Source organism: Dendrobium catenatum, unplaced genomic scaffold (genome assembly GCF_001605985.2).
Source record: "Dendrobium catenatum unplaced genomic scaffold, ASM160598v2 fragScaff_scaffold_920, whole genome shotgun sequence".
In the NCBI taxonomy this organism is placed as follows: Eukaryota; Viridiplantae; Streptophyta; class Magnoliopsida; order Asparagales; family Orchidaceae; genus Dendrobium; species Dendrobium catenatum.
Window position 1 is genome coordinate 1641378 of NW_021319382.1, and position 72089 is coordinate 1713466.

The 72089-nt window shown below is 36.0% G+C and overlaps 2 protein-coding genes across 3 annotated transcripts; one reads left to right on the top strand and one right to left on the bottom strand.

Annotated features, from left to right (window-relative positions):
- Nucleotides 1-518: 518 nt before the first annotated feature.
- LOC110092690 lies at nucleotides 519-1544 on the bottom strand. Its single transcript, XM_020817340.1, has one exon. The coding sequence runs from the start codon at nucleotides 1542-1544 to the stop codon at nucleotides 519-521; it is 1026 nt and encodes a 341-aa protein (XP_020672999.1).
- Nucleotides 1545-3257: 1713 nt separating this feature from the next.
- Nucleotides 3258-53332, top strand: LOC110092736. Of its 2 annotated transcripts, XR_003701648.1 has the most exons (15): nucleotides 3258-3425; nucleotides 3510-3621; nucleotides 3704-3838; nucleotides 6106-6210; nucleotides 36185-36268; nucleotides 49480-49595; nucleotides 49886-49987; nucleotides 50069-50182; nucleotides 50280-50336; nucleotides 50435-50501; nucleotides 50587-50640; nucleotides 50732-50806; nucleotides 50902-50937; nucleotides 52242-52304; nucleotides 52909-53044. XR_003701648.1 is itself a non-coding variant. In XM_020817406.2 (14 exons), the coding sequence occupies exons 1-14, from the start codon at nucleotides 3397-3399 to the stop codon at nucleotides 53020-53022; spliced, it is 1200 nt and encodes a 399-aa protein (XP_020673065.1). In that variant the 5' UTR covers nucleotides 3259-3396; the 3' UTR covers nucleotides 53023-53332. The 2 variants fall into 2 exon arrangements, 1 of the variants encoding a protein (XP_020673065.1); XM_020817406.2 differs by lacking the exon at nucleotides 52242-52304 and having other exon boundaries at nucleotides 3259-3425; nucleotides 52909-53332.
- The last annotated feature ends 18757 nt before the right edge of the window (nucleotides 53333-72089 follow it).

Consider the following 72089-nt stretch of genomic DNA (forward strand, 5'->3'; position numbering starts at 1 on the left):
GAAATATTTGAAATAAACCCTAAATTTAATTTTTTGCAGTGCATCACTCTTACAAAAGAAATGCATGTACTGAAAGTTAAGGAGCCCTATATAAAGCATGATCATGCGTGAATGTAGTTTAATATTTAAAAACTGATCGTCCCGATTTGTGGTTTTGCTGCTGTCATATGTACCACATCCTATCCAAATGCACATAAAAGTTCTAGTAAGTTACTTATCTTAATTTTATTTACTACAATGTTAAATGATGCACATCTTTGTTTTTTAAGAAGAGAACTTTATAAACCACAAAATCTAGGTGATGGATGCAGTTCTGGGCAAGAATATTCAGTATTTTTGTTTATATAAATATAAATAAGGTTAAAAGTTGTTATTTACATTGGAAGAATTTATATGCTATGGTTGAACGCTGACTGATTTTCTCTCAGATCAAAGTTAATTCTTTTATCCTCTTTTTTTTTTTTTTTTTAAGTGCAAAATTGTATTAAGAACAAAAGAAAAAAACTATTACAAACCAATCAAGAAGTGCAAATCTCATATTCCTTCTTCAACAATTCGGACAAGGAAGAAGGAATATCAGAAGAAGTAAAAGAATCAAAACAAAAACTATTGTCCAGAGCAAGAGTAGCACACAAGTCAGTAACCTTGTTACAATTCCTAGATGTGTGATGGAAGATAACCTTATTAAGGTCATGAAGGAATGAAATCTTCTCGGAAATCTGGTTGTTGGTCTTAGATTTCTTCACGGAATCATGGAGAAATTTGATGGCATTGTGGTTATCTCCCTCGATTATTAAACCTTTGCTTTCAAATATCCAATCTTTGATGAATTCTTTCAAGGAGAAAACAGCATCCAACTCAAGTTGGTTAACATCCCAATGAATTTTCTGCTTACTGAAGGCTAGGAGCAGTCTTCCCATGGAGTCACAGACAACACCTCCAAGGCTAGCCAAATTTGAGTCCACTAAAGATGCATCAACATTAATTTTTATCCAATCCGGTGGTGGGGGGTGCCATGAAGAATTGGACTCCCTAAGGAGAGAGACATCCCAGTTAACTAGCATTGGATTTTTATTAGTGGCAGTGAATAGGACGTTAGTAGCAGTCACCGAAATGGGTAGAATGGGGTTGCCATGCTTAACATCATTTCTGCAATTCCAGGAGAAGAAGACAGCTGTGTAGTAAATCTTGACAATGTCCAAACTTATTTTGGAAAGATGTCTTAAATGGTGAAGGCAATCAGCTAACGAGCTGAAAAGGGGGATGTTGAAACCCCAAGATCTCAACATACGAATAATGTCAATGAGGTATTTGCAATGGACCGCAACATGAGCACAACTTTCCACTTCAGGACAACCTCTAGCACAAAGGTCGCAATTACCAATACGTCTATATTTCAGAAACTCATTGGTAGGAATGGCAAACCTACCCAATCTCCACCAAAAGAGCTCCACTCTTGGTTTGAGATGTAACTTTTGAAGCCAAGTAACATATCCAAACTCATCAATAGAATTGAGGGATTTGATGATTTCAGCATAAGCCATGGATGAAATAGATTCCCGGAATGTTGATAGAGAAGTTCCATATGATCATCATCACCATCATGGATAACACTATGCTGTATAATAAGATTAACCATGCTGATGTTGAAAAAACGGTTGAGCTCCAGCAGATCCAAATTACCATCACCGAGGATGAAGTTTTTAAGCATCATATTCTCAAGTCCAATGCAATCCGCAAGTATTGGCCATTTGTTGAAACATTTTTCAAGTAACCAAATGTCATTCATAACATTAATACTTGCACCATTCACAATTTTCCACTTGACAATTGGTTTTAGGAAAGATGTTCCATCCAAAATAATAGTTCGAGCAGCAGATTGTCCACTTTTGGACTTACCATTCCAAATGGCAGGGCCATATCTGGCGGATATACATTTATAAAGAAGAGAGGATGGGTTTTGATAAAAACTCCAAGCAATTCTAGCTTGGAGGGGACCAATTTTCTTAACAGCAGAGTACATACCCATCCCACCGAGAGCTCTTGGTATGCATAACTCTTCCCAGGCAATGTAATGAAGACCATTGTTCCCTTGATTCTGATGCCAGATAAAGTCTCTACATATGTGGTCCAAATCATAGAGAATTCTCTTGGGGATCAAGGAATGCGAAGATATAAAAGTGGGCAATGAGAGTAAAGAGGTCTTGGCAAGAGTCATCCTTCCTGCCAAAGAAAGGAATCTAGCACGCCAAGCATTGAGTTTCTCCAAAGCATGATCAACAATGAATTGGAAGTCGTTCTTGACCAATCTCCTAAGAACAATTTTAGTGCCCAGATACTGGAGTTCATTAACAATTTTGAGACCAAATTTGTTACCAATTTTCCGTCTTATAACTGGTCTGACAAACTTCCCAAAAAAAATTTGGGACTTGGCCTGATTGATGCTCTGTCCAGTCCAGCCGCAATAATCCCTTATTAAATTTATCATAACTTGAAGCTTAAAGGAGGAAGCGGATCCAAACAGTAAGACATCATATGCGTATAAGAGATGAGTAATTCTAGGAGCTCTAGAAGAAGTTTGGATGCCCAAATGATGGCCTCGCTGATTGATAACACTGGAAAGGAGCTGGGAGCACAAGATAAAAAGGTAAGGCGACATCGGACAGCCTTGCCTGAAGCCACTTTTGGCTTCAATCCATCTAGAGCCCTTGCCATTTAGGAGAATAGAGAAGCGAACATTGGTAACATATTCCAAGATAAGGAATGAATATTTCTCTGGAAAACCGAACCATTGGAGAACATGCTCCAATGTCTCCCAGCTCATACTATCAAAGGCTTGGGCCATGTCAAGCTTGACCGCCATGAGACCCTTCCTATGTTTAGAAATCCTGAATTTGTTAAAAATTTCAAGAGCAAGAAGGCAGTGATCGGACATAGATCTACTCGGAATAAAGGCCACCTGTTCCTCAGAGATGAGCTTGGAAATGCAACACTTTAATCTGTTTACTAACATGGTAGAAGCAATTTTGTATATGATACTAACATGGTAGAAGCAAGAAAAGGCTTGGGCCATGTTGACCTATTCAATGAAAATGGGTAATGGGAAAAGGAGTGTACGTAGTATCAAGGGAGATGGCATGCCTTTTCTTGACAAAGTTGTTTTTTCAGTCTATTGGTTTCTGTTTCTGGATTACTTTTGTTTTTTGTCCGTGGCCCTTTTCAATTATCTAACTTCATTTAATTAATTTAAATTATTGCAGATTTTTGTTACATTAATTGTCATGGTGGTCAATATCTGCTTGCTGAAGAATTAGAAATTATGACCTTACGGAAATATGTGGTGCTGCTCTTTGTTGCATAAACTTATTCCCTTTTTGAATTTAAAATTCAAAGTTCATGGCAAAACTTGGAACTCTTGGACGCAGGTTTATAAGCAATATTAACATTAACTTCTTTGACCTAAATTCAATTCAAATATATTAGAATACTGGAAGAACTATTTTTTGCAGTGGATTAATAAGGAAAACAAATGATGGTATGAGGCTCATCATGACCACGTTTGTTGGATTCCTTATTGGCTTTTTGATTGGAATTTCATTTCCATCTGTTAACATAACCAAGGTAAGGCTCTGCTTTTCTTCTTTTTTGATATTTGCAAATCTGTAATACAAATCATATTGTTTCTTTCCCGTTATTTTGGCAGCTTCACTTCCCTTCTAGTATTGCTTCTTACAATGAAGACAAGAATTCAGGCATCAAAACCCAAGCCTTACTGAACCATGCTTGGATATCTACACATAACAACAATTCTTTATTAAATTCAACTAGTACCGCCAAGGTTTGTTTCTTCAACCAAAATGATTTTCTCATGAGCTTATATTTTTTGCATGTGCCAAACTGTCTTGATTTCTTTTCTCGTACTGAAAGAATTTTTTTTTCAGCCTGCAGTTATTGTGTAACAATAATTTTATATCGGAAGATTTATTTTTCTGTATTTTTTGTATTATTTTGTGACATTTATCAAGCTTAAGCCTATTGATTAATAAGTGGTTGGTATCAATGAAATATTTTTCTTATCATTCGTATTTTTTCCTGATGGTTGTTTTCATGAAAGCTGTCAATCTGCTAAGCATCAGCCACTTGGTTTCTTAGGCTTGTGGTTGATACAATGAAGCCATTTCATGGAAACTGATGCAACCTGGGGCTAATGCTTAGAAGATTGGGAGCTTTCATGAAAACTACAAACATTAAAGTATTCTAACTATACAGCCATTCCATTTTCTAATGACAGCTTAGCTGATCAGTTTTGAATGCAGACTTTTTTCAAGGTGATATCTCCTGCAAGTGCTTTAGAATGATCTGTATTTTCTTCAGGAAGTTATTTTGACAGTTTGAATTGGGAATTATGAAAAGAATTACACGGGAATGCATGAACTAAAAATATTGGAATAGAAATCTTGTGGTCATTAGCATTCTTAATTACGATCAAGTATAGAAACTGTAATGGTATCATTGTTTATTGTTTATTAAATGTAAGATGACCTTTAATATTGTTGCGGGCTAGAATATACGCGGCGATAGAGTTAGAAAATTTCCGGCTCAGCGTTGTACGGATATCTAGCACACAAACAGGAAATGAAATAACAACACCAGTATTTTTACATGGAAAACCCTGAAAGGGGAAAAATCACGGGGCCACGCCCAGTTGAAAGAGTTCTATTAGTGTTTGCTTGAAATACAAGAGGCTAACTCGTTCTTAAAATTTAGGACGATCAGATTACAATGAATCACTTATGGACTGAAAATTAGTTATAACGTCGGGCAGAGCTCCGGCGACACTTGGAGATTGGGCGGATTTTCGGCGTCACTCGAATGTTAGGCAGAACTTCGCAAAATTCCGGCATCACTTGAGCGTCGGGCATAATTCCGACGTCACTCGGGCGTCGGGCAGAATTTCGGCGGTGGTCGTGGAGAAGATTCTTCACTCCAATCCTTCCCTTCTTCTTCTCTTCTTCTTCTTGCTTGGGTCCCCTCTCATGAGAAATAAGGGATCTATTTATAAATATTTTGGAGTGGCATGACTTGTAAATAGGTGAGAGATCGGGGGTAAATAGGGAGTAGTCGGATGGACGGCCGATATTGAATCCCTTGATCGTGCACCGTTCGTCAGACATTTGAAGGTCTTAATGATGTTGGAATTTGGCGATCTTGGGCTCGTTGGATTCGCCTCGTCGAGCCGCTCGATTCGACTATAAGAACGTCATATTTGTAAACCGTTTGGTAACTCAAATTATGGTTTGAACTTTCCAACAGCGTTTCAAGTGCTTGATTTGGACTCATGTGGGCTCGGATTGAGTCGAATTTGGTGTCGTTGAGTTCGTATTTCCGAGACGCTCAGTTTGACTGTAAGTTTGCTGAAATCGGAGTTCAGGTGATCTTGAATTTAATTTTTGAAGTTTCCGGCTTGATTTTGCCTCGAGATTCTTGCCCGATCAAAATAATTTTTTGATGATATATCAAAATATTATTATTATGGGGTTTTCACTTATTGTCCACTAGGTTGTATAGTTTATTGGATAATAACTTTTCTAGTCTCTCTTTAAAATTTTCTTGGAGGCTTTTCTTTAATTGGGCGAGAGAATATGTATTATATTCTCTTCTATTTTGTCTATTTGATGTCATTGTTAAAAGGCTTAATACTCTGGTGGCTCCTTTTATTAGCTTTTGGATAGAAAATATTATGCATCACTAGCGGCTTGATGCTGTAGAAGAATTGCCGAATGGGAAATTTGTCTAAATACGTTAGATGACAGTTTATCTACATTTGTTGTAGATGTTCTTACAGTTTTTGGATGATTTGGCATTAATAGTCCGCATATTTTGTTTCTATTTTGTTCTTTCTCTAGTCATTTCTGTGCATGTTTCTTCTATGGAGGTTTTCCCTTCAGGTTCAGGATGTATAAGGGCTATGGATCTATTGTTGTAGAGCTATGCAATCTTGTTAGCATTTTCTTTATCAAAGAGAAATACCTCTTTTTTTACCATACCATTTAAATTTTCTTTTGCTGACTGATGTCTTTGAAAAAATATATTATTGCTTTGTAGATTTATGTTTCTACGAATCCTAAAGGAGCAGAAAGGCTACCGCCAGAAATAATTGTGCCTGAATCAGACTTTTACTTACGCCGTTTGTGGGGTAATCCAAGTGAGGTATTGGCATTCAGTTATCAAGTCATTTGCTCCTTGATTATGTATTTTGCTGGATATTTTGGAAGCAAAAAATGGCTTATGATTGCTAGGATTGAGTTATCCAACAATCATTAAATGCATTAATCAAAGTTTTCTTCCATATTATGCATAGAACAATTTCTACTTATATTTGATGCAGGATTTTAGTCCGACGTTCTCCCAATCTAGATATTTGTGATTGTTGTCTGTAGATTGCTATTCCTGTGCTGGTCTTTTTGTTAATTGGATCTTGCCGCTAGTTCTGTTCATATTTGTGTTAAAAGCGGCTGCTGCTCATGTGATATTTCTTAACATGATTTGCTTGCTACTATTTCTCTGTTTAATTGGTGATATATGTTCATGGTGGAAATTGCTTAGCAGTTGATATAATTCTTATTGGTTTGGATTTTGGATGAGGTCAAAATTTAACTTAATGGTTGTCTGGAATTATATTGGACTGATTTTGTGCTAACTATATGACAGGCACACTAATATTCTTTTAATCATGGTTGCTACAATATGGTGTAAATCCTGTTTTACACAAGTATACATATCGTGTCAAGTAATAAAGTGAAGAGAAAAGCATCGTTCCCACAAAGATTAAAATTACCATAAGGTCACTTTAGTACTACCTATATGAACCACTCAATTTATCTTATCAATCGATAAAAAAGGGCGTGCGATTGAAAATTAACAGCAACATATTCAAGAAGCAAATTCTATATTTAAAGTAAGATGAGCCTATGATATTTAAAAACTCATGCTTTTAATAGTTAGAATTTTCTTAATATTGCTATGAATCAGACTATAATTACTCTTCGTCTCAGTCGAGTTCATTAGTATGTTAGCTAAAATTTCTCTCAACTACAGTTTTAATCTCCTCAAGATCCCATAACTTTAACCACGGGATGACAAAGTTAAGTTTTAAATCCCCTAATTGTTCTTCTACTCCTCTGTCGAGACTGTTGATTTGTCGAGACTGTTGATCATACTTTATTTTAAGTTTATGCAAGACATCTTCATAAACTAAATTAAGCATGGATGATTTAAAAACGGCATTGAATAATTAATGTAATTACAAATCTAATCTAAAGCAAAACATGGTTTCTAAATTATTAGATGCCCAGAGAGAAGTTTTTAGCCAGACATGAAATCTAAACTAAACGAAATAGGCTTCATTGCAATATAGAAAAAGAAAATAAATATATACGAGATAAATAAGGATAGAAATCACCAAAAAACCATTTACAATTGAATTACTGATTCCTTGCACTCCTTCCCTCTCTCTAAACTCTTACTGGACTAACACAACATGAAAATATAGCTAGCCCCCTCAAGCAGGAGCCTCGCACACACAATCACTCTCCCCTTCTAGCATAACATTAATCCCCCCAGCAATAATCCTCACTCTCACACACTCGCTCTCCTTCCAGCAATGAGGTGTATGCATAAATTTTTTAAAACATGCAATTTGATATTTTTATTGAATAAAATTTCTCTTCAAATTTTAAATTTCTATTTGCAAATTAGATGTGTGAGTACTTCGACTATGGTTTAAGTGCAATTTTCTATTTTCAAGGAAAGTCATCTTGTACTAACATGAGGCATGTATTTCGTACTTTGATAACTTCTATCGTTGACCTAATTTCCTTTACAAGAATTATCATTAACTTATTAGTGCTTTAAATTTTGTTCAAATTTGGCTCATTTAAAATTCAATTTCTTGTGATTAAATTATACCTGCTTGTTAATTTTACTTGTGTCAAATTTCTATGATTTTATTTGATTTATTTGATCATTGTGATATCATGTGGATTCTAATTCTTGTATTTATTATTTGTATTTGAAGAAAGGAAGTTATTGGCTTATTTCATCTTTTTTCCGGAAGTTTTGTTTTATGATTTTCATGTATTACATCATAAAAGTCTCATTAAAAAACTCTAACCCTAAATAATTTTGCCTTGAATGGGTATCAAAGCTATTGGTTTTGTTGACATGTCACTCAGAAGCATTGCTAATTTTTAGGGTAATCTAACATATTGTGAAAGGGAAGAAATTTTGACTACTTTGTTGTTGAATTTTTGAATAAATTAAACCTATTAAGTGATGGTATTACTATGGTTAAATCACAAATTGATAAATTTAAAAATAATCAAATTTATGCACGTGAACCTGAAATGGATTTCAATCACAATGATTTGCCTATTCATTTGAATGTTAATTATGGCAGGAGATGGTAAATCATTTAATAGGCAATTCAAGGTGATTAACAATGATAATTATAAAAGTCGCAGTTGTCAAAATTTTGATGAAATTGATGATAACATGAAAAGTTTAAGCTGAAATGCCTGCCTGAATGTAACATTGATCCTAAAATTTGAGATGATTGTGCGCTATGAATGAGAACTGAGAAGCCAGATGTACAAAAATAAAATTAATTAGACTAGCTAAAATTTATTGGACAAGCATGGAATCATGAAGGGAAAGGTTGAGAAGGGACCTTATTGTCACATTGACTGAAATGAAAGAATTTTTAATTGAAAAATATTTGTTTTAATCATATCAAAATGATTTTCTTGATGAATTTAGTTCATTGAAACAATTAAAAAAATTATAATTGAATACATGAATAAAATTTAAGAACTATTTTGGCATTATATAATCATTGCCGATCTCAAAACCATGCTATTAAGATTTAGGTTTGATTTGGGACTTCATATCAATAGAGATACGACAACTCACCACATCCCATCAATTGAGAATACAATTTTTAACTTGCTTTATATTTGGGCAGATGTAAAAAATTTCTCATGTCTAAATGGGTTAATCCACATTCAGTGAATACATTGTTTCTTTAAAGTAACCAAGTTCAATATGTTGCATCCACCACATTTAAAGTTAATGACATTAAAATTAATAAAGAAGCTAAATTGAAATCAATTGAACTTGCATGTGTTTTAGATTCTTGTTATGGCTTGTTTTAATTTTCATCAAATTAGTCACTATGCTAATGAGCATCTTAATGGAACTTTTAGATAAATGCAGAGGATGAAGATATTCAATCAATAATTTTGATGATGCTAATATATTGAATAAAACTTTAATGATTATGAGGATGCTTTAATTGATAATTCATTAAATCTCAAGCATTTGCATACATAATTATCAATGATGAATGTGCACCATGGCGTGAGGCTTCATGTGGAGTCATAACGAATAGCACCCAGTGCGATGCACGCCATTTTGAACATGACATAATTAAAGCTTAGGAACTTTCGTAACCTCTAATCCAAGCCAACCCCTCTTGCTCGAAGTTTGTACCTCTCGATCGAAGCTTGTATGCTCAACTCCCTCTTCTAAACTCTTCTACGCTTGTGCTAGCTCTTTCGTGTGGGTGTGTAGGAATCTGCGATCAAAACCTAGGAATCTTCATAACCTCTGATCCAAGTCAATGCCTCTCGATCGAAGCCTGTATGCGTGACTCCCTTTTCTAAAACTCTTCCGCAAGTGTGCCAACTTTTTGTGCAAGTGCTAAGATTAATTTATATATTAAATGATAGATTTAATAAATTTAAATATAATTTATAATTTTAAAATCAAAATCTTTTAAAGCAAACTTTTGACTATTATTTGTGCTTTGCACTAAGCACTATTGCTTTTTCATGGCGCAAATAGTACGATTTTGAATGAGCGTGCGCGCCGCACCGCGTCATGCACCATGATGCGCACTATTCTATGACATTGACATATATAGTTGCAAATTTACTCCGAAGGTTAAATTTGATTGGAAGAGATTGCAATTTTTCAAAAATATTTCAAATATGAGGAAATTTGCAAACTCATAATTGATAGTGTGAGTGATATAAATGTTATATCTAAACTAGCCCTACATCACAAGTTTAAATCCTGAATCATATTAACAAACAAAGAAGGTAGCATGGGTGGATAAAATTGTTATAGATGTTTTTTTTTTCTTTTTAAATGATTACTTATAATTTGATTTACTACTTAGTGGATATTGATTATGTTATTTTAGGTAGATCTTCCTTTATGATTTTGCTCTTACTCATTTTTGAAATGTCTAATCAATATACTCCTTGGTTCCCACGGCTGCCTCCTTGGTTCCCACGGCTGCCTCCTTGGTTCCCACGGCTGCCTCCTTGGTTCTTGTGGTTGCCTCTTCGGGTTCCTCGCTGGGCTGCTTCCCGTGGCTTTTGGGGGGCTTTTCCGTGGCTTTGGTGCTTCGTTTCCTGGAGTTGACTGTTGGCTTTTTATTTCCCTCATTTATTTAAGAATTTGAAGAGTTTTGGGGCTGTTTAGTTCCCCTTCTGTTGTCTATAAATATAAGTTGTTTGTGGTTGTTTTAGAAATGTTATGTGAATGATTTTTGGAGCCTAAGCCTGCGGGTTTCTTCTTGGAAAAGCTTGCGAGCTTGTTCCATTCTCCTTCTCCTCTAGGAAAGCTTGCGAGCTTCTCCTCCTTCGTCTTGGCTTCTAACCTCTTTCGTCTCTCCGCAAGTATCCACTCCACCTGTATCCTTCTTCTCAAGGAAATCAACTTTAGGAGTTTATGTCTTTAATTTGTGTTTGTGTCGTTTGTAAGAGTCAAGTTTGTAAGTCTTTTATTTTATATAAGTAAAGTTTGTTTTGTCTAATTTTTCTTCTTTTTATGCTTTTTTATATTATCTAGAAAGGTTGTATTTTTCTAGCAAAAATTTGGGATGGTGGATGTTGGAGAACTTGCCACTATCTGGAGATTTGATGCTCGTCGATTGCGGTTGTCAAAGTGAAGAGGATCTGATCAACATAGTTGTTGACGGTGTGGTCACTCTCCAAGTTGATGTCGAAGAAGGGTTATCTCCACACATCTACTCGTCCTTGATGATTGTATACGAACCCATGGTCTTGTTCAAGATCGGTCATTCATGGGGAAGTAGGCCGGGTTGTGTATCTTCTTCTTTGTATGGTGTATGAAGCAAGGGAGAAGAGATGGAGAGGAAGGAGAGGTTTAGGTGGTTGGCCAAGGCTAGGAGAAAGGCTAGTCGTAAATTCATATTTTAGGGTTTAGTTTTGGGGGGGGGGATCAATTTTAAAAATCTGAAATTTAATTTCAAATTTCAAGGAGGGAATGAGGGAATAATTCAAAATTTGAATCTCCTCTAATTGGGCTAGGTTGGGGCGGCAAACCTTGGTGGAAAGGTTTTTAATTGAGAGCATTAATGGGGGGAAATTAATTAAGAGAGAGGGGATAGGGTGGCTGACCAAAGGAGAGGAGAGGATTGTGCCCACATTCAATAAATGTGTCTATATGCAATGAATGTGGAATTTGGAATTAAATCTAATTTAATTTCAAATTGGTAGCAATTAGGGGAGCTTCCAAAATAGGTTTAGGCTAATTAGGAAACGTTTTCTGCCCTCACTGATGAATGCAAATTTCTGTTTTTTTTTCGTTTTTATTGTAATTAGAATATTATAATTTTTGTTTTGTTTTTTTTAATGCTATCCTATGATGGAAAACATTCAACGATCATGAGTAAGTAGTGCTTGGGCATGGAAAACCTTGGATGTGCTAGCTATTTGGGTTCTTTTGGTCTTTGAGCTGCTGGTTGACTCTCAGGTTGGGCCTTGGTTGCTCGGGTTTGGGCTGTGTTCTTTGGAAGCTACTTGGTTATAGCTCATAAATGCTTGAGCTAATGTTTAACTCATTAATATGAAAAGGTATTCCTCTTGTTAGCTCATTAAGTGGAGTAGGATCTTTACATTTTCCCATTCTCTGTGTCCCCTCAGTTTCTTCCTGGTGCTGTTTCTCGTGGCTGGTTCTTTCTCCCTTGCAAGGTGCTGGTGCCAATCCCCTATGCTGCCCCTTCGGTTTCTCCCCTGGCTGCTTGTCCCGTTGCTGCTTTACCTAGTTTTCTCTATGGCCTTTTCGGGTGCTGTTCTGGAATGCCTGCTGGCCTTCCAGTTCCCCTTACCTGATTAGTTTGGTTGGAGGTTGAATGATTGTTTGGCTATCCCCTTTTTTCTTATAAATTGGAGATATTTTTGACATGAGAAGGTTGTTGAATATTTGAGGAAAGTCTCTACAAAACCTGAGGGTTTCTTCTACCTTGGAAAGCTTGAGAGCTTGTTCCATTTCTCTCTTCCTCCTCTTTATTTCGTCTTGGGCTTCTAACCTCTTCTTCTATCCTTCTTCTTAAGCTATTGGAGGTGTTTGTTGGCTGATTTGGTGACATTTGCCGGAGGAGTTTTGTTGGACATTGGACCATGTAGCTGTGCTGGACCCTTGGTTTGCAAGCCCTTAAGCACTTATCTTTTTACCTACTTTTTGTTGCATATGAGGAAATCGCTTGCCGGTTGTTCTGAGGATAGTGTTTTTATTTTTAAATTTTGTTTCGTTCGTTCGACTTTGGTTTGTTTGGTGTTTTGTTTGGATGTCAGCTTTCTAGTTTGAATCGAGTTTTATTTTACTAGTCCTAGTGTTCTCCTTTATTGACTCTTTCTTTCTAGTTTTCCTGTATAAAATTTGGTATCAGAGCCAGGTTAGCAAATCCTAGATTTGTGTGCAAAGAAAAAAAACAAAATTGGCTAATAATTAAGGGGATTGACAACAAATGATGCAATAGTTAGCGGATTGGCAAAATCAAATAAACAACATGGTTAATACTCTTGCAAACTTAAATGTCAACAATCCTAATGTTTAAACTTCTGAAAGTAAGGAGGAAGTCTCTAGGAACCAAAATAGGCGACAAAGAATTAAGATTATGGGATCAAAATTGATGTTCATAACTTTGAAGGAAAATTACAACCCGACCAATTCATTGAATGGATAGAAAAAATGTATCAGTTTTTTGAATAAAAAAAAATACTGGATAATAGGAAGGTCAAATTTGCAAGCTTAAAACTCACTGGTCATGCACTCACATGGTGGAAAAATCTTCAAAATAATAGACTAATGCGATGGAAAGAAAAAGTTCAAAATTGGGAAAGAATGAAAGAGAAAATGAGAGGAAAATTTCTGCCTTCAGATCACGCACGAACCATCTTTCAAGAATTTAATAACCTGCGTCAAGGTAATCAATCTGTTGAAGAATACACTGAAATTTTTTACAAACTCCAATCTAGAAATGACTTAGATGAATCCAATGAGAGAACTGTCACTAGATATATCAACGGTCCGAAATGGACAATCCAAGATCAACTGAATTTGCACCACGTAATTAAAATCGACGAGGCTTATCAAATGACATTGAAAATTGAAAAGCAACATCAACTGAATTTGCACCACGTAATTAAACAACATGGCTAATACTCTTGCAAACTTAAATGTCAACAATTATAATGTTCAAACTTCTGAAAGTGAGAAGGAAGTATCTAGGAACCAAAGTAGGCGACAAAGAAATTAGGATTATGGGATTAAAATTGATATTCATAACTTTGAAAGAAAATTACAACCCGATGAATTCATTGAATGGATAGAAAAAATGAATCAGTTTTTTGAATAAAAAGAAATACTGGATAATAGGAAGGTCAAATTTGCAAGTTTAAAACTCACTGTTATACACTCACATGGTGGAAAAATCTTCAAAATAATAGGCTAAGGCGATGGAAAGAAAAAATTCAAAATTGGGAAAGAATGAAAGAGAAAATGAGAGGAAAATTTCTGCCTTCAGATCACGCACGAACCATCTTTTAAGAATTTAATAAACTGCGTCAAGGTAATTAATCTGTTGAAGAATACACTGAAATCTTTTACAAACTCCAATCTAGAAATGACTTAGATGAATCCGAGGAGAGAACTGTCACTGGATATATCAACGGTCTGAAATGGACAATCCAAGATCAACTGAATTTACACCACGTAATTAAAATCGACGAGGCTTATTGAATGACATTGAAAATTGAAAAGTAACATCAAAGGGGTCACAACAGAATAACTGAAACATATAAACGAAGACAAACTGGCGAGGTTACAACTCAATCTTCACAAACTTCTGTAGGAACATCAGGTGTGAGAATTAAATCATTTGAAACTCAAAATATGGATAAAGGTAAAGGACTAATGGGGCTTAAACCTACTGAACAACCAAAATTGATTGGACCATGTTATAAATGCAGGCTTTATGGTCATCTATCTGCAGCTTGTAGAAAAAGCAACCCACGAAGAAATAATTATATTGAAAATGATGAAGAAATAGAAGAAGAGCAAGAAAATGAATCTGAACCTGAAAACGAAATCGAATTGGAAAAAGTTGATGTAGAGGGCGATGAAGGTGAACAACTTTTAGTAATCCAACAATTTTTAGTAATCCGACAAGTTTTAACTGCTAAAATGGAAAATGTGGATATATGGCTTAGAAGAAATATTTTTAAAACTGCTTGCATAATTGAGGGAAAAATTTGCACTGTAATGATCAATAGCGGGAGTTCGGGTAATTTCGTTTCACAAATAATGGTTGATAAGCTCAAATTGAAATCAAAACTACTTGCCAAACCTTATAAAATCTCTTGGTTCAAGGAAGAGGGTGAGGTTCCTACAACAGAACAATGCACTGTTAATTTAACAATTGGAAGTTCTTACAAAGATTAAGTTGTTTGCGATGTTGTACCTCTTGAAGTATGCAATATCTTATTCTGTCGTCTTTGGAAATTCGATCACAAAACCATTCATAACGGGGAAAAGAATACCTACACATTTATCCAAAAAAATAAAGAATTCACTCTTTATCCTCAAAAACACATTCTTGACACGCTTGCCAAAATACCAAAGTTGCAAAAACAAATACTCATGAACTGCTTCTTAATAAAAATGAGTTGAAACAATCTGAGGTAGCTTACCTGGTGCAAGGAAAAGAAACTGATTCAACCTCTCAAATTCCTAAAGAAATTCAACCTTTAATTGATGAGTTTTCTTATATAGCACCTGAAGAGTTGCTAATAGGTTTACCGTCGATGAGAGACATTCAACATCACATTGATTTAATACCTGGAGCCACATTGCCTAATCTTCCCCATTATAGAATGAGTTCAACTGAACATGATGAACTTTTTAAGCAAGTGACTGAACTGTTAGAGAAGGGTTTGATTAAGGAAAGCTTAAGTTCATGTGCTATCCTGTTTTATTCCCTCTTAAAAAAGATGGAACATGGAGGATGTGTGTGGATAGTCAGACTATAAATAAAATCACCATCAAGTATAGATTTCCTATTTCTAAGCTGGATGACATGTTGGACATGTTAAGTGATGCCAAAATCTTTTCCAAAATTGACTTGAGAAGTGGGTATCATCAGATTAGGATAAGACTGGGAGATGAATGGAAATTTTCTTTTAAACCAAGGAAGGATTGTATGAATGACTTGTTATGCCTTTTGGGCTTTCTAATGCTCCTAATACTTTTATGAGAACAATGAATCATGTTTTAAGACCTTTCATTATCCATTTCTTCTTCTAAGTATTCTTCCATATTTTCTTTCATATCTTCTTCTTCTTCCTGCTCTAGTACTCTGATCTCCGAGCGGCGACACCACTGGATTTCTGGTTCCTGATTCAGCAAGAAAACTTCTTTGACCTGTGGGCTGCTATGAAAGTTGGCTAACTCTTTAGGTGGAGTTAGTGTGCTACGGGATCCCCTAGAGGATTCTCCAAGGCGTCGACCGTCGGAATGGGCGCCGACGTGGGCCTTCTTCGGGACCCATTTATGACGTTGTTTGTTGTTGGGGGTGGATCTCCGGGAAGCTGCACCGGATGTCACGCCCAGATGAATATTTTTTTGTCTTCTTTCTTTGTTTTCTTCTTTACGAGGAAATAAAAGAACCTCGCTCGCAGCCGCAGAAGTAAATACGACGCATCTTTTTTTCATTTTTTTTTTCAATGTACACGCGTAAGGATGACCGGAACACCAAAAATTCGCTATCTACCACGAGTCCAATCATGTTGGATTCAAAAGGTAGATTCTCCTTCAAACGAATACCTTCTTTTAGGATTTAGGAATCCCCTCTAGTCATTAAAGAGGGAGGCTTAAATGCTAGGGAAAAATCTTTGCCGATTTCAGGTAAAGGTAAGGAAATAATTTCGCTTAAATGATAAGCCTAATCCTTTGAAGACTATCATTAATGGTGCAAATGATAAGGAAGCATCTTCTTTAGGAGAAAGTTTTGCTGAAATTGTGAAGTAGGACATGGTTTTTTTTTTTTACATATATACAATATTATATATTGAAGTAGGACATGGTTAATCCAATTACTTCTCCTAAATTGGATATCCCAAATGTGTGGACTAAAAAACCTCACATTAAAATAAAATTTGGTGAAATACATGATGATATGGGAGATGAAAATGTTGTCATTCTTGACAAGGAAAATGAATTATCTAATGTTAAAATCTTGAACAATTCCTTGGTTGTTAAAATTCTTAGAAAAAATTATCCTTTTTCTAAGTGTTCATTTGAATTAAGAAATCAATGGTCGAAATTTAGAGGATTTCATATTCCATTGCTTGGTCTAGATTGGCTCCTTTGTTCATTTCAATCTTAAGAAGTCAAGGAGGAAGTTCTTAATGTAGGTCCTTGGTTTGTAGGGGGTTTTGTGGTAGGTTTAGACAATTGGTCTTCTACCTTCTCTCTTTATTCTTTGAATGGAATTTCTTCTCCAATTTGGGTTCGTCTTCTTCATTTGCCTCTTCATTGTTGGGATGAATCTAATATCACTAGAATTATTTCTAGAATTGGAACTCCTATTTTATTGGATGGAAACATGTTTAGATGGGGGAGAAGGGAATTTGCTAGAGCTTGCATTCGAGTTAATTTGAATTCCAAACTCCCCTCTGGAATTTGGGTGGAAGGGATTTATGGTAAATTTTTTCAGAAATTTGAGTATGAAAATTTATCAGCTTTTTGCTTCAAGTGTGGAATAATCGGCCACATTGATTATGTGTGTCCTAATTCAACACATAATCAAAATCCTTTGGTTAAAGAGGTTCCTTTCAGTTCTTTGCAATCTTAGAATTTTGGGCCTTGGATGCATGTGAAGTTCAAGAAAAAAAGGTTTAATCATGAGAAAAAGCTGTTTAAAGTTGTCTCAACCATGGCTGATTCAAAGGATGATTGTGTTAATATCAAAAATGGCGCCTTAGAAGATGTTGAAGGAGATGGAATTTCTGGTGCAGATGTTGCTGAAGATCATTTGACAGCTATGGAGGTTGCTGAAAATAAGGAAGAAGAAGATAAGATAGTTAAACAAGGATCTGAAATTCCCAACGTTATTCCTACTATTGCTGAATCTGTTGAACCAATGCAGGGAATTCAAAAATTAAATTCAGCAATTAGTTTGACAGATCCCGTGGATGTGGAAGGCAATTTGCTGTTTCTCAACAGCAATTTGAATTCAAATTCTGAATTCAAATTGCCTGATATTAAGGAAGCTACTAATGAAAGAGTTAAAGATGCCGATTCTACTCAAAGTGCTGAAATTTAGAGATCTAACAAACCTTTGTTTGAATCTGAATCTGTTGAAGCTACTAATGGAGTTAAAGATGCCGATTCTACTCAAAGTGCTGAAATTCAGATTGCAGAATTTCAGGAGGTAAGTGCAACTTCTCTAACAGAATTGGTGGCTGAGTCTATTATTAATGTTGATATTAAATCAGCTAATGATCCTGAATTCAAAATCAGCCTTTGCTTACCAAGAGATACCTCTCCTCCTTCGGATATCTCTTTAAATTTTAAAAAAGCTGCTCTTAAAAAAGACAGTAGTCTTTTTATAAAGAGTAAGTCACCAGGTTCTAAACACTCTTTGTTCAAAGAACTTCAATCTTTAGGGCCGATGAAAGATCTTCCTAGAAGAAGGATGACTGAAATCAAAGTGAAGAATGGCATGAGAGGTTCTTCTTCTCTTTTACCTCAATAAAATGCAAGAAGGTATTCCCATTGACTTCAACATAGAGGGAAGATACATGAAGATGGAGCTTATCATCAAAATTATTGGATTAATGTTATCATTTAATGCTGACTTTGGAGATTGGTTAAAGCTTATGAAATATCTTTCAATGATATTCTTAAGTGAGTTTTAGGATTTTTTGTTAAATTGTACTTTCCTTTTTAGCTTTGTTTTTTTATCTTATTTGTTATTTTAAACTTTTTTAAGTGATTATGGAATCTTTACTATGTCATATTATCTAACTGGATGGGAACTCTGGGATATTAATCAACCTTCGGGTTGTTTATTACTTTGGTATCATCTGCATCTCAACAGTTTCAAAATACGAAATAGTGGGTTTCATATCATTTATGAAGAGTTTGAACTAATAAATTTTTTAATAAGGTCCCTTCTTCTTGTTGAAAAAGGTATCATTAGTTTCCTTTTCCTAGTTTGTAATAGGTGTCTTTTCTTTTATAATTAATGCATTTCTGCATTTCTTCAAAAAAAAAAAAACAATGTACACGCATATCGGATACGCGTGTCCTTTTGAAATTAAAGAATATTTTAATTTGATATGGCTTTGCCGTATCCGACATGTATCGATGCCATATCGAAGGCGTATCCGTGTATCGATGTATCAGATATAGCACGCCTTCATAAATAAGTGTGTCGGTGCAACATAGCTTTAAGCTAATCCAAGAAAACTTGGGGGTTGAGGGTGCCATCAAAGGAAGTGGCATCTATACGGATATTCTTAAGTAATTGAGCGTCATTATCTCTCTAGTTTGGGTCATGACCTACGGTCTAATACTCTCAAAAATATTTAAAATAATGTAAGCTTCAACTTCCTCTAAATGTTAGCTTATTTTTATATACATTTCACTTTAATTCCAAGCATTTTGACATATAGAAGTATATGTAAATTATCAAACTAATTGTTTAATTGATTGTATTTAATTGCAGTTTATGGTTTAAATGACAGCTAGATAAAAGGCTAAGTATTATTAAATTATTTAGTAGTATGTACTTCAATTACTGTAGCAATTCCACTCAATTACTGTAGCAATTCCTCTTAAACCGACATGCATAAAGCTGATGGAAATCCTAGGGCTGAGAATGGTTGAGAAGGTTTAGTGGAATTAGAAGGGTTATTATCATTTTAATAGTGTGATTTATTCTGTGGAGGCATGAGCTTCTTTTACCCACCCGTCCCTCCTTGGACTTCGGAAGCCAGCTTCAAGCTGAGTAGCGGGAGCCACTTGTTGAGGCTGTTGCTGTGAGATGCTTTGAAGGAGGATTTCAGATAAAAAATTTCTGAAATCTAGTTATTGGAATTCAGTAAAATGCTGAAGCTGGTTGTGCGGAAGAGTGGTGGAAACTGATGCAGGCTAAGGTGGTGTAACTGGTTACTTTTTGGGTTGAAAAAAAAAGTTAAGAGAGAGTGAAGAGAGGAGACTTAGGAGAAGAGAGGTCACATTGGGGTGAATGAAGAGAAACTTCTTTGAGGTAAACTTATAAGATTTTCACATAATTTATTATATGTTATTTGAATGCAGATTTGAATGATCAACAATTATGATTTAGATTGTATATAAAAGGAAAGGAGGCAAGGGTTCTTTAGGAGAACGAATTGACCCGACTTCCCTAAAGAACGAGGTGAGATACCCAAACAAGATTATAAGAATTAGTAAATGTTTTATTATTGCACTTCTTCTTGATTATGTTATGATCATATGTATTCTGATTTATTTTTGTTATTTTGTATGAATATGGTTGTATATGTATGAAATTATTTATATAAAGGGTAATCTTTAGCAATGTTAATGATTTCGTAAGCATAAAAGTGTAAATAATCATAAACTAGTGAATGAGCAAAAAGTGCAACTAAAGCGTAACCAAAGCGCAACTAAAGCGCTACTAAATGGCAGCTAAAGGGCAGCTAAAGTGCAACTATGTCATCAAAAGCATATGTCATTAGGACTAAAAAGGATGACTATATAAAAGATGAAATAAGTTATATATGGGAGATAAGCCCGCACAAGAAAAGACGATAGACCTGATGAGGTAAGCCTACACTCTTAATTCTAGAAGTTGAGAAATTCGACTCAACCCTGAATCAGAGAACAACTTCCATTCTAAAAAGTTGCAAAGTTAGAACCAACCTTGAATTGGAAAATTGAAATGGTGCAAAAGCTTATAGCCATTATATAACTTATTTAAAGATGTGAAATAATTTTGGCAAGATAAACAATACTGCTAGGCACGTTTAGACTCAATATGACATTTTAATATGTGTTTAACTATGTTAGCATTGCTAAGCATTTCTTATTTGTTTATTATTATTTCTTATATATTGCTGGTGTATTTCATTGGGCAATAGCTCATTAGCAGTGGTTATACTGCAGGTAAGAGAAAGGAGCCCGTAGGACACTAGGCGAGAAAGAGGTGATCGTCTGTTTTTGATATAAATATGTTTTGGAGTACAAAGAGATCTTAGAGGAGATATGAATAATAGCTGTATAAACCTTTGCATATGTAAGTAAAGTTCAAAAGTTTTAGTAGAGTTCTGTAATTGTTTTAATTATATTGATGTTCAGTAAATAATATTACATGCTTCCTGTTGTTAAGTGTGGAGTTTGATATGTTAAAATCTTTCTCTGTTATACTCCAGTTTGTGGTAGAGGGTGAGTTAAACTGGGGTGTGACAGAAATTGATATCAGAGCCTAATTAAAATCAAATGGAAGCATAATCGGATTTAGGTCATGAGGTAGGATGAAATATTATGAATCTGATATATACAGAGCTATAGGTTGAATCAAGTTTTAATGGAAATATGCATGACATTTTATTACAATAACATATCTACATAACATGCTTAATTAATGCTTATTAATATGAGTAGATGTATTATATGAATTATCTATATGCATATAGATAAATATGTCTGAGGACAATTATTACGTCCTCTGACCGGACATAGAGCTACGTTCGGCCGCTAATAACATGTCGCCACATGCTCTTATTCTTTACCGCACGGCCCGACGACTTGACCCAGAGCGGAACCCGGGAATGCTATGTTCGCGATTTTCTCGGTATTGCTCGGTATTTGCTCGGTATTTGCTAGGTATTGCTTTGCAAAAATGAGAAATACCGCTATGTAATACCATGCAAATACCGAGTTGTACTGAATTTTTTTACAACTCGGTACAACTCAGTATTTGCTCAGGATTTGCTCGGTATTGCTAGGGATTTGCTCGGTATTGCTAGGTATTTGCTCGATATTGCTAGAAAAAACTCGGTACAACTCGATATTGCTAGATATTTGCTCGGTATTGCTAGGTATTTGCTCGGTATTGCTAGGTATTTGCTCGGTATTGCTCGGTATTGGTTATTGCCGAGCAAAATCGACCAATACCTAGCAATACCGAGCAATCTTGGGTCCGTTCCGGGTCGGGTTGTCGGGGCGCGCGGTAAATAATGAAAACGCGTGGCGCGATTCTACTGGCGGCCGAACGTAGAGTTGCGTATGTTCACCAGACCAAATAAAAGTTTGAGGAGTTGCCAGAAAGAATGACTGGACAGTCTTCCAGGCCAGATACGGAAACAGGAAGGCATGAGGGAAATAAGTCTACATAGCTTCAAGATGTTGTGCTTTTGATCTCACAAGTGGTAGATAAAATGGCTTCTATGGAGAAATCTTCTACCAGCAGTGGACCTAGATCTGAAAGTGACAGTGAAGTGGATCGACATTTAAAATTATTTCAGACTTTTAAACCGCCAGCATTTAAGGGTACAGGTGATCCAACAGTGACTGATGACTGGTTGTTAAAGATTGAAAAGATTCTAGATGGTATGATATGTCTTGAAAACAGAAAGGTACCATTAGCTACATTTGTGCTATAAGGAGAAGCAGAAAGATGGTGGCAAGCACAACATAGAGAAAAATTTGGACATATGTCTCTCACCAGTATACATTGGGACGATTTTGTAAGGGTATTCAGAGACTGGTTTATTCCTCCTTCAGCTAGACTGGCTCTGCAAGACAAATTCTTCAATCTTACTCAGGGTTCTAAGACACTTATGCAATATGAAGCTTAGTTCACATCTTTGTCCCGAGGGATCAGCTACGACTTACATTAGCGCCTTTTGATATCAGTGAATTCTCAGTCTTAGTGGAGAGAGCCAGGAGAATTGAAAATGAGTTGAATTTTTTTAAGCATAGTCTGGAGTAGCAACCAATAGGCAAAAGGAAGATATTCGAAAGAGATGATCGATTCAAAAATAAGAAGCCAAAGTTTGATGATAAATAAAAGCATAGTCGATTTGAAAAACCTTTATGTGAGTAGTGCGGGAAGCGACATTTTGGTCAGTGTTTGGTGGGATCCGGAAGATCTTTTAGATGCGGTGAGACGGGTCATCACAAGGTGGATTGCCCTAAAGAAAGAAGACTCAATGTCAGGCCACAGGGATATCAGGGGTATCAGGAACATACACAACATAAGAGATATTTGGAAGGCAATCAGACAGGAAAAATTTAATTTCAAAGAAGGCCAACAGTACAAGGAAGACCACCAGTTCAGCTTAAAGGAGAAGCATCAGATGTTAAAGGCAATCAACCTGTGAAGGCTAGAGTGTTTGCTATTACACCCCAAGAGGCTAAAGATTCAGAGGAGGTGGTGACAGGTCTACTTTTGATTTCTAACAAGTTTGGCAGAGTTCTTTTTAATTCTGGTGCATCTCATTCATTTATATCTGAAGAATTCTGCTCTGATTTATCTGTTGAGACTGCATGTTTTACGCCTACCTTATCTGTTATGATGCCAATGGGAGATAGTTTGCCTGCTAATAGGATGTGCCTTATAAATTTGAATATTCAGGGTTACAAATTTCCAATAGAATTGATTGTAGTGCCTATTAAAATGTTTGACATCATATTGGGAATGAATTGGTTAGTTAAACATTTCGTTACTATTGAATGTTGGACAAAAAGAATAAAATTTAATTTACCAAATGTGAATACCTTTTATTTCCCCGGTGAGAAGAATGCAACTTCCTGTCTTGTGAATGCATTGAAGATGGGTAAATATTTAAGGAGGGGTGAGTTAGTATTCTTAGCCAAAATGGAGGTCTTAAATAAAGATGTTCAAGCTTTATAGAATATTTCAGTTGTCTCTAAATTTTCAGATGTATTTCTTGAAGAGCTACTTGGATTACCACCTGAAAGAGAAGTTGAATTTGGTATAAAATTGCAACCAGGAACATCAACAATTTACAAATCTCCTTATAGGATGGCCCCAAAAGAATTGCAGGAGCTAAAAACTCAATTACAGGAATTGATAGATAAAGGATTTATCAGGGTTAGTCATTCTCCTTAGAGTGCACCTGTACTTTTTGTTAAGAAGAAAGATGGATCCGTGAGAATGTGCATTGACTATAGAGAGTTGAACAAAGTGACAATCAAGAACAAATATCCACTACCCTGCATAGACGACTTGTTTGATCAATTAGCCGGTACCACGGTATTTTCCAGAATTTATTTAAGGTCAGGATATTATCAAGTAAGAGTTAAAGAAGCAGATGTTAGCAAGACGGCTTTTGGGACCAGGTATGGTCATTTTGAGTTTAGAGTTATGCCTTTTGGGTTGACAAATGCTCCTGCCATCTTTATGGATATGATGAATCGGATTTTTAAAGACTATATAGATAAGTTTGTGATAATTTTCATTGATGACATTTTGGTATACTCAAAGACTAACAAAGAGCATGCTGAACATTTAAGAATAGTTTTGGAGACACTGAGGAAAACAGATTGTATGCAAAATATCAAAATGTGAATTTTGGTTGAGAATTATTTCTTTCTTGGGGCATATTATCAGTGGTGAAGGAATTTCTATAGACTCACAGAAAGTAAAAGAAATTATAGAATGACCAACACCAAAGAATATTACACAGGTTCGTATTTTTCTTGGATTAGCAAGATATTACAGAAGATAAGCAGCAACAACAACAACAACAACAGCATCAAGTCTTTATCCCACTATGTGGGGTCGGCTACATGAATCCTTTTTCTCCATTGTGTCCTATTAAAAGTCAAATTCTCGTTTAAATCTAATAAAGAAAGGTCATTCCTAATATTTTCTAACCAGGTCTTTTTAGGTCTACCCCTACCTTTCTTAATATAAGTCAAATCTAATACCTCTACTCTCTTAACTGGGTCGTCGGAAGGCCGCCTTTTTATGTGACCAAACCATCTAAGGCGACTTTCTCTAATCTTATCTTCTACTGGAGCTACTCCAACCTTTTCACGTATATGCTCATTTCGTATCTTATCTCTAAGGGTAAAGCCACTCATCCACCTGAGCATCCTCATCTCTGTCACACTTAACTTAGTATTATGCTTCTCTTTTAATGGCCAACATTCGGCACCATAAAGCATTGCAGGCCTCACTACCATCTTATAGAATTTTCCCTTAAGTTTGAGGGGTACATTTCTATCACATAACAAGCCCGATGCATTCCTCCACTTCAATCATCCAACTTGAATTCTGTTGATAATATCCCCATCTATTTCACCATCACTTTGAACAATTGATCCAAGATATCTAAAACGTGTACTCTTATTAATGACTTGATCGCCCAAAGTCACAATCCCTTCAGTAGGTCTATTACTACTAAAATTACACTCCATATATTTCGTTTTAGATCTACTCAAGCGAAAATCTTTAGACTCTAAGGTTGACCTCCATAATTCAAGTTTACCTTCAACTCCCTCTCTAGTCTTATCAACAAGAAGAATATCATCAGCAAAAAGCATACACCAAGGTATATCCTCTTGCAAATGTCTAGTGAGAACATCCATGACTAAAGCAAAAAGATATGGGCTTAAGGCTGATCCTTGATGTAACCCAACCGAAATAGGGAAATACTTGGTCAATCCACCTTGTGTTTGAACACAAGTAATAGCTCCTGCATACATATCTTTAATGATTTGAATATAAGCATTATTGACTCCTTTCTTTTCAAGAACTCTCCATAGCACTTCTCTTGGAACTTTATCATATGCTTTTTCTAAATCAATAAATATCATATGTAGATCCTCCTTATTTTCTCTATATTTCTCCATCAAATCTCTTAATAAATGTATGGCTTCCATAGTCGACCTACCCGGCATGAATCCAAATTGATTTTGAGAAACATTAGTATCACGCCGCAACCTATGCTCCAAAACTCGCTCCCATAGTTTTAAAGTATGACACATTAACTTAATACCTCTATAATTCGCACAATCTTGTACATCACCTTTATTCTTAAAAATAGGAATTAACACACTCATTCTCCACTCATCTGGCATCTTCTTAGTCTTCAAAATAGTATTAAAAAGTTTAGTAAGCCATGAAATTCCTTCATCTCCTAAGCATTTCCACACCTCTATTGGAATATCATCAGGTCCAACAGTTTTTCCACCCTTCATTTTCTTTAAAGCCTCTCTAACTTCAGTTTTAATAATACGCCGATAAAAACATAAATCTTTATTTTCATTTAGGGTGCTAAGGTCACTATAGTCAATCTTATTTTCACAATCTTCATTAGAAAGTTTAGCAAAATATCTCATCCATCTTTGTTGAATATCATCTTCTAAGAAAAGTATTTTTTGATTTTCATCTTTAATACACTTCACTTGAACTAAATTCTTACTACTCCTATCTCTTTGTTTGGCTAAGTTATACATATATCTTTCTCCCTCTTTAGTATCTAATCTATTATATAAATCACTAAAAGCTAATGCATTTGCATCGCATATTGCATTCTTAGCATCCTTATGAGCCACTTTATATATTTCCTAATTATCAGAATTTTTAAAATTAAACCAATTTTTATAACAAATCTTCTTATTTTTAATTTTTTCTTGCACATTAGGATTCCACCACCAACTATTTTTACTATTAGTAGTTTTTTCCTTTGATACTCCAAGGACATATTTTGCAATATTCTTAGTATCACTAGCCACTTTTTCTCACATAATATTAGCATCCTCATGCACAGACAAAATCTTAAGATCTAAAATCTTATTTCCAAAAATATTTTTGTTAATATTCTTTAAATGCCCCCATTTAATCCTAGAAAATTGTTTTACTTTATTTTTGCAGAAAGAATTAAATTTGCGACAAAGAAGATGGTTAGAACTCATCAAAGATTATGATTTGGATATCCAATATTGTCCAGGAAAAGTCAATATTGTAGCTGATGCTTTGAGTTGTAAGTCTACAGGCATGATAAACTGGATGATTACTCAGGAGGTTCAATTGATCAAGGAAATGAAAAATTTGCAATTGGAGGTTAGAGACTCCAAAAAAGTGAAATATTTGCATCAGATGACAGTAAAGCCCACTTTAACAGATCGTATCAAAGAAGCTCAAAAGCTCAGTAGTGAATCTTCAAAATTGATAGAGTATGTCAAATCAGGGAAAAAACCTGATCTTTTTGTTGATGTTGATGGAAGCATTAGGCAGAAATCTCAGTTGTGGGTACCCAGTGATCAGGAGTTGAGAAAAGAAATTTTGCAAGAAGCTCATCATTCTGGCTATACAATTCATCCGGGCAGTACCAAGATGTATAAAGACTTGAAAGGAATATTCTGGTGGCTAGGTATGAAGAAAGATGTTGCTGATTATTTAGCTAAGTGTGAAGCATGTCAAATTGTGAAAGCTGAACATCAAAGACCTAGTGGGCTACTGCAATCACTACCTATCCCTGAGTGGAAGTGGGAAGAAATTGTAATGGATTTTGTGATGGGATTTCCCAGTTCCAGATAGGGACATGACAGTATTTGGGTTATTATTGATAGATTAACTAAATCAGCTCACTTTTTACCTATTAAGCGAACTGATTCAGCAGAGAAATTGGCACGTCTATATGTAAAAGAAATTGTCAGATTACATGGTATTCCAAAAGTCATTGTCTCAAATAAAGATGGTCGATTTACCTCGAGGCTATGGAAGAATATTCAGGAAAGCTTGAGTATAAATCTACATTTCAGTACAGCTTTTCATCCTCAGATTGATGACCAATCTGAAAGAACCATTCAGGTATTGGAATACCTGTTGAGATTATGTGTTTTGGATTTCAAAGGAAGCTGGGAAGATCACATACCATTGATAGAATTTGCCTACAACAGCAGTTACCAATTCAGTATACAAATGGCACCATATGAAGCACTTTATGGTAGAAAGTGCATAACCCCCTTAACTTGGGTTGAGATAGGAGAAAGACAACTAATGGGCCCAGAACTGGTGGAGGAAGCAACAGAGAAAATCAGATTAATTAGAGACAGATTAAAAGCTGTTCAAGATCGCCAACGAAAGTATTATGACCCCAAGCATAGAGCAGTGGAGTTTGAAGTGGGTGACTTTGTATTATTGAAGGTTAAGCCTATGAAGGGTACAACTAGATTTGGTAAGGGAGGCAAATTGAGTCCTAGGTTTATTAGACCTTTTGAAATTGTTGAAAGAATTGGAAAAGTTGCTTATAGACTTGCTCTTCCAGCTGACATGTCAGATATACATAACGTTTTTCATGTGTCATTACTAAGGAAATGGGTTACCGATGCCCATCAATGAATCTCACATGATGATATTGAGCTACAAAAGAATCTGACTTATATGGAATAACCCGAAAGAATACTAGATTTTAATAGTAAACAGCTCAGAAATCGTCAGATTCTTTATGTTAAAGTAAAATGGAAATACAAACCAGAAAAAGAGGCAATATTGGAGAGAGAAGAAGATATTAAACTTAAGTTTCCTCAATTATTTGACAACTAAGGCACTGAATTTCGAGGACGAAATTTACAAGGAGGGGTGAATTGTAATACTCTAAAAAATATTTAAAATAATGTAAGCTTCAACTTCCTCTAAATGTTAGCTTATTTTTATATACATTCCACTTTAATTCTAAGCATTTTTGACATATAGAAGTATATGTAAATTATTAAACTAATTGTTTAATTGATTGTATTTAATTGCAGTTTATGATTTAAATGACAGTTAGATTAAATGCTAAGTATTAGTAAATTATTTAATAGTATGTACTTCAATTACTGTAGCAATTCCACTCAATTACTGTAACAATTCCACTTAAACCTACATGCATAAAACTGATGGAAATCCGAGGGCTGAGAATGGCTGAGAAGGTTTAGTGGAATTAGAAGGGTTATTATCATTTTAATACTGTGGTTTATTCTGTGGAGACATGAGCTTCTTTTTCTCACCCGTCCCTCCTTGGACTTCGGAAGCCAACTTCAAGCTGAGTAGTGGGAGCCACTTGTTGAGGCTGTTGCTATGAGATGCTTTGAAGGAGGATTTCATATAAGAAATTTCTGAAATCTAGTTGTTGGAATTCAGTAAAATGCTGAAGCTGGTTGTGCGGAAGAGTGGTGAAAACTGATGCAGGCTAATGTGATGTAATTGGTTACTCTTTGGGCTGAAAAAAAAAGTAAGGAGGGAAAGTGAAGAAAGGAGACTTAGGAAAAGAGAGGTCACATTGGGGTGAATGAAGAGAAACTTCTTTGAGGTAAACTTATAAGATTTTCATATAAATTATTATATGTTATTTGAATGCAGATTTGAATGATCAACAATTATGATTTAGATTGTATATAAAAGGAAAGGAGGTAATGGTACTTTAGGAGAACGAATTGACCCGACTTCCCTAGAGAACGAGGTGAGATACCCAAATAAGATTATAAGAATTAGTAAATGTTTTGTTATTGCACTTCTTCTTGATTATGTTATAATCATATGTATTCTGGTTTATTTTGATTATGTTGTATGAATATGGTTGTATATGTATGAAATTATTTATGTATAGGGTAATCTTTAGCAATGTTAATGATTTCGTAAGCATAAAAGTGTAAATATTCATAAACTAGTGAATGAGAAAAAAGTGCAACTTAAGTGCAACTAAAGCGCATTTCAAGCGCAACCAAAGTGCAACCAAAGCGCAATCAAAGCGCAACTAAAGCTCAACTAAAGCGCAACTAAAGGGCAGCTAAAGGGCAGCTAAAGTGCAACTATGTCATCAAAAGCATATGTCATTAGGACTAAAAAGGATGGCTATATAAAAGGTGAAATAAGTTATATATAGGGGATAAGCCCGCACAAGAAAAGGCGAAAGACCTGATGAGGTAAGCCTACACTCTTAATTCTAGAAGTTGAGAAATTTGACTCAACCCTGAATGAGAGAACAACTTCCATTCTAAAAAGTTGGAAAGTTAGACCCAAGCTTGAATTGAAAAGTTGAAATGGTGCAAAAGCTTATAACCATTATATAACTTATTTAAAGATGTGGAATAATTTTGGCAAGATAAATAATACTGCTAGGCACTTTCAGGCTCAATATAACATTTCAATATGTGTTTAACTATGTTAGCATTGCTAAGCATTTCTTATTTGTTTATTATTATTTCTTATATATTGCTGGTGTATTTCATTGGGCAATAGCTCATTAGCAGTGGTTATATTGCAGGTAAGGGAAAGGAGCCCGTAGGGCACTAGGCAAGAAAGAGGTGATCGTCTGTTTTTGATGTAAATATGTTTTGGAGTGCAAAGAGATCTTAGAGGAGATCTGAATAATAGCTGTATAAATCTTTTGATATGTAAGTAAAGTTTAAAAGTTTTAGTAGAGCTATGTAATTGTTTTAATTATATTGATGTTCAGTAAGTAATATTACATGCTTCCTGTTGTTAAGTGTGGAGTTTGATATGTTGAAATCTTTCTCTGTTATACTCCAGTTTGTGGTAGAGGGTGAGCCAAACTGGGTGTGACATATGGGTTCATGGTTGGGCCTATAATGGTTATGACGGTAAGGGTCTCGTGGCGGTTCGTTATCAGCTCGTGCCTCTTCAACATAAGGGGAAGGAGGCCTAGAAGGGGTATACATTGTCTGGTTCCCTAGTCTTTTATTGCAGGCTAAACTTTCTCTAGCTTGTCGTCTAAAGTTAGCTAATTCGCATTGGGTTTCTCTTATTTGTTGGGTCACAGTTCCTAATTGACCTACAATTAAGTCTAAAGTATGCTAAATTTGCTCGAGGTCCATTAACTCAAATTAGGTAACTAATGCGGACATAATAATAATGTAAAGATGATGTATGGAGGTGGATGCAAGCTATGATGTCTACTAAAAGCAAGTGGGGAATCCTAGAATGCAACTAAGACACAACCTGGCTCTGATACTAAGATAATGTGAAACATAAAAGGAATTGGAGGAATTTAATAAAATTTGTTATGCTTGCCAATTTTAAAATTAATGTTTCACAGGATTAGATTCTAGGATTTCTTAGTTGTTGTTTGCTTTGACATGTAGTTACAAAATATATTAAAAGGATAATTTAAAATATCAACAAAATTATAATAAAGCTAGATGGGTAAGTGGCAGAAATCCACCGGTTAACAATTAGAAAATTCACCTTGAATTCCCCTCACTCACACTCTTGAGAGCTATTTAGCGGAAGAATAATTTCAGCAAACTTAATGACGTCACGAAAAGACAGAAGATGCATGTAGTATTGCCCAGCAAAACTTATCCAGAGGGGAAGAAGTTGATGGATGTTGGAGAACTTGCCACTGTCCAGAGGTTTCAGGCTCGTCGATGGTGGTCGTCAAAGTGAAGAGGATCCGATCAACGTATTCGTCAACGGTGTGGTCGCTTTCTAAGTTGATGTTGAAGAAGGGACACATCTACTCGTCCTTGATGATCGTATACGAACCCATGATTTTGTTCAGGATCGGCCATTCATGGGGAAGTAGGCTGGGGTTTTGTATCTTCTTCCTTGGATGGTGTATGAAGCAAGTGAGAAGAGATGGAGAGGAGGGAGAGGTTTAGGTGGTCAGCCAAGGCTAGGAGAGAGGCTAGCCCTAAATTCAAATATTAGGGTTTAGTTTGGGGGGGGGGGGGGAGAACAATTTTAAAATTCGAAATTAAGGGAAGGAGGGAAATATAAAATTTAAATCTCCTTTAATTGGGCTAGGGTGGGGCGGCACACCTAAGTGGGAAGGGTTTTGATTGAGAGCATTAATGGGGGAAATTAATTAAGAGAGAAGGGATAGTGGGGCCGGCCAAAGGAGAGGGGAGGATTCTATCCACATTCAATGAATTTGTCTACATGCAATGAATGTGGAATTTTGAATTAAATCCAATTTAATTTCAGATTAGTAGCAATTAGGGGAGCTTCCAAAATAGGTTTAGACTAACTAGGAAAGATTTAGAAATTCAAATTTATTTGAATTTGAATTAAGAGAATTTCCCAACTAGTAATAGGCTAAATTAGGAAAGTCTTAAAGAGGCAATTTGAATTGAAAACAAGGGGCTTGGAGAATAGGGTGGCTTACAGCTAGGGCTTGGTGAATAGGGTGGCCGGCGGCTATAGGATGGGGAGGGTTTAGGGCTGGAGGCTATGGGGGATTTCGGGGTTTTGGCCGACGGCTATGGGGGAGGAGGACGACCTTTGGGCCGGTGGCTAGGGGAGGGGTTGTGGTGGAGCTTTGGCCGGCAGCTATGGGGAATTCAGGGGGATTTGGCCGACGGCTATGGGGGAGTTGTGGGGTCTTTGGTCGGCGAGTAGTGGGGGAGAGGGAGGGGATTTAGAGAAAGAAAAGTGAGCTCGAGCTCGGACACTTCCTGCGACTGGTGGATGTTGCCTGCCCTCACCTAGGGGCTTCACCTCTCACTAGAACTCTCAACACGTAAAGGAACTAGAAGGCTAAAATTTCATTAGGCAATCATAAAAAAACTCATACAATAGTTAAGCTCTAATATATAGGCCTCAAAGCAACAAAAGACTCAAAGACTAAAATGCCCTTTTGGCTACAACACAAACTAATCCCTCACAGTGCTATAAAAACTAAAGCATAAACAAAAATAATACATAAAATGCATCATAAATAAAGACTCTTAATTGTAGCCGTCGATCTACGATTCCTCTAGTGATAAACGTGCTGAAATCTTCTGCTGATGTCATATATATATATATATATATATACATATATATAAGAGAAATGGAAGAAAGGACATTTTTCAAACATACAAAGCCTGAGGAGCAAGTTTTCAAAAAGAATCTAATGTTGCCATTGAAGTGAAACGTTTTCACTTATTCAAAGTCAACAAGAATTCAGGAAAGAGTAGGCAAGAGGATGTGATATATGTTTTTAGTAGTTGAGTTGAATAATACAACAGCAAAGGTAGTGGCTTTGTCTAATGATATTATTTTAAATAGATTTTACAGGTGAACTTACTAAGAATTACCGCCTCCTAGATATATACAATATATTATTGATTTAGTTTCTGGATAATTATTCCTAATTTTCCTCATTATGGGATGAATTCAACAAAATATGCTGAATTTAATTAGCATGTTGATGAATTTCTTAAGAAGGTATTTATTAGGGAAAGCATGAGTTTTTTTGTTGTACTAATTTGCTTATACCTAGGAAAAATAGGAATATTCTTAGTTCAAAACCATACTATAATTGTGGATAAGCTTATTGATGGTTGGAATATTTCCATCATCTTACCTACAATGCTAGATAAAGTGGTTGGATTTTGATCATATAAAAGAAAAGTATATCAGTTGTAATAATTGTATTGCATATATGAAGACCTAAACAATAATTCATTTTTTACTTCATAAAAAACTACATTCTTAAGTTGATTATTTATTTAAGAGCCCTCTTTCTTTAGTCCTAATTCATCTTTATGATAATCTCTAATTTTAGAACTACGTTTTGGGGTTTTATTGAACATTTTGGTAGGGATAAAACTATTGCAATGATGGAAGATATGTATTTTTTGCCTAATCTAAAAGAAATGTGGCACATTGTTTCACCATGTAGGATTTGTCAGTTTACTGAAGATAGGAAGAATAACTTAGGGTTATATACAGCTTTTCTAATTCTATAAAAATCATGTGTGAATGCTAATATGGATTTTATATCAGGTTTACCTGGAACATTGAGAAAATGTGATTCTATTTTGCTGTGTTGGATCATTTTTTGAAAATTCCTAATTTCATACATGCTATAAACCTGCTTATGCAGCTTACATTGCTAAAGTGTATTTTAATATAATGGTTAAACTACAGGGTTGCATAAAGTAATTATATTTGATCTGGATGCAGAATTCATGAGTTGTTCCGGAAAATTCGTTGAAAGAAATTAGAATCACAATTTAAAATTTTAATTGCCTATCATTCATAAATCAATGGACAAATTGGTAATAAATAGCTGAGTAATACACACTGTTTAATCAATGACCATGCATTTAGGTGTAATATTGATACTACCTATGATTAGGTATGCATATAATTCAATCTGTCTATAGATCTTCTGGCATGAATCCGTGAGACTAATTGGATTTCAACTTATAAAACCTATAAATCTTGTCAACCTTCATATAGTCTAGGCCTAGTGCATTTGCACATGAGAATGACTTGTTTGAGGATATTCACAAAAACTGACTGGTATGACAATTAAAAGCTTTTTGTTGATGTGAACATGAGGTATGTATTGTTTAAATTTGGTGATAACATGTGCTTTAAATTTAGAAACATTTGCTTGCGGAAATCTTTAAGAAATTAAATGCAAATTAGACAGCCATTTAAAATCTTGCACCACATTGGAAATATTACTTATATAATGGAAGTTTCAAGGAATGTCAAATTGTCATTATTAATCTAGTTTGAAATTACATCACATTTCAAATCGTGCTGTTAATTTATTAGATTCTTCTCTTTTGTTACTCTTTGTGAATTCATGATCAATCTTCTTTCAATACTTTTATATAACATTTTCTCAACGCTATTATGGATACTGAGATTGTGTCCACTGTTTATGGTAGATTCCAGGGATATCTTGTACGCTAACTAAACATACCTTCTTGTGATGACTCATGAATTGCGTTTGCAAAAAGCACAAAGTTTATACCCTGATTTACTTGATTTTTATCGGTTTATAAATTCATAATTGAATTTGTCAAAGCTGGTTAAATCGTGTTTATTGTTTTGAACACAGTTATTTGTTTTAATTGGTTTTTTTATTTTTAAGTTATTTTGTAAATTCAGTACTTTGTGTTATGCCTATTATAATGGCTATGGGAAAGGATGTATTTTCTATTTCATAATGTTAGGTTGTTTTATATGATTTGGCTAAGATCAAGATGGTTTGATTGTTGAATGCCTTCATGTTCAACTCTGAAGATTAATTCAAATGGTACCTTTGATTTTTATCATGGCAACATCTAAAGTTCAAATCTATTTGGGTCGATTCTTTTTCAAAACACGGAGATTGGCTTGCACTCCCTTATTGTGATTATTGCTTTAGGATTTTAGTTTGTTATTCCTATGCTACTATTTCTGTTCATGGAATCCTACAACTATTTCTATTCACATTTATGTATCATCCTCCTTTATTTCTCTGTTCAATTGAGGTATATGTTCATGGGAGAACTTGTTTATGCAGCTTATGTAATTCTTATTTCATTTAGTTTTGGATAATATTAAAGTTTGACTTGATGGTTATTTGTAATCAGATAAGTAGATTTTCTTTTAATTATGTCTACTAACCTGGGGATGCGGATTATATTTAATAGATATTTTGAGACATATAATTTGGCATCTTTTGTTGAATAATTTTTTTTTAAGTTTTTAATCTCGTGCATGCAAGTTGGATTGCGATTTTTTTTAGTGCAATATCAACCTAATTTTAGGGAATTCATTCTTTGTGCCATCTTGAGGCATGAATTTCTTACTTTGGTAACTTATTCCTTTGCTCTTATTTTCACATAAATTTTTATTGACTTGCTGGAATTCTTGAATTTGTTCAAATTTGGCACAGCGAATTTGATTTGTGGTCATGAGATTATATTTGGTCGTTGTTTTTATGCAATTTAAATTTCTAGTCTATTTCTTTGAATTTATTTGATCATATTATTGTTTAGGTTCTTGTTTTTGTATTCATTGTTTGCATTTAAAGAAAAAATTGTCGGCTCATTTAGTGATCTGTGATCTGCAAATCCTTAGGTTTCATTGCATGATTTAGTATTTGCATAATAATCCAAACCATAAATCATCATGCATCAAGTAAAAATAAATTTAAAATTAAATTCATAATAATTTCTTGTTTAACACTCAAATTTTAATTTTTTACAAATCCGTCACCATCCTACTTTTATTATTTAAATTCCCTATTAAAAATGGCAATTCATATCTAATCCCTCACCTTTGTATTTATTTTTTGTAAAATTTAAACAATTTCATCATCGCATGTGCATATGCATGGATTTGAATAGTGTTTTTACTAGGTTTTATATTTATAAATATGTATGATTTGTGTGATGTATGTAATTTTTGCTTAAGTTTATTTAATGAGATTGAATGATGTGAATCCATCTTAATTTTTAGCCATAATTTCTTTGTAATATAAGAAGTGTTAATTGTACAATCAAGTGTTTTGCCATTTGTTTTTGAGTATTTTAATCTTTAATATAATTGTCCATTTAACAACTTAAATTAAAACTTGCTATGATTTATTATGCAGCATGGGTCAAGTTTCTTGCACATAGGAGGCTGGCCATTTCATATATAATACTTCATGTAGATTGTAATATTTTAGCGAACTCCCCATATGGCATGCCGCTTTACCTAGAATTGGGAAATGGGCAAATGGCCATCTGTCTGGTCATCTATCTTGAAATTGTGTTGGAAAGCATGTAATATTTGTCTTACAGATTCTTAACAATATATTTTATACATATAGGAATATTTCTTGTGTTTAGCTACAATTGTGTCATTGTGAGATACCACAAGAACATTGCTCCAGAAATAACAATTTTGGCTTTTGTGCATTTGCCTTACAGTTTATAAAGTCATCTCTGAATATGATTTGCTTATTACACATGGTTTAGTAGTTTTTTGTTATTTTTTAGAGAATAATATCTTGGTCATTTTGATGTATTTCTCTTGTTAATCTAATGACTGTCTTAATCCCTGTTTCAGGATCTACCTTTTGAGCAGAAGTATCTAGTAACATTTACAGTTGGATATGAGCAGAAAAATAATATTGACGCAGCAGTTAAAAAGGTGAACATGGAATATTGGTGGTGAATTTTCTTTATTATGTCATTAATGCTATCCCCTACCGCCCCCGCCCCCCCCCCATACAAAATGTTTGTTGGCTGTGTATGGTGTTAGCTGTTGTTTGGAATGATTTGAAATCCTGTTGCAATTATGCAGTTAATATTTCACCTATTCACTCCTTTTGGAAAGCAGTATTTTGGCATATTAGATGTCTTAAAACTAGAGCTTAGTATTGGGCTCTCTGGGGTTGTAGACTTTGCCTGAAATAGCCACGCTCGGTGATTTGGTGTGAATAAGGGGCTTTTTGGTTTGTTGCAAAATCAATGCAATGTAAATTAAGCCACTACAAAGAGTAAATGCACCAGGGTTGGCCACATTTATTTTGCAGCAGATTTTTGAAGAAATGGAGCTACTAAAGAGAGTCCCATTTAGGATCTATACATTTAGCTCTTGACTCTTCAACATATAAAAGAGTTTTAGGCATTTTACTTTCAGACATTATCTTCATTGAGAATGCCGTCTTCCTTGAAGATTCCAAGCCCCATTTCTAAGATTTTTGATTTAACAACTGTGAGATGATCTCATAAGGGTTTGCCCCTATCTCCCACCCACACACATTTATTTTGCAACAGATTTTTAAAGAAAATGAACTAACAGTAAAATCTCTTTTAGCCCGTGACTCTCACCTTATAAAGAGGCTCTAGGCGTGTTATTTTCAGTCATTCCCTTTATTAAAAGCTTCTTGGCTTGGAGATTCCAGGCACCCATGTTATTGATTTTAATTTGAATACTATGAGATCTCCTTATAAGAGTTTTCCCCTCCTGTGTTAGAGAGAGAGAGAGAGAAAAACACTTCACACAAATTCTCTATAATCCTGCCTCCCACCCTCACGGCCTCACCCTATATTTTGTTCTACTCGCTCTATTCAAATTCTTTGTACCCCAAGAGATTGAATATCCCCTAACAAAAATTCCTATCAGAGAGGCAAATATCACATATTCCTTTCCCTGGACGAACATGTCCAGGGAAGGAGGGCAGTAAGTTATCGTTTGAGTAATGAACTTGTGAGTTGGAGGCTGCTCTGGGGAAAAACTCTAAGAAGCAGTGGTTGATTGCTTGTGTGCAAGAGCAGTTTGAAGCTGAAATAATTTCACATTATGTCACTATCTTGGCTGGAAAGTTCCATAGTAGCATGCATTAAAGCACTAAAAAGTGGTGAAAACCAAGCTATAAACAAAAGTACCATTGGCCTAAAAGAGATTGAGCTAATGGTAAAGTGAGGTGAGTTTGCAAAGGAGAAATGAGCTTAATTGTGTCCTATTACAATAACATGAAGTTGCAGGCTTAAAAAATTTGCACCCACTCTTATGAGAGACTTTGGGTTCTAGGTTTAATTTTTAGAAGACAGATTATATTATAAGATAAAACACCACCTCAAGATTTCTCTTTTTTTTTTTTTTGAAGATTTTTTAATATGGTTTCAGGATTCCTATAGGTGCAAGTCTTTATAGTTAATTATCCATTTCGAGGATGAGAAAGTATTTTTTATTATGACTAGTTGTTAAATGTTAAGTACTTAGCTTATAGTAACTTCAATAAGATTTTTAGGATAACAAAATTTACCACCTTTTATTCAAAAAAGATGGTAGGTGGGTGATAATGAATCCAATAAAAACCGTATAGTGTTGTTTTCTTGGATTGTCATGGACCTTTGTCTAGGTGGAGGTAGTCAAAACAACCATACCAAAGGATCTTTATTGTCAGTCATGGATTGTGTCGTTTAATGGGATCTTATACTTGGGGTGGATGTTTGTCTAAGAGGAGAATTTGAAGTTGACTTTAACTAAGAGAGAGCTTGTTACCATGGTTTAAAATTCTGCAATAAGAGGCACGCCTCCACGCAATTTCGTTCTTTTAAGCCATAAAGCCTACGCAATGAGTGTAGGGAATGAGGCGGATGCCAGTTTTTACTGAGGCGCCCCTCGCCTCAGGTTTTAGAGGCGTCCACCTTTTAAATATATATATTTTTTAAAAATAGAACCCTAACCTAATATTTATCTATTCGGTTTGAACCCCCCCTCGAGCGACTTCTTTCATTTCCGAACCGAGGGTTTCTTCTCCCTTCTTCGAGCGACATTTTCCCCTCTTCGTTCCATTCGACCGCTGTCGGCTTCCTTCTACTGAGAGTTGCTCTTCGCCTCTTGCTTGGAGTTCTCTTCTACCGCGAGTTGGACTGGAGTCTCCTTTGACCGACCGCTGAAAGCTCTTCTTCTTTGTTGTTGGAGTTTAGGGTTTATTGACAAAAGTGAAATAACTTTACTTCCTCTTCTTCTTTGTACTCAAATGTGATTTTTTTGTTATATCATCGCATTTATCGACATCTTCTTTTGATTTTCATTCATTTTTGGTGAAACTTTTTTCTTTTATGTTTTATGCAATCTTGTTTCATTTTATTCATACAATTTTCAATGTCATTTGATTAAATGATTGCCATTAATAGTGTAAGAAAATAAAAATGATAGGACTTTTTTTATTTATGTAATATTTAGATCTCTTTTTGTTAGACTTATGTTTATGTGGACATGTGGTTTAGGCTTGTATAATAAAAAATATAATATGCTCAATAGATATGTGTATAAATTAGGAGAGGAGGAAGGAGCTGATTGGGAAACATTGGACTCTATAGGAGAGGAGGAAGGGGGGAGAGTAGTTCATCATAATGATGATTCAAATGAAGACCCCCTTAGTGATGACAGCGCTTATGACTTATGAGTTCTTATGTGATATGTCATTGCTATTTATTTTTGAAATTATATGCTAATGAAAAGAATACTGTGATTTGGGAAAGATAGAATTTTGAGTTAAACTTTATTTCATGTTGTCTTATTTTTGGAATATTTTGATTTCACTTCATATATTGTGTTTTTTTATGTTTTGTATTATTTACTCATTAGTATATTAAAAATTTATCATTTTATGTTACACAATCTTTTGATTTCGAAATGTACGCCTCAAAATGCCTTGAGACTTATGCCTCGCCTCACGAACGAAAAATGCCTCAATACCCGATTACTCAATTTTAAACATTGCTTCATACCATATCAAATGCACCATATGATTCATTACTTTGAGGGAGAGCCATCAGGGAACATCCGATTATGGCTATGATCGTATTATAGTGATATCATTTTGTGGCGAAATCACTAGGTTTGAGGGCCGTTATCATAACCTTGTTTAATGGTGTCATTTTGCACCAAAATCACCTAATTAGAGGAGATTGTCTGCATCCCTACTTGTGAGAGATTTTTCTGAGAATGATTATAGTCATACACTTGAGATTAATCTCAAACTTGTCACCTTGATAGACAATTGTGGAGGATGAATAGATTATTTAACTTTGTGATCGTTGATTTCACTTGAATATTGTTATAATTTATATATTTTTTATTTTCTTATTTTTAGAAAGTTTGGGTCCACACTTGTTAATTTTAAGTTTTGCACGTACTTTTTGAGCGAGTCTTACAGAGTGCATTTGCACATATCATTGTATTGACATAATGCACTTGCACAACTTTTGTAGTGTTGCATTTTAGTTGAAGACTCGCTCACAAAGTACCTGCAAAACTTAAAATTATTTGGATATAACTACTTGTATGCAAAGTTTAACTTTGAGATTAAAACCTTCTTTTATCTTACATATATGTTTTGTACTTTCGATGGGATATGTGGCTAGTTAGAATCTTTTAGGTGCATCAAGATATCATAATTTTATTTTATTTTCTTTATGTTGATTGTAATAAGATGTAGTGTACCCACGGGGAAGCAATAGATGCCACAACCCCCTTTGCAGTCGATAATCAATCAATGGTCGGGAGGTACATCCACTGCAATCACAGGCAAATGATATGCAACAAAAGGCAAGCGCTTACAAGTGGTTATAGATGGCTCGTCATATACTCAGCATGCTATCCACAAGAAAAACGCAAAAGGACTATAGCAAATACATAAGACCTTCAACAAATGCAAATGCCTACGAGTCATTATAGGAGATTTGTTAGTGCACGTTAGTCTACTTGCATAAAGATGTGAATAACCTTAGCGCACTATTAAAACAATGCAACTGGATACACAACATGCATACAAGCGGATAGAAGATATTTATAGATTTCCAAGTGGGGCCCTGTGCATTTCTCAATAATAACTCATATGCAATAAGCAACAAATAACCATAGTGCAACGCCACTCCACTGGACCTACAACACTCATACAAGCAGATAAAAGACATCTACAGGCTTCTAAATAGAACATTGCACACACTCAAATGACAATCATTCACATAGTTGATCAATGTCCAACATTTTAAAATGCTCGCCTACTTGCATCATAATAAGCAGAAAATATCATTCAAGCATGTCATTCAGCATTAAAAGATGCATTATGCTACAGTAGCCATTGCATTTACATGCAAATGTATTATACATACATGTAGTACAAATGTGGACACACTGTGTGAGCATATCACTTAACATACAAATATGCCTTGTATACCCACTACACTGCATATATACCATTACTACATGAATGCATCCTACAAATATACCATTCTTGTCTTACTGACGCATCATATCAATCATGCCAACACAACACATCTATCATACAAATGCTTTATGATATAGGTATGTTATATATCATGCACATCATATCAAATACATTTATCATTATGTAAATGTAAATATCCACATTAGCCCCGATGAGTGCTATGTATGCGTACACACGTGACGTATGAAGATGTTGCACAGGTCAAGAAATGAACTTAAGTTTGAGCCTGATCCTTCTATGTGAATAGATAGGAGTCGACACGTCTCGAACAGTCAAACAAATATACGGTTGTGGCATTGTCTAAGATATTTGTTTATACGTTCATATTAGGCCTTCAAGGTCTATAACAAGAAATATTTATTAATAAAGACATAAAGCTGACGACAAGCCCAATCCTTTGTCGGCAAGTAGACAGAGTTGACTAATAAAATAAAATTGCCCATGAAAATTTAAAATTTTAAAAATCACCTCAAAATCAAGATGTTTAAAATGAAATAAATCATCAAACACTTAAAACAAAAATACACATCCATCATGTCCATCCTTTACAATTTGGTGGACGAATTTAAAAACTACAACTCAAAAAGTGCTAATTTGTAGTAAAAAATATAACTATGATTCATTTTCAATCTGTCTATTACTAGTAAGGATGTGGCACATGTCCTATAACATTTGATTTCGTCGCCAATTGACACCGCATCGGTGGTTTTGCTGCTAAATGACACAACAGGTAAACAGTTATAATCGGGACCCTTTAACCAGATGATTTTGCCACAAAATGACACAATTATATTACGGTTATGGTCAAAGTCCTCATTTTCCCAATGTCTCTAAATCTTTGAGATATGAATCGATAGGATGTAATCGATAGGGTACAAAACCCTCTGTTAGCTAAGGTGGATTCAGATTTGTCCCCTTAGACAAACATTCACCTTAAGTCTATAAGGTATCATTGGACGAAGCAACAAATGGTTGCCGACAATGATCCTTTTGTCAGGTTGGGTCAACTATCTCCTTTGACTAAGTAGACTAGGGACCACGATGGCCCTGGACAACGGAACTATGGATCTTTATCGGGCTCATCATCACTTCCCCCACCGTTCGCTTTAAGTGTAAGATGATGAAACTTCTAATTTTAAATATCAAATTTTTAAACACCAAAACCATGCTACTACTATACACCGGATACCATGCATCTCAACGTATTTGTTTGACGACTAGCATTAATCGAAAGTTCTTTCCCGTTATAGGGAATGATAATTAACTATAGGGGCTTGCGCCTATATGAAACATGAATTTAGATCATAAATTCCTTGCAAAATGAGGACGAAATATCTAAATAGTGACTTATCTACAAACCCAATTTGCCTTTTAAAAATTTGCCTAGGAACTTGTGTTAAAACTCACCTGGATGACCCAAATAAGAAAACGAAAGGGGGTTCGCGAAGATGCTGGGGCACAAATTTTTGAAGCCCACAATAAAGAGACATTAATTTTTTTTTATTACTGTTGACCTCTAAGCATTAACCAGCACAACAAAAATGAAAATCCCGTGTAAATACCTATAAGCTGTCGGATCCACGAACTCCGCTGAAAATCTCCCGAAATCCAGCCAGGAATCCCGCCGAAACACTGTAGACGCGGCTCCGTTTGCGTCGCTTCTCCGCGAAACCTGCGACGACGGCATCGATTCCACTCCCATTTGCGCCTATAAGAGGGAGACGAGCTCTCTGCTTCGACGATCCATTTTTTATTCGTCGCTCCCTGCTAATCACGATCTCCTCCCGCCGAAGCCTCTCACACACGCGACTTCACCCCATCTTCCTATCCCGACCTTCTGCTTCCAATCCTGAGAGAGAGAGAGAGAGAGAGAGAGAGAGAGAGAGAGAGAGAGAGAGAAGCTTCTTCCCTCACCTGAGCCGGCCTCCTCTCACCTCCACACCTCTAACCTTACATCCGATCCCAGCAGTTCGCACCTTCATCTCAGTCAAAATTCCATTGGGCTTCACGTTACCTACTCTTGTTTGTATCGCAAATAAACTCTCCATCCAACGGGATCTATAGTTTTAAGATTTAAAGCAGGTGATAAAATCCTCTTTTCATGCATACAGTCCAATGTAATGTTCTATGAGATCTTACTTACTAGTACAGCCCGTCCTCTTCCATTTGTCTGTTAGTGAAAAGAATATGAGGTAGTGGCTTTATTGCTATACTGACATAGCTATTGCACTAGGTACTTACCTGTATCCCACTAAAACAATTTGAGATGATTTCCTATATTTAACTTTTTCATATTTCATTGTAATTCCCTATACCTGTAGCAAGCAATAATAAAAAAGAGAGTGGTCAGCCTTGTCTTCTCCATTCCAGCAAGCCAACAAAGAAAAAAGGCCCACTACCCAATTCCTTCCCTAATCACATAGCCCATTCCAAAGCCCACTTTAGCCTTTCAAAATAGCCCATTGCAAGTATAAATCTCTTCCCATTTATTCTCTGATGTTAACTTCATTGTAATGACTAGTATAGTTATTATTGCATAGCAAAGTGTAGTTGCTGTTAATGTCGTTTATAATAATTATCATTAATACTTTTAATGATAGTTATTGCCGATAGCATTAGCAATTCTAAAAAAGAAAAAGAAGAAGAGAGAGAAAAGAAAGGTAGAGGGAGAAGACTAAAAAAAAAAGGCTCAGCGTTAAATCCTTGAGATATGAATCAATAGGATATGATCGATAGGGCACAAAGCCCTCTGTAAGCTAAGGTGGATTCAAATTTGTCCCCTTAGACAAACATTCAACCCCGGTCTACAAGGTTCCCTTGGACGAAGCAACCCATGGCTGCCGACAAGGATCCTTCTGTCAGGTTGGGTCGACTACCTCCTCTGACTAAGTAGACTAGGGACCACGATGGCCCTGGACGACGGAACCATGGGATCTTGATCGGGCCCATCATCCATTCCCCCACCATCCGCTTTAAGTGCTAGATGGTGCAATTTCTATTTTAAATAGCAAACTCTCCAAATACCCAAATCAAAACCCAATTTTCAAATCCAAACTCAATTTCTAAATCCAAACCTATGCTGCTACTATATGCCAGATGCACGTATTTCTATACGTATCTGATCGACGACTAGCCTTAATCGAAAGTTCTCTCTCGTAATCGGGAGGGGTAATTAACTATAGGGGCTTGCGCCTATAGGAAACCAGAACTCAGATCATAAAGTCCTCGTAAAATGAGGGCGAAATCTCTGGGTAGTGTCTTATCTACAAACCCATCTGCCTTCCAAAATTTATCTCGGAACTTAGCTCGTTAAAACTCCCTCGCCGAATAAGAAAAGCGAGTGGAGGCCGAGGCCGAATTTTCGGAGCCCACAATTACTATTTAATTTTCTTAAGCATAGTTTACACTCTCATTTCTCTCTTGTTTTTTGTGCTCATTTGAATTCTGTAAGTTCTCAGACTCTTGTTTAGAGTATTATTTGTTAGTAAGGTTGGGCGTTATCCAGAAACAAATTCAGAAATAACATTCTGAAAGTTGTGGTGAGTGTGAATTAATGCTAGTGACAAGTAGACATACACATCTTGAATATCAACAGAACTTAAAGTTGTCAGTGAATATGGATGCTCCAAACTACAGTAATAACCACGACCTCATGAAGATGGAGAAAAATGCTCATTGAAATTATTCAAGATATACTTGGAGAAATGTCGAGTCAAAGAAGGCCATAAACTAGAGTGCTACATTGACGCCCAATTTAGATCTCACTTGTACCCTCACTAGTGATGAAGAATATTACCCTCATCGAGTGGGAAGAATAAAAGTCGTACTGATCAATGCATTCTCAAGGGAAATTGTAGAGGTAGATCACATCCTAAATTTAAATTGCCTAACTTGGAGTCTTTTGGAGGGAGGACTGATTCATCTGACAATGACAATGTCACTTTGAATCAATAATGTTGCTGCTTGATATTGACGAAGCATTGAAGTATTGCTTATTCTTTACCACTTTTAATGAGCTGTCCCTTTGATGGTTAACGTTTCTACCCCTACGTGTGACCGCCTCTTTTACAGAGTTTAAGAGGATGTTCATTACCTAATTCACAAGGGCCCAGCGACCCCAAAAAAGCTCGCAGGTTCTTCTGAAGATGTGCTAGGAGCTAGGTAGGTCAATCCGGAGTTTCATTGTTCGGATCCAGAAAGAGATGCTTGAATTGAAGGACTTAGAGCCATCTATCACGCAGGCTTCTCTAATAAAAGGCCTAAGGGAATGCCAATTTTGTTATACACTAGGATTGCAACAATTCAGAATACTGACTGAATTGCTTGAACTCGTTGATAGCATACAAATGCTAATGAGTATAATCGAGTGGTTGAATCTTCTTCAGCTACTCACCCCATAGATCTCACTTTTAGGCATGATAGGCCTCATGTCCATGATCATGAGATATTGCTGAAGAAATCACATGGCTGACATAAGGCCGCATGTGCTGTCTCGGTTTGCAAAGAGTTCCCCTAAATGTCGAGAATGAAGTTTCCTGCCATAGACTGAATGTGAAGCGAGAAGGCAAACCAATCAAGTACAAATAAGAAAGACGGCCTCAATACTTGCCAAACCCCTAAAGAATGAAATTGAAAAGGTGCTTGATGCTGACTTCATTAGAAAGGTATAATACTCTGATTGGATCTCTAATATAATCATAGTGCAGAAAGTGAACTAAAAATGGAGGATGTGCGTTGACTTTACCAACCTCAGCTTGACATGCTTGAAAGACGGATATCCACTTCTCGGGATTGACTTGCTTGTAGACTTGACAATTGAATTCACGATGTTGAGCTTATTGGACACTTTCTCAAGCTATCACAAAATCAAGGTGCACCCTAATGATTGTGAAATAACTTCATTAATAACAACTAAATGCTTCTACTGCTATAAGATTTTTTTATTCAACCTTAAGAATGTTGGGGCGACATCAATGTTTAAAATTGCGTAATTTGGTATTGAAGCGTTTTTTGTTCATGAGGTGAGGCGTAAGCCTCAAAATCAAAAGATTGCGTAAAGTGATATTAAATATCAAAAGTGATTTTTTATATAATACCTAAACAATATGTTAAATGATGATATATTAACTTCCTATTGAATTATGAATTAACAAATTGACATACATATGAAACAAAAAATTATACAAGATCTAAAGTGACAAGTAATAAATTGAGTCCAAACAATATTAAATATAGAAATTGCAAAAAGTATCATTTAACATCATGCTCAAGTCCAAATTTTATTTTTTATCGATTCTCTACTCATTAATATTTAATTCTTAATGAAAGCTTAAATAGTTGGCAACAACTTAGACATTATCTTCATTGTCATCACTGAGATGATCTTTATATGAGTTGTTGCATAACAAATCGGTCTATCTCTGCCTCACTCGGTAGAGTCGAATGCCTCCAAATATGTTTCTTTTAAATTTATTTCAATCATATTCATCTTTTAGAAATATTTTTATCAACATAAATATGAGATTAATACTCCAAAATTTTTAGGGTAGTTGTGTGCAGCTCTCAAGTGATTTTTGGTGACGACTATGACGGTGTTTACTTGGGCGAAGGTCGCAGGATGGTGGTAAAGGCAATCGAAAAGAAGTTGCGCTCGAATGTGCATGAAGGTGTGATTTATGTTAGTATTAACAAAAAAATATACAAATAGGGTGAGGCGTAAGCCTCACGCTAGCGAGGCGAGGCGTGCCTCAAGGCGGGCCTCAGCCAAGGTTAGGCGCAAGCCTCATAAAAAAGCTAGAGGCGTAAGCCTGTAGGCGATTTTCATTAGGATTGTGCTAAGGCGGGCCTCAAGGCGAGCCTCAAGGCGAGCCTCATATTGCGCAATTTTAAACAATGGGTGACATATCAAAGGACGATAGACCAGATCTTCAAGGAACATAAAGACTGGAAGTTGGAAGTATATGTAGACAGCCTACTAGTGAAGAGCAAGTCGCCTGAATAACACATACTGCCATACTGGACATGTAGTAGACATTCACTACCCTTACAAGGTACAATATATGACTTAACCATCTACAGAAATTGATGATGTTGGTGAATTCTCTGCAGAATGGAGTCTTAGTCCCAACTTAAAAGTGATCGCAAGGGATTTAGAGCTCCTCTCAGTAAAAAGGTATTTAAGTGCTTGTCTTCATTTGGGACCCATAGATACAAGTTCATGTCACCATAACAATAGTTGATATATACCATATTAGCATAGATTGTAGTCACCTTGGATGACTGTAGATAGTCAGTGTTAATGAAAGCTACATGGAATTTTCCAAAAGACGCCATTATAATTGCTCACACTTGTTTTAAGAGAAGAGCAAAGGTCAATTTCATAACAAAAGTTAACACCTATGTAAACATGCGAGGGTTATATATACGTAAGGGGTAATGACATGAATTTTTAGGTGCTAGTTATATAAGCAATTATTGCTCAGATTGCGCTCATATTTTCACCATCACTTGAAGATTCAGTATCTCACTTCACATAGTCTCCATTAGGGTATATTTAGAAGTTATCCTAATTTGAAAAATAGGGCGCTTGTTGTAATCTCACATGTTCTTTTTGCCTCTAGGCTTTCAAAGGGCCAAATGAATCGAGGAATTAGATGCTCATTATTAATTCATTTGTCATTTTTATTTGTTGTATTTCTAAGGGTCAAGTGAATTGAGGAATTAAATATATATTCATACATGTCCAAGTAGGTATTTCATAGGTACCTAGCAAGTTCCAACAAGATAACTCTCCAAACTAGTAACATTGCCCTTCTAAGGCTCTCGCCAGTAGGGAACATGACTCGTTCAAATAGACCAAATCGAGAATTCATCTTGGGCATGCACATTAGCTGGGGAACTCGTACATATTCATTCAAGCTCGGGCGAGGCACTCGCCTCAATGAAGATTGGCCTTGTGAGGTCACTTAACATTATTTGAACCATCAATTCACTATTTACTTCCCCAATCTTGCTATAGGGAGTGCATATGATAGAGGTCTTTGGCCACGACCCTCTAGATTTGAATAGTCCTTAGCTTGTGGTCATCATGACCTCAAGAGACTCACCCTTCGCGCCCAATGGTTGAAGTGCATCTTTTTATGGACTCGCCTCTACGTCATCAGGACTTGCCGACGCATACTTGATTTCTACAACTTATTCTGATGATTTGCCCAATATACTCACTCTCGAGAGCTTAATCAGGGAACTTGCCTTGAATCGAGGGTCATGATAAAGACATGAGCTATGTAGGGACCTATCACAATGGCATTTGTCCTATACTGTTTGTAATGATCATAATTAATATTATATTGTTTAATTTTTATTGTATATATCATTCCATGTTGCCTTTCAAATCCTATAAATAAAGGGTGAAGAGGTATATTTTTAATTTTTTGATATTTTTTAATATAATTTGCTCCCTAGCGTTTTCTTTTTTTGTTTCATATATTAATTTGAGTGAGATTTTTTTTTTCCTATGTGTGTTCTTTGGTTTATGTCGTTGGGGAACTGTGAATATGATTGTTTTCCTCAAAATTCTGTAGTTATCATTCATGGATATCTCTACAAGAAACGCATCAACTGTGCTCAATTTTATAGGAAGAATTTCACTAAATAAGTTGGCCGAGCTAAATTAATTTAAGTCTGGCAAAAGTGATGTTAAATTTTCTCTGTGGCTTTTTCATATTCATCCGATGGAGATGTGGAGCTGCTACTTTGATTTATTGATTGTAGCTTCTTTGCGGTTCTCTGATGGACTTTAGCTTTCTACGATTTGATGGGATTGTAGCTGCAGCTGTTTTGGTGATTTCTTTAGCAGGACTTTAGTTCCAGTTGTTTAGTTGTTTCCATCTTTGCAGGCCTTTTGGCTTTCTCATATTGTAGTTGCATACTTCTGGTTCTTGGTGTATTCTTCTGCTTCTTTTTGGTTTATAGAATAATTCGTGAGGCATTTAAATGTGTATCTTCGGCATGCATAAAGTAAATTGTAATGCTTAGTTTTTGGGATATAAAAATCAACCTTCTTCCGAGATTCAAATCAGACATCAAGTTGGACGCTTGAAGAATTTTGACAAAGGCTTTCTCCAAGTTCTAGCGCTAAGCTTGCTTATAAGTGATTTTTTCCCCTTATTTTCGCTTTCTCATTGTTTTTCTTCCTCTCCTCTTCTTTTTATTGTCATTGACTGAAAATGTGATTGGTTTTTGTCAGGTCAGTTATAATTTGGGTTGTTGTTCCAAAAAAATAGAATGGCATTTATAGCTCTAATGATTCTTTATTTTCTTGTTAATTTATAGCAAAAGTCAAAATCTTGTTGCCTGAATTAGATATTGTCGTTTTCAGTTTCATGGAAAGTAGTAAATAATTTTTTTTAAATTAATGATTCATTTTAAAAATGAAAACTGTATATTTGTTACATCATTTAATCTCATCGGAGTCCACATTGCATGTTAGATGTGTAGTAGAAATCTTGGACACGAAGTCTCCCTATTGTCCGTTTTTTTTTTTATTTATCTATGGTTATGTGTATTCATGTCTCTCTTTCTGGTTCGCCTTACTGTTATTAATTTGCTGCAGTTCTCTGGAAATTTTACATTATTATTGTTTCATTATGATGGACGGACTAGTGAATGGGATGAATTTGAATGGTCAAAACGTGCAATTCATGTGAGCGCAAGGAAGCAGACTAAATGGTAAATTATTATTTGATGGTTGAGAAAGGGATAAAAATTGTCGCTTGACTCTTTGCTAAAGATCAAAATAGTCCATAACTATATTAAATGATTATTTTAGTAGCACCTCCATGGGATTATTTTTATTCTTTTTTAAAAATTTGAGGGACCAAAATGGTCCTTTAATATAGTTGGGGACTATTTTGTTCCTTCATAAAAAATTAAGGAATCATTTTGATCTTTTCCCCTTTGATAGTTGGACATCAGCTCATGAAACTGTTGCGATAGTTATGACTGCATTATCTTTTCAGGTGGTATGCTAAACGCTTTTTGCACCCTGACATAGTTGCTCCTTATGAATATATCTTTATCTGGGATGAAGATCTAGGACTAGAGCATTTTAATGCAGAGCGGTAAGTCCAATTTCCCATTCATTTCCATATAATATAAACTCCATTGATCAGGTTCTGTAACTAATTGGCCTGTTTTCTTAGGTACATTGAATTGGTGAAGAAACATGATTTGGAGATCTCGCAGCCAGGTTTGGAGCCAAACAATGGTCTAACGTGGCAAATGACTAAGAGGAGAGGGGACCGTGAGGTCCACAAGTTAGTATTGTAGTCTAAAGCGGTCTTCTATTTTGTTAATAGAAATTCGCATAATCTCTTTCAAAAAGATAAGCATGTAATAAATGATTTCCAACAGGGAAACAGAAGAGAGACCTGGTTGGTGCACTCATCCTCACCTTCCGCCATGTGCTGCGTAAGATCTATAAGCTCCTTTGTCCGTGTTATAGAGCATGTTCATGCAATCCATTTCAATATCATCTTTCTTTTGATTATATGCATGCTTAATTTCAGTTTTGTTGAGATAATGGCGCCTGTATTTTCAAGAAATGCATGGAAATGTGTATGGCATATGATTCAGGTGAGTTTGGTTTGGATTGGCTGTATTAGTAGTTTGCTTGATGGCTCAGTCACTACGTTATTTAACTGCTGTCCTAATGTTTTAGAATGACTTGGTTCATGGCTGGGGTCTTGATTTTGCGCTTAGGAAATGTGTGGAGGTACCTATTTAATCTTTCAATGTTTTGCTGAAGATAATTTGCTCTCATTCTCAAATATTACATCAAGACTTTTTAATCATCCAAAAATCAGCCGGCCCACGAAAAAATTGGAGTCGTGGATTCACAATGGATTGTGCATCAAGTAGTTCCTTCGCTGGGGAATCAGGTTAGTACCCTCTATTAAATAGTCCAGAAGACTGATAATAAATTGTTCAATGCTGTGAGCTGAGAGTTTTACCCCATCTTTCTTGTGTTTATCAGGGCCAATCAGAAAAGGGCAAAGCTCCATGGGAAGGGGTACGCTGATTTGAACCCACTGTTGCTCCCTGTTCTTTTGTTGTGATTTTTCTGATGCGCTATACATTTCATTAGCTAGTATAGGTTTAGGCTTTTTTTTTAGGTTTAGGCTTTGTTTATTTACTGTAATCTGCTATGTTTAGGGTATCTGATACATAAAAGAAATTAGGTTTAGATTTATTTCTAATATCGTAGGATTTATTTGACTTTAACTGGCATTTTAGATTTGTCTATTTATTTTGTGAATGGTTAATCCTTTTGGGTAAGTTTTTATTTGTACTTGAACTATTAGGGATTAGTTTAGTGCAGATTTGAATTCAAATAATTGATCTTATTTTTGTGATCCATTACTATAAGTATTCAGGGTTCGCATATGATGAATTTTAGAATCCTTAAATTAAAGATATTTCACATGTCCTTTTCCTTTTAGACTTTAGTTATTCTCTTTGCCTCTCTCTTGGACCAATCTCTTCTAATATTTGATTCTCTTTTTTATTTCTCTAGTTAGTATCAATTAGCATCATAATCAAATAATAGTTGCTCGTCGATTCCATCACTCTATTCTCTTTTATCCTACTTGCTATAACATCGCTTTATCTTGACACCTACAAACCATGAGCTGTGCTCCCAACTTATTTTGGTATTTTGCTAACCCAACCTAAGCTCTTTTGCATCCATACACATCTTCCACTGCATGCGATCCCCTATCCATAAGCATCCCCATAGGAACTCATATTGCCAAGAGCTTCTATGTATTACAACCCTTTGTTGAACCCACCCATCACTCTAACCGTATTTCTCATGATCTTCCCTGTGATAAAATCCTCTCCATTTTGAGTTGCCTGTGCCTGAAAAGTCGTCCTCAACTTAATATCAATTTCACAATTTCATAGTCAATCCAAGTATTGAATCCTTGTCATACAAACTCTGCCATCGCCAACCACACAATTTCACAGTCAATCCAAGTTGTCTTTTTCAATTTGCATTCAATCTGTCCCTATTAACAATGGCATATTTTTTTTATTTAACTTTGTTGGATTTTTTGGAGATTTGTTTCATGATCTCCATTACATTGATTGAAACAAAAGAGAAACAATTTATCTTATGAACATTTTCACGTGGTACTACAAATCACAAGACACAAAAGTATCATGGAAATTGATAACAAGGGTCCGAAAAGAATTAATGCTCATTATGCCTATCAATAATCCTTTAAGAACAATGAGAGTGTTTTGCTCCTTTCTGATTAAGTATGTTACCAACATTTATCCAGACTAAGCAGTGGCTATTTTGGTTATTTTCAGTTAGTTTAAGAAGATGTATGAAAATTTTCAGAGGTCTATAGCTATATTTCTCAAACTCTTCAGGTAAAGAGTTTTGCCAACACCTAGGCCAGTTTTGTTAGTTTATGTTAACCAAAACATTTTTATTAAAACTCAAATGTTGTCTTTAAATGCATCTTATTTATTAAAGCATTCGTCTCCACACTCGGTCATACCTGTTAGGTACAATACCCACGCCGAAAGAAAAAATCCGACTGGTAATTATTATTGGGTCATGTCATGTCTGGTTCAGCTGAATTCGTGATTCAATTATGTCAAAACTCAAATGCTGATTTGGTCAGTTGGGTTTAGTCAATTTCCTTGAGCCAATGCAAATATTTATTTAGATATAGGGCCACTTAAAATTTTCGAAGGAAGTATTGTAATGAGAGTTCAAAGCATTCAGTAGAAAACTTTAGTTGACGGACCGATAATATTGAAAAGCTAGATAATATACCAAAAATTTCATAAATTTCGGGTGGCACTTCAATAAAAATCAATTTATTCTACTTTTATCATCTAAAGTCTCATTTTCATATATTTCGTTAAACATCAATAAAAACTACTTTTTTTTTCACTTTTAGCATAAATTTCGCATTTTCCTAGCATGTGACACCGTTGTAATTTTTAACCCATATGGAATGGACAGGTTAGGGAGCGGTGCCGTAAAGAGTGGGGGATATTCCAAACACGATTAGCAGACGCAGAGAAGGCTTATTACAAAAAAATGGGGATTGCTCCTCCAAATGCCACATCTGTTTAGATTCAACAGCCGTTTCCTTGCATTTGTAGTTAATTGAATGTTAATTAATATATGTTAAGTATCTTGGAAGCTTTCTCATTGATATATATATATATATATATATATATATGTAAGTTAAATCAGGTGAGGGCATTAGGAATTGCCTGAGAAGTTTTTAGATGTAGATATCCTATATCAAAGATGGATGAGTTGGTTCTGTTTGCTGCTGTGATAATTTTTATTAAATTTGCCTTATTTAGAGCAGTTGATTGCCTGCTTTAGAGGAATTTTTGTTATATAGAATGGTATATTGTTTACATATTCCATATCATCTTCATTGTCCATCTTTACCTAATTAATGATATTAGCTCCGGCAATTATCATTTTTTTATTCATATGCCTATGTTAATAAATGTTAATGGGATAATACAATTGTTATGTGCTAGGATATTTGCGGCGGTAGAGAGATGAAGAGCTTAACGTCTTAGTTTTGATGAGAGATCTAATGCACAAATAGATAATAGAGGTGCAAGAATTATAAGAGGCATCATAATTTTTATGATGGAAACTCTGAAGGGACTGTAATTGGATGATGGAGGTCGAAGGGATTGCACTCAAGCGACGATGGCTCGAGGACTATAGTCAAAAGGAATGTAGTGGGGCTACATTGGCTAGACGGGCCATATTAGGGCGACGGTGGTTCTTGTGCCTTAGTTGGCTAGCACTAGTGATCTAAGGATCGTAGTCGAAGGGACCATTGTTTGGCAACCAAGGCCGGGCGAAGGCTTGACAATGATGGTTAGACATATGTCATGAAGTGATAGCCTAGCTTAGGTTTAACAACAGCGATTGTGTGGACGTTTGACGAAGATCAGCATGCAAAAACCTAATGGTAGTCGTCGGGCAGTGAGGGTTTGTCGTCGTTGGTGCTACATGATTAATGCCTTATAGCTCTCTTGAATTTCTATCCTGAGGGCTAAGCCTTAAAGGCTCCATTCATACAGGAGATGGGATTTATTTACAAATTTTGAGAGTAGCATGTTTTATAAATATGTTGAAGATTTAAGGAAAATTTGAAGTGCTCCATTACATGAACCATATTAATTCCTTTGATCATGGAGCATTCATTAAGCATTTAAATAGCTTAATGGTGTTAGAATTAAGTAATGTTGGGCTCATTGGATTCGTCACGTTGAGCCGCCCAATTAGACTATAAGCGTGTTATATTTAGAGATTATTTGATCATTCAATTAATATTCTAAAGCATCCAATTATGTACTAGTCATGGTATTAGACCCATTTGAGCTTTGTACAGATTTTAGTATCATTTGGTTCGTTTTGTCGATACGTTCAAGTTGACTATAAATTCACTAAAATCATGGTTCAGAAAGTCTCATATTTAATTTTTTAAATTTCTAACTTAGATATGGCATGTGATTCATGCCTGATCAAGCGATTTTTGGTGATGTATTTGTTGCCTTCCTATTCTTAAGCGTTGAAGCTTGCAACGTAAAAAAATGTGTCGGAGTTTTTTAAAAAATTTATCACAACAAAATTATAAATTAAAAAAAATGTGTCTGAAGTATCAAAATTGTGTTCGAAAAATAAAAAAATAATCTTGAGGATACAAAAAAGGTCCAAATTGGATTATTCGAGGCGAACGTTGACCAGATGCTGCCTTGTGGCCAAATTAATTGGTCGCTGGCATGTGGGCCCCCTTTTGTTTTCAGTATTTTTAATAAATAAATTTTTATTTCAATTATTTCCTTTAAAATTTTTTCTAATGCAAGAAAAAATCCAAAAAAAAAAAGAGAATTTTTTTAATAAAACTTCATAAAAGAAGGAAATGAAGTAATCAATTATATATGGTTAGTAGTAGTCTAGTGACACACTAACGATGTTAATTTACTTGAGGTTTGGCAGTGGTGAGGCTCTAATCTTTTCATAAAGATGGTGTTGATAGAGATGCTTCAAAGTGCTAATTGGTGTAGAAGACATTATGAGAAATTCATTTAAGGATGTTTGACTTGTACGAGGTTGTTTATAAGATTAATGCATGATGGTGGTAACCCACATGGAAGTTCGATGAAATTCACTAAGGATATTTGACTTAAATGAGGTTGTTTGTTATAGCATTGTTCGATGGTGTTAACATGTATAAAAGAGGTCCAGAGAAATCCATTAAATATATTTAATTTATTTTTATGTTATTTTTCAAAGCATTGTTTGATGTCGTTAACATTGTGGAACAGATTGAGATAAATCCATAAAAAAATGTTTAACATATCTGAGGTTGTTTGCCAAAACATTGCTTGATGGTGTTAACCTGTGTGAAAGAGATTGATGGGAGGAATCAATCAAAGATGTTGATCTATCCAAAGTTGTTTGTCAAAACATTACTTGATGGCTTTAACATGAATGAAAGAGGTTAGAGAAATACACTAATGATGTTTGATCTATCCAAGATTATTTGTCAGTGCATTACTCGATGACATTAACTGTATGGACGAGGTAGAAATAAATCCACTAGGAATGTTTGACTTTTTCAAGATTGTTTGCCAAAATATTTGCTTGATAAGGTTAACTTGCATGGAAGAGGTCTAGGAAAATTCACTAAGGATGTTTTACATATTTGAGATTGTTTGTCAAAATATTGCTCTATGACATTAACGTATGTGGAATAGGTCGAATCGAATCTCCTGGGATTGATTATTCCTTAATTAGGAGGGTTGAATGCCATGTGTATCTCAAATCAAAGATGAAGATTGATCTTTCTTTTTACCATTACTTCCTTTTTGAGGTTGAGATTATGACTTTACCCAAAGAGTAGAAGTCTAGTTGGAGACTATATGTTGTTTGAGATTTAATTGAAGCATTCTTGTTTTTGTTGGAAGTTTTTGGGAATATGGCTTCCAATAATACTATCTTAGAAGTTAAAAACATTGGACAAACTTGCTTTGTCTTAACTATGTTTAAGATTTCAATATAAATATCCCTATTAGGCTGCAGTTAAGATTGCCCCCAGTCCAAATAGGCTTTTCACAAAATTGATGCAGCAATGGATGATAGTTGAGTGGAGATATAACAATTCATGTTTGTTATTATAATGAGGTTGCCCTCAATATTGAACTACTCCTTTCAGACCTGATAATAGATCATGGTAAATGAACTATCCCGCCACAACCATACCTATGATGTTGATTTGAATAATCTTTAAAGATTGTAGCAATGGTTACCCCCAGCCAATAAATTTTTTTTGATAGATGGTATTAAATTATTATATGCCAAAAACATTAATAATGATAGAGAGATAAAAAGTTTAATATTTTAGCTTTCGATGAAGATCTAACGTACAAACTAGCAAGAAAGATAAGTCAAATAATTATAAGATGCACCGAAATTTTTACGTAGAAAACCTAAAAAGGAAAAAATCACTAGGCTTTGCCCAATTAAAGATTCCACAACTATTTTTCATTGATTACTGATGATGCCCTTTCTCAAGGGAATGCATTGGCATAATGCAATAAAAATATATCTTATATAGCACATTACATAGTTGGAGTTTAAAGAATCAAATGACATGAGAGTGATTCTAAAGAGATCTTTGGCTTCTTCATTTAGTTCGTTGGACTGTGGTCATGCGACTCAAGTTGGAGGATTATAGTTAGACAATGGTGATTGAGGGTCATAGTTAGATAACAATGTAGGTTGGAATTACTGTAGTTGAATGATGATGGCCTAAGGACCATAGGTTAGTGGGAGATATAGGTTAGAAGGATCGTAGTCGGGTGACCAAGATGGGAGAAACTATTGTCGGGTGATGGAGGTCACATGGACCATAGTTGGTGGATGATGATGGTACGAAGGACCATAGTTAGAGGGAAATAGAGTTCAGAGGGACCATAATCGACAAATGATGGTCTGATAATTGTAGTTTGAAGGACTATAGTGGAGTGACAGTGGTTGGAGGCTCTCTAGTGTGGAAATAATGGAATATAGTCATAATAACTATAGTGGAAAGATGATGATCAAAGGGGCATTAATTGGACAATAGAGGTTGAAGGGACTATGGTTGGGCGGTAAAACTCGGAGGGATCATAGTCGGGTGATGTCGGTCGGAGGGGCTATAGTTGGGCCGACAGAGGTTGGAGGGACCGTAGTCAGGCGAAGGAGGTTAAAGGGATTGTAATTATGCGATGTTGGTGTGAGGACCATAGTGAGAAGGACTGTAGTGGGGCAAAAGAGGTACAGAGGGACCGTAGTTAGGTGACGAAGGTCTAAGCGATTGTAGTTGAGTGACCGATGTTGAAGGGATTGTAGTCAAGCGGTTGATGACAGAGGGACCATAATTGGCAGGCAATAGTGGCTTGAGGACCATAGCTAGAGGGTGCCACTAATTAAAGGGACCATTATTGGGCAAGCAAGGTTAGGCAAAGTCCTTATAGTGACGATGAGGCAAAGGTCCAACTATGATGGTCAGGTAGAGGTCATATAGTAATAGCCTAGCTAAGATCGGACATCGGTGATCAGGTTGACATTTGACGATGATCAACCATTGAAAGTCTGATGGCGGTAGTCGTGTGGTGAGCGTTTGCTGGCAGTTGTGCTCCAAGATTCATGCCTTATTTCTCTCTTGAATCTTTAGCCCAAGGTTAAGCCTTCAATAGTCCCCTTTATGTAAGGAGGTGTCTAGTTATAGATTTTAAGAGTGACATGCTTCAAAAATATAGAGAATATCTAGGAAAAATTTGGAGTGCTCCATCGGACGACCCATATTGATTTCCTTGATCATGGAGTGTTCGTGAAGCATTTAAGTGCTTTAATGATATCAAAATTAAGCAATTTTGTGCTCATTGGATTTGTCTTATTGAGCCACTCGATTTGACTATAAGCATCTTATATTTAGAAATCTTCTAAACATCTAATTAATATTCTAGAAGATCCAAATATATATAAAGTCATTGCTTTTGGCCCCTTTGGCTTGAATTGGAGCATTTTTGGTATCATTTGGTTATATAGACACAAAATGAGACCAAAATAAAAAGATGTGCAATGTACACCAAATAATTATAAGATGCATAAGGTGTATCAAAAAATCAAAAGATGCGTAATGTCTGCCAAAATTGATAAAAAGGAAAAAATGAGCCCGCAATAATTTAGCTTCCCTTCCTATGAAGTCTTTGAATCTTAAACAAATCCATATGACAATTGATATCGTCCACACTTGAATTTGAGAATCATGATTTATGGTTCATCACTTTGCAATGTTATTCTCTTAAGATATATTTCTGAAAAGAAGTTTGAAAAGATCATATTTCCTTTCTAATTTATCTTTTGAATTCGATTTTTGTATAAAAAAAGGACTTTAACTTGTAAGGAGCCTGAGTTAGGGTTGATAAAATTCAAATTTCTAACTTTTCTAGATCTTAGTGCGGTCAATTTATTTCTTACCAAGATTTTGAATAAAATTAAGATGTAACTTTCTCATTTTGAGAAAATTTGCTAAAATTAATTTTTTTTTCTAAAACATCACCATCACCACCGCTTACACCTCATCAGAGTCTGTATGATATTTAGTTTGTTATGTGTGTTCCGATTTACTTTTATGTGTTTCTCTTCTATTTTATAATGTCGAAGGGGGAGAATGTATTTGATTGGTTGTATTTGTGTTTAAGTTGTATATTTTTCATCTTGTATTTGTATTAGTTTATATTTTATTTTAATTTATAAAAGCTTTTTATTTTTATTAAAAAAAAAATTTAGTTTATCTTATTTTATTATGTAGTTCTTTTAGTGAAGGGGGGGGGGGGTTAGGAGAAAAAATATTTAATTTTCAAATTCAACTAGTAGTATTTGTCATCATAAAAAAGGAGGAGATTGTTAAAACTCGAGCTCATGAGTTTATGTTTTTAATAATAACAAAAATTGTGGATTTCATCGTTATGTCTAATTGTATTTATAATATATATTTTTTGTGTAATATTTCAGGAACACCATGCACCATATAACGAAGATTAAAGGCTCTAGATTGGGTAGAATAGGTTATGCTGTAAAGATTTTTGTAATATTAATTGAAGTATTTTTTATTTCTTGAGTCCAGTCCTGAAGGGTGTATACTAGCTTGGTGACCATGCACACACACTCAAGGTGTGTGAGATTGAGTCAAAATCAGAAGTTCAAATTATGAACGAATCATGCTGTATAATTTATATCTTATTGTACGATCAACGCATCTAACTAATCGTATAAACGATCTAGATTATCCAGGATAATCAGTTATGATTATGAAAAATATCTGCCAGTCATAATTTAGGCAAGATTATAATATTCAAATTTTGTTCTAATCATCCGAGAAGATGTATATCGTATTGGACGATCTATGAAAATTATGCCTAAATTGATCATGTGATTAGGAGACTAATTATAATTAATTTGTTCAATTAGAGCATCCAGAATAATCAATGAAGATCATACTGGATGACTCGAGAGATAGATGGGATGATACTTAATCATCTCATACAAAATATCATAATTTTTCTTTAAATCATTCAAGATGATCCCTAATATCATACTGAACGAGAATTACAAATTTGAAATGATCGTATAGGGCTATCCAGAGATTGTACAGTACTATCGGGTCAAATTCTGCACATCGTACTGGATAATATTCCAATCATACATGATGGTATTTGGCACCAAAATTGAGTTTCTAGAGTTTTTTCAAATTCTGCACATCGTACTAGACGATCATGCAATCGTATTGTGCAATCTTTCCCACCAAAATTAAGTTTTTAGGGTTTTTTAAAGCCCTATATTTAATATTTCTTAAAAGACATTCTTAATGTCTTTGGCATGTATTGAGTCTTCGTTCTTCTGGAGAAAACATAAAGAAAGCCTTGAAAGGGAGAGAGGAAAGGGTGAAGTTTGAGAGGGAGAAGATCCTTGTGGGTTTCAATGGAGTGTGGAGGGGATTTTACATGGTTGCTCTATCAATCTTGCATCTTAGTGCCATCAAATTTAAGGTTTGTCTTGACGGAAATTTTGGAAAGAAGAAGATCTAATTAATGTTAAAGGTCCTGGAAACTTCGTTGTACTGAGGAAGGTGAAAGTGATTCATGGTTATCTACCTCATCAGTAGGGTGAAAAGGAATCCAGGTTCTTTTTCAGACCATGAGGGTGAAGGTGAGTCAAGGTTTTCTGCTTGTGAAAGGAGTACGGTCCTCTGCTGCACTAGGTTGGTGCAAAGATTTTGTAAGGGCTTCTCTGCCTAACAGTGGGGTTAAAGAAGAGTCACTAAAGAGTTTAGTGCAATACCTAGAATGAGAGGTTCTAGGGAGTGGACATAGGTCATGTTGACAGTGTGGACCTCTGAAAGAGCACCGCGTGAACGGGTCAATTGGAAGGGACAGATTGGATCGCGTATAAGACTAATCATTGGGGATAGAGGCTTTCACAAACACACCTCGATGGGTAGCAATATACACGACCTAGTTATGGTTTCCCCCGTCTGATACAACAGTTCAAATGGGGTTTAGTAGATGTGGGACCGAGTTTCCCACGGGCGCAAGCCCCCATGGTTAATTACATCCTAGGCCGGAACCTGAGAAAACTCTCGATTAAGGATCATACATTATCCTTCCCAATAGTGGGATTAGTACAAGGGTGTAGACTAGAAAATCCTATTCAAAGGAAAGAAAGGTCTCAAAGAGGCTCAATCAACATGCTTACCAGCATTCGGAGGCTTTAGGGTACTAAGGAGAAAACTGGAGAAAAGAAATCAAGCACTCAACCACATGCGTGAGAGAAGAGATGGAGGTGGCGTCATCCTGTGACGTGGATAAGTAGGATTTATAGTCCTTGAAAGGAAGGGACCTACCTACTATTTAAGGCATACTACAAGACCGAATGTAGTAGCCTCGAACCCTAAATCTAGATTGGGCTTAGTGTTCTATGAAACACTAAGACCCGTGTCCTCGCTAATGCAGTGCAAAACCTGGACTTATCCCGGCCTGGATTGGGGGAGCCAGCTAACCACCTAGTCGCTTTAAAACCATGCTATCGAGTCAATTATGAAAAATGGGTGGGAGGTACAGTTCTTTGGAAATAGGACCGACATCTAGAGAATTTCCTAAGTGGTCCTGGACTTATATGGGTCAGATGCTTCTAGCTAATGCAATTAAATTTTAATTAAATTGGTTTCTAATACAATGCATGCTAGTTAAAATGTCAGCTCATGAATGCCATAGAACTTTAAAAACAGGCTTATAGAAAATAATTTTTTGAAAAGACTGGGTCTCCCTAGGTCCGGCACTTCATCCTCATAGGCCAGATTATCCGGACTCTACCCGCAGGCAGGGAGATGTCTTATAGCAAGGAAAGAAGAAATGCAATAATATGCATGCGACCCCGGACGATTCCGGTAATTTCCTAGTTTCGTTAAGTTTCTATGTTATTTAAAATTCTAAAATTTTAAATATTAATTATGAGTAGAAGAATTTTATGGTCCTTAATGAGCCTAACGAAAATCCAGCCGAAATAAAAAATGGCATGCAAGAAAAAAACTTATGAAAAGCAGGCAATTTCTACTACGCAATCAAGTAAACACATCAATATTAATCCAAAATTAATCAACTAAATGGCCATAGGAAAATTGCCCTTATTACAACCCAGCTATGCAGAAAGTAAAGTGGCCAGGTACCACTAACAACAACCCGGATTTCTAAGCCTATGACAGACGCAAATGACTTTGAGTGGGATATTGGTCTTCAGTTTTCTGGGTGTCTTCTTCTCCTTGGACTCCTTGGAACTCTCCTCCTTGGACTCCTTGGATCTCTCCTCCTTGGACTCCTTGAATTTCTCCTCCTTGGACTCCTTGGATCCGTCGTGGCTTGAATATCCAAACAAAGAGACAATTCTCCCTTTTGGGGGTGATTGCCTTTTCTCTTTGGATATCTAAAGCCATCCAACTCAATCTTCCAAATGGAAGAAGACCCTCCCTTTTAGGGATGCCTTCTTCTTTTGGAATTCGAGTTGGATAAGAATATCCCACTTAGAGTGTATTTTCACAACTCTTAATTATTATTATAAATTTTACATCAAATATAAAACAGAAAAATTCTAAAAGACCTATATGGTTATCCTAATAAAAATCCCAAGCAATTATATGTGGAAATAAAAATTCTCAAACCATTGACCCTGTGCCAAGCCATGCTCTCAATTATGAGGGCTAAGCAGTTTCATATGTGCAGTTATAATTATTAATTTAGCCCTCATTTTTATTTAGGGGTAGCTTAGCAAGCACCTGCATAAAACATTATTAGAAATCATGATAATGCTCCCACCTTTTATTGAATTGACCATGGCCACCTGCACGGAAGAATAGTGTATATATACATATATAGGACGTTCTTAACCTAGGGGTAAATCTAGCGCTCATCACATCATCCACAGAGTGCAGAAAAGGTAAGCAAACACACAAATCATTTTTCAAACAGCATGCAATGAAAATCACGGAAAGCTCCGGCACAAAGCAGAAACGTAAAACCCAGCGGCCTAACCTAGATCTAGAAGTGGTGCCCTAGCAAGCAATACTATTTATGTGTGTAAGGCTGGTGTGGTTTGGATAGGTCCTAAGCAGGGTAGTTAGTTAAAGTTATCTAGAGTTCATGTTTGTTGTGGGTCTGAAAAGGATATTTTAGTTGAAATTCAAATATTAGTGGATTAGGGTCCATTTTAATTATTTCAGTTTGTTGATCAATTTTAAGAGCTTATGATACCGATATTTAAAGTTCAAGTGATATTAGCCAATTTTAGAAATTTCTAGGTCTTCCTAAGAACTAAGCTAAGGGTCCAAAAAGTTACTATAGGAAATAGGCTAATTTTGGGTTTCCTAACACCTTAGAAAAATACTATAACTTAAGAGGAGTATTTAGCCAGGTAGTACACTGAAATTGGATTTTTTTAGGCAAAGTTATGAATTTTCTAAGTTTCGAGCCATAAATGAACTACGGTTGACCAAAAAGTTGACTTTCTAATCTAAGCCATTTTCTGGAAATCTAAGATTTTTAATAAATACTAGGACCTAATTGGAGTCTAATGCAAGTGAGTTTATCTAATTTGGAATTTTCTACAATTAGTTATGGATTTCTAAAGACCGGGGTATTTAAAGCGAATTTCTAAATTTCCTAATAAAGGGTTGTTTTTATAGTTTTGATCCAAATCAGCTCCAACTGATTGGAATCACCCCCAAAGGTCAGGTATGACCTGAGAGGGTGTTCCCAAGTGTTTGGGAAAAAATTTGAGATTTTTAATGAATTATTAGGGGCAAAATGGTAAATTTCACATATGGTCAAATTAGGGGTCAACCTGAAGTCAAACTAGGGATCCCTATTTATCTAAGATCAAGGGTCAAATTCTAGTCAGTTTGAGGTATTATAGGTAATTTTCTGACCTAAAATGCATTTATTATAATTTTTGGAAGGACTCGGGGCCTTATTTAGCAGTTTAATTAAGGTTAGTTAACTAAGGGGTCTAACAAGCCCTAAAAATTCCTAGAAAATTCTGAGATGTTTTAGATATCACCGTGTTTAAGTGTTGAAGTTTTCATGTCAATCCGGGGTCTATCCTAGCCCCTAGAAAATTTCTAAGTTTGCTAAATAAGTTCTTATTTTTTTCCTTAAGGTGTCACTACGTTAAATGGGTTTAAATCGAAGTTCACACAAACTCTCAAGGTAGTAATGCATGAGAAACATATAAAAGTAGTAAACACACCATGTCCTTGAATCTAGGAGAGCCTAAGCTAAGTGCTCGTGGTGCGACCTACACATGCAAGCTACGAACAACAAGAAAATGAAAACACCTAATGAAGGGATTAGCGAATGGTTGGGACTCAACCATCCACTAATCCACTCCCCCATGATTGCTCTTCACACATAGAATCCATGTTTAAAATTTCATGCAATAGCGGATCTCTCCGGAATTAAGAATTTAATAACATAAGTAATTTCACAAATACTCAAAATAATTATAAATATATATAATCTTTGAAAAATAATTTAATTTAAAAATAAGTCAGTTCATATCTACATAAATATAAGGGAGACCCACTTACCACCCAATCGAGGTTTCAAAATGATTTAAAAAAAAAATTGTATTTCAAGATAAATATTGTAATTAAATATTTAAATAATAGCAGAATAGCCTAAAATGAGGATAGGACAGAAATCTACCAGGAAAAGCAAAACCAATCTCTGAAAATATTTTTAACATAAAGTACATATTTTTCTGAAAAATTCAAAGGGGTTATACGTCAAAATCCGATTTGAAATGGAAAAGATATGATTTTTCAAAGTTTAAATACATTAATAGAATATATTTTAAAATAGTGACTTTGCTGTTTTCAAAATAGTTATAGATATATCTAACATTCTTAAACAGGGATGACTCCAAGCTATGCAGAATTCAAATACGATCAAAACAAGGTGCTGTGCATCGAAATCCGATTCAAAATGACGGAGTTATGAATTTTCGAAGTCTAAATGTAATAAAAGGGATTTTAAAAATAATTTAAGCTAAATAATATTTAAAAAATGATTAAAATATAGCATGAAAATCAAACTTTCATAGTTGTGAAATTTGAAGTAATCTAAAAACATATGATAATAATAATATTTTAATTATTAACAATATTTTATATAATTTAACTAATTACAATAATTGAAGTAGTATTTAATTTTTAGAAAATAATTTTTTATATAATAATAATAATAATAATAATAATAATAATAATAATAATAATAATAATAATAATAATAATAGTAAAGTATAAAACAGTAACATAAAGACTTAACATAACATAATTATTAATATTATAATTAAGAAAAAAATGATGATAAAATAATTAAAATAATATTAAAAAATATATATTTTTTACTATTTTATTAATAATTAAAAACATATATATATTTTTATACGAACGAAACGATTTATTATACGTCGAAAACGGAGCAAAAATGAATTTTATGTGATTTTTTAAAGTTAAAATAGTTTTTAAAAATAATTTTTATATTAAAATAAAAGGCGGTGACACATGGCAGACCTGGATTCGATCCGCGGTCCGTGGTCAATGATTGCGTCATCCCGCAATCATTGGCTCGTGATTGCGGCGGCTGTCAATGCCTTATCCACGTAGGCAACGGCTCCTGGCCGTCGGATCACCCGCAATACTGGTCCAACGGCTCGGATGAAGCCACGTGGGGGAGCTGAACGCGGACGCTAACCGCGCAGTCGATCCATGCGGCGGATCGACGGGCGCCTGATCGTTGATCGCGAGATCAACGGTCGAGATCAGGCCAAGGCTACAGGCGGACGAACCCGAGCCCTAATTTCATTTTTTTACGATTTCTCCCAATCCGCTCGATGGATTTTGACGAAATTTGAAACATATATTCTACATATGAACATAAACCATAGGGATGTAATAGAATGATCTAAAAAGACTTCTGTAGAATGCTATTTAACCATAAGTGTTCTAACTAGGGTTTAGGATTATACCGCAAATATTCGATGAAATCGAGAGATCTCTGGCTTGTTGCACTTGTAGACTGTCCTCGCTCCTAGTTGTAGAAGAAACTACGAGCTCTCGACGTCTAGATCGCACGCAAAACGGGTTGGAACTTCTGCAGCCTCGGGTCGCTTGAGAACTCGCCGGCGGTGGACTTGGACGGTCGGGATCTGGTCAAGGAAGGTGGGGAAACTCTCCAAGAAGACTCACACAAAATCTCAGAGCTCGTGGAGGTCTGGAGAGAGAGTAATTGCAAAAAGATCCAAAAATAGACTTGATTTTTAGTATTTAAGGCTCCTAAACCTATCCTCAACGATTGGGATGAAATCACAGGCTTAATGGGAGGGAAACCAGGCTATTTAGGCCGTGGTTTGAATTTTAAAATAGAGGGAATTGATTTAGAGCTTTTAAACCTTTTAAATGGCTCTTAAATCCACTTAAATAGGTTGATTTGACCCATTAAAGGCCTGATTTGACTAAGTCAGAGTTTGACTTGGTCAAACCAGTCAAAAGGGAGAGTGAGGATAAAGCCAGGGAGCCTTAAAATTGGTTTTAAATTGATTTTAGGCTCAAAGGGTTAAAACTAGTCAACCCTGGTTGACTTGGTCAACTAGGTTGACCTAGGGTCCAAGTCAGGGTCCAACAGACTTGTCTCGACTCGCTGAACCCATTGGAGAGGGTCATGGGGTCTGCCTTGGTCAATTTGATCAAGTCAACCTCTTTGACCAGGAGTCTGGGCAAAATCGAGGTCAACAAACTGACCCCCAACAGGAGTGGCGAACAATTAGTGAACTGCTCATGTTGTCGTTGACCGACTAAGCCATAGAAAGGTAGAGTGAAAAGCATGAGTGAAAGAAAATCAGAAAGATGGTGGAAAAGGTAGGAGACTCTTCTCCTGGCCTTGCCCTATAGCGGGGGCAGAGCCTAGGAAAGAAGAAGAAAAAGAAGCAGTGCACAAGTCAAGTATCACCCAAAATGGTGAACTAGTAGTAAGGTCTTCTCCTGGCCTTACCCTTCGACAAGGGTAGAGCCAAGGATAGAACCAACAATAAAGATCACCTAAAAAGGTGAAAATAAGGTAAGAAAATTCTCCCATAGCCTTGCTTTATAGCGAGGGCAAAGCAGAAAGGAAAATCAAAAGTAAAAGTCACCACTAGGGTGGAAAAGGTAAAGAAATTCTCCCCTAGCCTTGCTCTATAGTGAGGGCATAGCCAAAGAGAGAATCAAGGGTAAGGATCATCTCAAGGGTGAAAAAGGTAGAGAGATTCTCTTCCGGCCTTACCCTGTAGCAGGGGCAGAGCCAAGAGAATAACCAAAAGTAATGTAGTAAAAACATATCAACTATCTGTCTGATTATATTGAATCAGCAGAGTAGAAGGTTAAAAGGTTCCATATCCTCCTGCCCATCTCATAGCAGTGGATTGGGGTGACTCAGTATCTGCATGACCAAATCGGGTCAGCAAATAAAGGAATCACGAGACCTGATGTCTGCCTAATCGGAACGAGACACTCAGGGAAAAGAGTGGCGAGGAGTTCCTGCCAGGTGCTCTGTCAGGCCCTCTCTACCAAGTAAGTCAAACCAACTTCCTGTATGTTCATTTCAAACAACAGGATAGAGGGTGAAAAAGATCCCGCCTCTCCTGTTCATCTCAGAACAGTGGATTGGGGTGACTCAGTATTTGCCTGACCAACTCAAGGCGGCAAATAAAGCGAGTCACAAAGTCTGGTGCCTGTTTGATCAGAACAGGACACTCAAAGAAAAAGGCGAGGAGTTCCTGCCAGGTGCTCTATCAAGCCCTCTCTACCAAGTAAGACCAACTACCTGCCTGCCCGTATCTGGACAGCAGGGTAGGAGGTGAAAAGGATCCCGCCCCTCCTGATCCTTTCGGAACAGTGGATTGGGGTGGCCACTACTTCTGCCTGACCTCAACTAGAAGCTCATGAACCACGAAGTGAAAGCCTGCGTAGTCTTTTATAGGACATCCAAGTAAAGGGGTGTTGAGGAATTGCGCCTCCCAGGGACTCTGTCGGGCTCACTCAACGGTAGGTAAAAACCAACTACCAGTCTGACCGCATATGGACATCGGGGTAGAAGGTGAAAAGGATCCCGCCCCTCCTGCTCCTTTCGGAACAGTGGATTGGGGTGGCAACTACTTCTGCCTGACCTCAGTGAGAAGCTCATGAACCACGAAGTAGAAGCCTGCGTAGTCTTTTACAGGACATCCGAGTAAATGGGTGTTGAGGAATTGAACCTCCCAGGGACTCTATCGGGCTCACTCAAAGGTAGGTAAAAATAAACTGCCAGTCTGACCGCAAATGGACAGCGGGGTAGAAGGTGAAAAGAATCCCGCCCCTCCTGCTCCTTTCGAAATAGTGGATTGTGGTGGCCACTACTTCTGCCTGACCTCAGCAAGAAGCTCATGAACCACGAAGTGGAAGCCTGCATAGTCTTTTACAGGACATCTGAGTAAAGGGGTGTTGAGAAATTGCACCTCCCAAGGACTCTGTCAGGCTCACTCAACGGTAGGTAAAAACCAACTAACAGTCTGACCGCATATGGACAGTGGGGTAGAAGGTGAAAAGGATCCCGCCCCTCTTGCTCCTTTCGGAACAGTGGCTTGGGGTGGCCACTATTTTTGCCTGACCTCAGCAAGAAGCTCATGAACCACGAAGTGTAAGCATGCGTAGTCTTTTACAGGACATCCGAGTAAAAAGAGAACTGTTGAGGAATTGTGCCTCTCAGGGACTCTGTCGGGCTCACTCAACAGGTAAGCTTCAACATCTGCTCAACCGGCTCGGCTTTGCAAATAAAGAAGGGCTCAATACCCACTCAGTCATTTCGACTGAGTGAATAAAGAGTCAGGCCCTGATGCCTGCCTGATCAAAATAGGACAATCAAAAGCGTGGTGAGGAGTACCTGCCAGGTGCTCTGTCAGGTCCTCTCTACCAAGTAAAACCAACTACCTGTCTGTTCATTTCAAATAGTAGGATCAGAGGAAAATGTCACCTCAACACTAGCCTGACATGTATTTGTATAGGGGTGTGAGGGTGAAAGGAGTAGATAAATGAGATAATTTTAAGGGAAGAGCTACCTAGGGAACCCCTTCTAGCGCTCTGATAACCACATGGTAGAGGACAAATCGTCGTGGCCATGAGTATCCAAATGCCGTCAGGATCTCCTAGGGAACCCTAACCCTACACAAAAAGAAAGGAGGGACATCAGTGTGACATCTCCTAACCAAAGCTGGAAGAGATACACCCTCAGTAGAGTGTACGAAGGGGTAATCTCATTCCAAAGGAGTAAAAAGAACTGAAATAGCGAGGGGGCACCTCTGCTACAGAAAGTAGGACTAAGCCTAGCAAAAACAACCCTCAATGGGGCTATAATGGTAAACCCATATTAACTGATGGGGACACTGTAAGAAGTAGGAGTAGTATCAAAACATCCAAGGGACCTCTCCGGCATCTAGGAGTGGGGTCTCAATGGGGAAACAAGTGGTAAAAGTATCTGAAAGAGCTGACTCTTTACTAGAGAATCAAAAGCTCAAGAAAACGGTGATGGTGGCATCTAAGGCATGACGCCTCCTATCATCAAGTAAGGGAAAAGAGCCAAAGTAGTGAGGGAGTACTCTCTCTACTGAGGGCAACAACTCTGAGTAAGTAAAATCTCACAGTGGTAACACCCACACAAACTAGTGGGACCCTGTGGGAAGTGAAAGTGAGCTCAACTCATTCATAAGACTAATCCGGCGACTGAGCCTAGTGTATGAATGATAGGATAGGTCACGAAAAGGAGTAGGAGAACTGATCTTCTGCTAGAAGCTCAAAGTTCTCAAAGTAGTGATGTTGATATCCGAGGCAAGGTATACTACATCACTACAAGAAAAGCAGCTCTAGGTAGTAAGGGGACACACTCACTACCTGAGGATAATAATCATAAATAGGATTGATAAAATATCAGAAGGGTCACAGTGGTAAAACCTACCCTAATTGGGTAGGACCCTGTGGGAAACAAAAGCAACAAAATAACATTCATAGAGCTACTCTAGCAAGCTAAGAGTAGAGTATGAATGCTAAAGTAGGTGGGTAAAGAAACCAAGGAGCTGATCTACCACTGGAAAATCAGAGCTCCTAAAACTGTGATGCTAACACCTGAGACATGATGTACTACATCACAACCAAGGAAGCAACTCTAGGTAGTAAGGGGGTACACTCACTACCGAGGCTAATAATTATGAATAAGATTGATAAAATATCAGAGGATCGCAGTGGTGACACCTATCCTAACCAGGTAGGATCCTGTGGAGAGTAAAAGCAACACTACCACCTTCATAGAATTATTCCAGCAGCTAAGAGTACGGTATGAATGGTGAGGTAGGTACAGAAAGAAACTAAGGAGCCGATCATCTACTGGAAAATCAGGACTCCTGAGGATTTGATGCTAATATCTGAGACATGATGTACTACATCACAACCAATAAATAACTATGAGGTGACAAGGGAGTACACCTGGCACCTAGTACAGTAATCATGAGTGAAATCCACAACCATCAGAAGGTCACAGTGGTAACACATACCCTAATCGGGTAGGACCCTATGCCGAGTAAAAGTGACACCATCACATTCAGATGATCACTCTGGCAGCTCAGAGCAGTGCATGAATGGGAGAGTAAACTGCCAAAAGAGGGCAGAAGGGGATTGGCCCTTCCTTAGAAAGACCCAAGCTCACAAGGTAGTGATGTTAACATTCAAAACACAATGTACTACATCACTTAGTAAAGATAATTAAAGTTGTGAAAAATCATACTCAGATATGTGTGCTTTCATCCTTGAGGCAGACACCAAGGTACCTCAAAGGAGAGGGAAGAAAAAGAACTTTGGGGAACTTATGCTCTTAGAGAGTATTACCGGGTTCCTCCTGTGATAAGGGCAACCGGTTTTGCTATACTAAAAGCTTCCCTCTTTTTATCACATGTATATTTTTTTCATTTTTTTTTATAAAGGAGATTGTGATTGATTTTGATATCCCAGACCATATTCACCACATGAACCAAACTGGGGAGAGAGAAAATCACATAGGATCTTATAGGAAAGTAAATTATTGGTTTTGATAACCCAGACCATATTCAACTCATGTGAATGAACTGGGGAGCACAATCATCGTGAAATTGATGTATAATTAAATTCAATATCAAGATAGAGGATCAACACTACCACACTTGACTATCACAGGATGGTGTGGACCCAGTATCTTACTTTTAAAAGAGTTTAAGCTAATGACTCTTACATCCCTGATCACATTCAACCCATATAAATGGACTAGGGGCTACATCTATCAGCTCAAGAATGATAGGAAGAAGAGAATCTCATAGGGATAATGGCTTGCTATCATCCCACCTGACTAACATAGGTGGATGTGGACCCAGAATCTTCTCTTAAAAGAGTATAATCTAAAAAGAGTACGACATCCCCGATCAGATTCAACTCATGTGAATGGACTGGGGGTTTCAATTATCAGAGCAGGACTGATAGGAAGAAGAGAATCTCATCCTAGTAGAGGATCAACATCACCAAACCTAACCAATGCAGGAGGGTGTGGACCCAGTATCACATCTCTAAATGGTCTAAATAAATGATTTAAACATTCCTTATCACATTCATCTCCTATGCATGGACTGGGGGCTTCAACTATCAAAGTAGGCTGACAGGAAGAAGCAATTCACTTTCTAATAAAGGATCAACATCACCGATCCTAACAAATACAGAATGGTGTAGACCCAGTCAAAAGTGATAAATGAGCACATATATTAAAGGAGTTTAGTACTTAACTCCCTCTAATATTAAAAAGAACCTCAATTTAAATTTACTAACTCAAATCAAGCTCCATACTAGCTAAATCATGACATCTCACTTATATGAGTATTTTCCTCTCTTGAATCGAAATTTAATCCAAAAAAGAATTTAAATTAGAAAAAGAAATTTAATTTTCTTTCTTTCTTGTATGAGAGTAGACTTCTATATCTTATAGAATATCAATGCATAATAATGATTTCAAAATCATAATTTTCAGACTCAAGTATCAAAAATATCAAAAGGATATAGATTTTCTGAGATTTAGAGATTTACTAGAAAGGGAAGTCATTTACTTATAACTTTTGGGCTCTTTGAGCTACTTTCTCAACTTTCATGTGCTTTGCACAATTTTCATTTACTTGATACACTGTGTATCTTTCACTTTTGGCGCTTTGCGCATCTTTTCACTTTTTATAACTGGCTTCCTTTTCCAAACTTCTAAAAGTAAAATATTTCTCAGTTGTAAGATCATCTTCCAAGTGCAAGAGAAGAATACTTACTTCTCTTGGACAAGGAAGAATGATCTACAAAACAAATCCTATCCTCTGATAAGAATGAATAGCTTGATTAAAAATTTTATGAAGCTTTATTCATCAATATACTATAGTTATCTATGAGATAATGAATCACAAGATAATAGAAAAAATTTTCACTTCTAAATCTAATTTCAATT

Excerpts from the sequence above, each read along its gene's own strand:
- LOC110092690 (XM_020817340.1), bottom strand. The coding sequence starts at position 1,544 with ATGGCTTATGCTGAAATCATCAAATCCCTCAATTCTATTGATGAGTTT.
- LOC110092736 (XM_020817406.2), top strand. The coding sequence starts at position 3,397 with ATGGCAAAACTTGGAACTCTTGGACGCAG. Across the intron at positions 3,426-3,509 it reads CTTGGAACTCTTGGACGCAG|TGGATTAATAAGGAAAACAA; the intron begins GTTTATAAGCAA and ends TATTTTTTGCAG. Across the intron at positions 49,988-50,068 it reads GAGCATTTTAATGCAGAGCG|GTACATTGAATTGGTGAAGA; the intron begins GTAAGTCCAATT and ends CTGTTTTCTTAG.